This window comes from Symsagittifera roscoffensis, chromosome 3 (assembly GCF_963678635.1).
Source record: "Symsagittifera roscoffensis chromosome 3, txSymRosc1.1, whole genome shotgun sequence".
In the NCBI taxonomy this organism is placed as follows: Eukaryota; Metazoa; Xenacoelomorpha; order Acoela; family Convolutidae; genus Symsagittifera; species Symsagittifera roscoffensis.
Genome location: NC_087064.1, coordinates 77,473,617 through 77,545,138, shown reverse-complemented (window position 1 = coordinate 77,545,138; position 71,522 = coordinate 77,473,617). Strand labels below are relative to the sequence as shown.

The window sequence follows — 71,522 nt, the reverse complement described above, 5'->3', positions numbered from 1 at the left end:
TTTGGCTTCTTGAATGTTTTTCTTGATTTCCCATCTCTCCTATCGCTCGAGTTAGTGTTCCTCGTGGCGAAGTCCTCTAGAGTCCTGTTCATCATCTCCCAAGTGTTTGCCCATGTCATAGCATCCGGACCTGCGTTGCTGTTAGCTGTTGAGTCCCCCGGACCAGTCGTTGTACTTGACATTCCATTCTTCATGATTGTTTTAGCAGCTGTTGGTGCTATGCTCACCGTATCCCGGGTTAAGGGCAACGGTGTCGATTGCCGTTTGTTCCTTTGTGGTTCCACAAAGTCAACTCTGGTGCCTTGCGCGCGATCCGCTGCCGGTCTTTCTTGTGAGGTAGAATTACTCAAGATTGCATCCAATTTCGCCTGTATTGCACACGAACTCTCGGCCTGATTTTTGCTCATTGTGTCCATTCTCTTTTCCAGGCTACCTAATTGGCTGTTGACATCATCATATCGGTTTTTTGATTGTTGCAAATCTTTTTTGATGTTCTTATCTCGTTCTTCATTGGTGGTTTCTACATTATCTGACATTTCCTTGAGTCTCTCTTCTGTTGCCTTGGCCAGGTTAAAATAACTATCCAGATACTCGTTTTTGTTGTATCTTAACTCTTTTCTTATCACTTCTCTGTCCTCTTCGCTGTGCTTCAGCTTTTTGTCGATCTGATTCAGTTTCGCCATCAAGTCACCTAGCTCAAGAGTAGCCTCTTCATGGTCAGCCGTCGGTTTTTCTTCGGCCGTCGCTTCTGCTCTAGTTTGTCCCTCTCTCGGATTGGCTTCTGTCGTCTTCGTGCTCACTGTTCCAAATGTTCGTGCTCTTTCAGCTTTTGGTTCTTCAGTCACGTTCTCTTTCGTTTTTATTCCGACCATCATCGCCAACCTTTCTGTAAAAGATGTCTTTTTTACTTGAGAGTCTTCTTTCACCGTTTCTTCGGTGTTGCCTATTGCATCTTCCACGTTGTCTATTGGTGAGAATTCTATGGGTTTCGAGTTTGGTTCTTCTGCATTGGGCATTGGAGTTGACTCCGTCGCTATTTTCCTTGTTTCATCAACACTTTGATCAGGTGTCTCTAGATCAATCTCGATGGTGGGTTATACTCGTTCCCCTTCCATGCCCTCTCTTGCTCTGTTCTCCGCTGTACTCCTTGTGCTGACCATGTTAACTGAAAAGTTCTTCTTTGTTATCTTTGGGCCCATTGATGTTGTTTTGCGTAGCGACGAATTATACTTTGCTTCGGTAGGTCTTTTTTCAGCTACCGGTACCCTGCTCCGCCTCATTATTTCTATTTACAATTGCTCTTATTTACAATTTTACTATATACACAATCCTATTCTAAGAATAAAATCTTTCGAGAGGAAAAAAAATTTAAAAAAAAAAATATATATATACAACGTGGTGAAAACCTTGTTTCAGTTCTCTTTATTAACTTTTCGAGAAACTTTCCTTAATTGTGGTCTCAACCGTACCTGGTTCCAATTAGTCTTGTTCTACCTTAATTCTGTCTTAAAACACTTCTTGTAATTTTACTTCAATTTTTATACTGTCCCAAGACTTCCAATTGCCGTCCCTACTCTTCTTTGTACCGTCCCAGGCTTCTTTCTCCTGTCCCAAGACTGTTCGGTACCGTCCCAGTACTTTCCGGCCGTGTCCCAAGACTCTTGTCCAAGACTACTGTCCCAAGGCTAGTGTCCCAAGACTACTGTCCCAAGATTAGTGTCCCAAGACTAGTGTCCCAAGACTAGTGTCCCAAGACTACTGTCCCAAGACTACTGTCCCATGACTAGTGTCCCAAGACCCTTGTCCCAAGACCCTTGTCCCAAGACCCTGTCCCAAGACCCTGTCCCAAGACCCTGTCCCAAGACCCTGTCCCAAGACCCTGTCCCAAGACCCTTGTCCCAAGACCTTGTCCCAAGACCTTGTCCCAAGACCCTGTCCCAAGACCTTGTCCCAAGACCCTGTCCCAAGACCTTGTCCCAAGACCCTGTCCCAAGACCCTGTCCCAAGACCCTTGTCCCAAGACCCTGTCCCAAGACCTTGTCCCAAGACCCTGTCCCAAGACCTTGTCCCAAGACCCTGTCCCAAGACCCTTGTCCCAAGACCTTGTCCCAAGACCTTATCCCAAGACCCTGTCCCAAGACCCTTGTCCCAAGACCCTGTCCCAAGACCCTGTCCCAAGACCACTGTCCCAAGACTGTACTGTCCCAAGACTGTCCCCAGACTGCTCTGTCCTAAGACTTCTTCGGCACTGTCCCAAGACTGTTGACAAGTGTCTGGGTGGTGGGACTTCTTTCCTCTTCGTTATGGGGACTTCTTGATTCGCCGTACCTTGTACCACCACTCAAGCTCTAGTAAAATTTTCCCAAAATCCTCTCTTAAAAGCCAAATGCTGACCCCCCTTTTTCTTATTTCTCTTTTTGGCTACCTCTATTTTAATGTTCCAAGTAACTTGAGACCAAAACCTGTGCGCAGGTATCTTGTGATCACCTGTTCGTACAAAATTTTAACACAAATCCTCACCAAAATGCAACAAAAATCTAAGCAAGAAAAAGTAATAAAAACAGAAAGATGAGCCCACCTAAAATTCAAAGGTGACAAATGTCTACCTTCTATCGAAAAAAATGTCTTGTACCTAATTGCCACGCGTTTCCTTCCCCCCTGCTAGCGATCTTATGGGGTATCACAAAAACTGTCTATGTCCGTTCCCCCCTACCGATCCGACCAGGGTACCTACCTTAACCTAATTCCAATTTTGGATATCCGCTTCCTATGACCAACGCGTGTAAATGACTAATGTAACTAAATCAACGATGTCGACTAATTAGTTACTCTAATTTCCCCCTTTTTACAATTTACAACCGCCAACCTCTAACTTAACCAGCCCCCCTTCTAACCTCCCCCCTTTTTAGCCCCCCTTCTTAAGCCTAAAATTACCTTAAGCGCCGGGTGCTAAACCTCTCAAGAGAAAACCGTAGACCTGTCTCCAGGCCTGCTCAAGTAAAAACGTTCCTCAAAACCGGGGGATGTCGCTTATCCTATTTTACACTTATCTCCTATAATGTAATGTGGATTTTAACGATACCCGTTCTGCCCAACTTGAGAACTCGAGAATTGCCAAATCCTTCTTGGCTGCTTTCCCACTCGACTGGTCACCTGTTCCAGTCCAGTCTCCTATTGGTTCAGCTCAAGTGCTCCTGAACCACTTTCCCACTCGGCTGGTCACCTCTTCCAGTCAAGTCTCCTATTGGTTCAGCTCAAGTGCTCCTGAACCACTTTCCCACTCGGCTGGTCACCTCTTCCAGTCAAGTCTCCTTGTTGTCCAGCTAAGTTCCAAGCTATCTAAAAACCCTTGACAACGCCCCACACTCGGGCTCTTTATTGAGGTTACTGGGTTAAATTGCTAGGTTGATCGAAACGATCGAACTTGTAAAACAGTATGGGTATACTATTTAATTAATATAAAGGTTTGATCCAACTAATCTGGTGTCAAAGTCACTGACTTTTTTCGTTTTATGGTTTTTGTTTCGCTTTTTGTCTTTTTGCTCGTGTTTTTGTCCCCCTAGTTGCCCCCCTTTACTCGGTTAGCTAAGCCTCGTTCGGAGAGCGTACCAGGAAATTTTCTCGAGTTTTCTTAAAAAGCTATCACGGTACAACCGGAAGGTTTGCACGTTCCTGTCGAACCGTACCGCCGGTACTCTAGAATGGGCATTCAGCCCGAAGCTGTCTCAAGTGGGTTCGACTCCGTAGTCTTGATGTCGTAAACACCCAGGAGCGCCATACAAACACTATGTAACATTCGTCTACTGCAGTCACACATGAGGCTTAAGAAAAATAGGCCCTATAACCACTGGCTCAAGGGTCAGGGACACCATCTCTTGTGTTTTTCTACCTCAAGAACGGTCGGAGCGAGTTCGGTTCGTTTGTGACATGAGACTACGACCCGTTACAGCTTAAAGGCTACTACTAAAATATCCCCCCACTCTAGAATTAGAAACGTCCCCATACTTAGGTCTCTAGATACCCAAAATACATGAACGCCGTTAAAAACCGGGTTGGAACAATCCGTTAAGTTACTTTTTATTAGACAGTGGAACTTTGATCCATTTCAGATGGATCAACCTAAAACTCGCCTTACCTCAACATAACAATTATAAAACACACTCTAGAAATTTAAATTAGTACTCACATTGTAGCACGCTCAAGAACCAGGAAGTAAATAAGTCGGTAAGCAACTCAAGAATTAATAAAGTAACTAAAATGAGTTTAATGTTAGTCAGTTTTAATAACAAGAACAAGTTTTTACTCTAGACTGTAAGTTCTCGTGAACCATTGGGACACTCTAGCTGTTCACCTTTCCACCGAAGGTTCACTCTGGTCCAGTTAATAATAGTACTCCAGTCACAACAATCCAGTTCGTGGGAATGCGCTCGTCTCTGTTTCAGATGGGACAGCTCTACTCTCGATTATTATTGCTACTGAAATTGCGAATAGCAATTTCCCACTGATTTTTCTAGCAACTTTCCCGCGATTGTCACTCGATCGTTCTGACTTCTCTTTTCTGATTTTCAGTTATCGCAAGAAAATCGTGCATGACAGGTTCCATTCGAAATTTTTAAAAATTAAATTTCACTCCAAAATCAAGTGTTTTTTGCTTCTCTCAAGGTCAAACTTCCGAATATGACCGACTGGCACACATGACAGGCTCCATTCGAATTTTTGAAAAATTAAATTTCACTCCAAAATCAAGTGTTTTTTGCTTCTCTCAAGGTCAAACTTCCAAATATGACCGACTGGCACATTCATATACAAGGGGCATTAAGCTATGATCCTCAATAACCTCTAGGAACAGTTTTGAGTAAACACAGCCTCCATCAGAAGATGCCCAACAGATATCAGGCAGATTTAGGTCACCTAAGATTGTGTACGAACTAGAACCATTAATCAATTTGGAGTTAAAATAACGTATTGAATCAGTAAGAATTTTGGCAGGTATCCGAAACTGCGACGAAGCGGGGGGGTTGTAAATAAGGAGAAAAATGTGATTAACTGCACCCGAATATATTGAAAGTCCGATGCAGTAATCTGCATCGTATGACAATTGAATAATTTAAAGCAAAACTATTTTTTGTAGCAATAAGAACACCTCCGTGTTCTCCAGAAGTGCGGTCTTTTCGAGCAATAACCGAATAGGGAGAATTCATAGGAAAAATTTCGGGACCAGTAATTTCTGGTTTAAGCCATGTTTCAGTAATGAACACGATATCATGAGAATGTAAAGAAAAAAATTGATTAACTTCAGACGCTGATTTAGGCTCAAGAGACTTTGTGCGTTCATAAGGCATAATTTTGATTGTAGTCAGTCAAGATTGATCTTGATACCATTTCGTTCGAGGTTCAGACCACGAATTTTTAGCTCATCGCGTGGAACTTTTTCATTGTTAATCATGTCGTACCGTTTCTTGAAGTTTTTACGTTTCAGAATCTGTTCTTCTTGGTTTAGGGACTTCGATATGAAAATCTTTTCTTTGAAATTCTTCAGTTTGTAAGATTTTGCTAGGCATTTTCTAGCATTCCATTCGATGACAGACGAACAAGTAAAGGACGCGGTCTTCGTTGTTGGGAATTAGCTTTACCAAGTCTATACATTTGGCAGATACTGAGATTTTCTTCGCCTATATGATCAAAAATTTCGGCCACTTTGGCTTCTTCGGCCTCCATATTGGATGTAAACTGACCGTTGTCTTCGCAGACTCCGTCGATGATTATCTCGTTATCACATGTGTTGGCCCGGTGACTGTTATTAATACGACTATTAACCTGTACTTTCGATGATGTTGTCTTTGTTGGATCAACATTTTCAACAGTTTCTTTAATGTTTTTTGTAATTTCGATTAAGCTTTCTTGTCTTTGAATAATCAGTTCAAACTTAGCTTGGGATGTGAAGATGTCCCCTCAAGGCAGCCAGAGCACAGCCAGAAGCATCCTCGAATTTTGCCCATTGTAGCTACATCATCAGGAGACAATCCAACACATTGCCCGTGGAACCACGCGCTGCACTTTTCACATCCTATAGCAGTTGAGTCGTTGTCCTTCACTGGTTTGTTGCATGGTCCACATCTAGTAGCTTTTGCCCGGAGACATATCAAATCGGAAACAATATTTAATAAGTTTATCACAATTAGGCTAGCCTCCTTCACATCAATATATGACGACTAAGGCCTCTTATGTCGTTTTCGTGCTGCGACGGAAGGTTCCGCTGTGCCAATCAGTTTCTTAACGCTGATATGGCCCTATCCAGCTTGTGCACTTACCGTAACTAAACGGAAGGGCCCCTTTTGTAATTTAGTTGCAACACATATAGATCCAGTCAGAGGATATAAAGTAAAATATGGCTTTTCAACCTTCCAGCCATAAGTCAAAGAAGGTTATGTAGCAGCATGTATGCAACCGCGTATTCATACTCAGTAAGCAGGCAGATTTTATATTAACTCATCAGAATTGTGACAAGGAAGAAACTAATAAATAATAATAATTTCGGAATTCCGCTTTCTCATCCCGATTCTGATTGGTCGATATAGTATTTGTCTGCTCACTGACGAGTATGATGTGCCAGTCGGTCATGTCTGGGGGTTTGACCTTGAGAAATACGCAATTTTGGAGTGAAATTTTAATTTTGCAAAATTCGAATTGAGCATGTCATGCTCAATTTTCTCGAACCAACTGAAAATGAAAAAGTCAGAAATCAGAACACCCGAATTAACAATAGCGGGAAACTACTCAAGAAAAAGGCAGGAAATTGCTATTCGCAATTTCTCGATACGAAATATCAAGAGAGTAGAGCTGTCTTGTCCTGAAAACAGGAGAATCGAATACGGACTTGAGACAGAACAATTATTCGAATGGAAAGGAGTGGACTCTGAATGGAAGAGTGGACAACTCGAGTGTCCAAAGGGTTCATTCAGAGACTTTGATTCTAAAGACAAAACTTACTTCTGTTATTGAAACTAATTGGCCTTAAAACTTATTTAGTTATATTAGTTAATTCTCAAGCTGCTCATCTTTAACTTACTCCTCATACTCAAGTGCGTCGATATGTAAGTTCCAATTTAAATTTCTCGAGTGCATTTTATGATAATTATGTTGAGATAAGGCGAGTTTTAGGTTGATCCATCTGAAATGGATCAAAGTTCCACTGTCCAATAAAAAGTAACTAAGCGGATTGTTCCGACCCGGTTTTTAACGGCGTTCATGTATTTTGGGTATCCCGAGACCTAAGTATGGGGACGTTTTTATTTCTAGAGTGGGGGGGTATTTTGGTAGTGGCCTTTAAGCTGTAATGGGTTCCAGTCTCATGTCGCAAGCGAACCGAATTGGCTCCGACCGTTCTTGAGGCGGAAAAACACAAGAGATAGTGTCCCTGACTCTTGAGCCAATGGTTATAGGGCCTATTTTTCTTAAGCCTCATATGTGACTAAAGTAGGCGACTGTTACATAGTGTTTTTATGGCGCTCCTGGGTGTTTTTACGACATCATGACTACGGAGTCGAACCCACTTGACACAGCTCCGGGCTACATGCCCATTCTAGAGTACCGGTGGTACGGTTCAGCGGGAACGTGTAAACCTTCCGGTTGTACCGTGATAGCTTTTTAAGAAAACTCAAGAAAACTTCCTGGTACGCTCTCCGAACGAGGCTTAGCTAACCGAGTAAAGGGGGGCAACTAGGGGGACAAAAACACGAGCAAAAAAGGAAAACAAATAGGAACAAAAACCATAAAACGAAAAAAGACGGTGACTTTGATACCAAATTAGTTGGATCGAACCTTTGTATTAATTAAATAGTATACACATACTGTTTTACAAGACCGATCGTTTCAATCAATCTAGCAATTTTTCGATCAACTAGCAGTGACCTTGGTAGGGTGCCCGAGTGGGGGGCGTTGTTAAGGGTTTTTAGATAGATTGCGACCCAACCGGACCACTAGGAGACTTGACTGGAAAGGGTGACCAGTCGAGTGGGGAAGAGGTTCACAAGGATCGAAACGGACCACCAAGAGACTTGATTGGAAGAGGTGACCAGTCGAGTGGGAAAGTGGGTCTGCTGTCAAGGGCAGAACAGAGACAACCAGCACAGGGCCACTACAAGAGGACGCACAGGGGTGTTCTCAAGTCGGACAACGGGTATCGTTAGAATCCACATTACATTATAGGAAATAAGTGTAAAATTGGATAGGCGGAGTCCCATTGTTTTGAGGCAGTTTTTACTCAAGCAGACCTGGAAACAGGTCTACGGTTTTCTCAAGAGAGGTTTAGCACCCGGCGCTTAAGGGATTTTTCGGCTTAAGAGGGGGGCTAAACAGGGGGGAGGTTAGCAGGGGGACTGGTTAGGTTAGAGGTTGGCGGTTGTAAATTGTAAAAAGGGGGGAATTAGAGTAACTAGTTAATCGACATCGTTGATTTAGTTACATTAGCCATCAACACGCGTGGTAACAATAGGTGGACATCCAAAACTTATCTCGAGTTAAGATTGGTACGCTGGTTGGATCGGTAGGGGGGAACGGATATAGACAGTTTTCGTGACACCTCATAAGACAACTAGTGGGGGGAGGAAAACGCGTGGCAATTAGGTACCAGACATTTTTTTTGAAAGAAGGTTGACATTAGTCTCCTTTGAATTTTAGGTGGGTCGATTACTCTGTTTTGTTATTTTTTCGGTACAGAATTTTATTTTTTTCTATAGACATTGTTGCGTTTTGGGGAAGATTTGCGATTGGTTTTTAATACAAACAGGTGATCACAAGATACCTGCACACAAGTTGTGGCTCCCAATCGCTGGGAACATTCAAAAAGAGGTAACTAATAAAGGGGGGGCCAGATTTGGCAACCAAGAGAGGGTTTTTGGGAAAATTTTCACTAGAACTTGAGTGGTGGTACAAGGTACAGACAACCAAGGAGTCCCTACAACGAAGAAGAAAGAAATCCTATATCCAGACACTCAGTAACGAGTCTTGGGACAGTACCGAACTAGTCTAGGGACATTGCAGTCTGGGGACAGTCTTGGAGCAACACAGTCTTGGGACAGTGCAACTTTGGGGCAGTCTTGGACCAGAGCAGTCTTGGTACGAAGCGGTCTTGGGACATTGGTCTTGGGACGTTAGTCTTGGGACATTAGTCTTGGGCCATTGGTCTTGGGACGTTAGTCTTGGGACATTGGTCTTGGGCCATTGGTCTTGGGACGTTAGTCTTGGGACATTGGTCTTGGGACATTGGTCTTGGGACATTGGTCTTGGGACATTGGTCTTGGGACGTTAGTCTTGGGACATTAGTCTTGGGCCATTGGTCTTGGGACGTTAGTCTTGGGACATTGGTCTTGGGCCATTGGTCTTGGGACGTTAGTCTTGGGACGTTGGTCTTGGGCCATTAGTCTTGGGACGTTGGTCTTGGGCCATTGGTCTTGGGACATTAGTCTTGGGCCATTGGTCTTGGGACGTTAGTCTTGGGACATTGGTCTTGGGACGTTAGTCTTGGGACATTGGTCTTGGGACGTTAGTCTTGGGACGTTGGTCTTGGGACGTTAGCCTTGGGCCATTGGTCTTGGGACGCTGGTCTAAAGGTACCAACGAGAAGTACTGGGACAACGCTGAACGGTCTTGGGACGGTAAAGAGAAAGTCTTGGAACAGCAATAGGAAGAGGGTACTACAAAAGTAATAGGTTAGGTTGAAGCACCAAGTATAACAACACGTTCAACACGTTCCCTATCCTAACCTAACACGAAAGAACTTACAAGAGTTCAAGAAAAATTGTTTTTAGCGAATTATTAATTTCTTTTTCCTTGGAGTTTTTAAACCTTAGAATAGAATTTTTGTAGATAATAATATTGTAAATAATAACAATTGTAAATAATGAGGCGGAGCAGGGTACCGGTAGCTGAAAAAAGATCGACCGAAGCAAAGTATAATTCGTCGCTAAGCAAAGCAACACCAATGGGTCCGAAGATAACAAAGAAGAACTTTTCAGTTAACATGGTCAGCACAAGGAGTACAGCGGAGAACAGGGCGAAAGAGGGCACGGAAGGGGAGAGAGTAGAACCCACCATCGAGATTGATCTAGAGACACCCGATCAAAGTGTGGATGAAACAGGGAAGATGGCGACAGAGTCAACTCCAATGCCCAATACAGAGGAACCGAACCAGAAACCCATAGAGTTCTCACCGATAGATGACGCGGAAGATGCAATAGGCAACACCGAAGAAACGGTGAAAGAAGACTCTCAAGTAAAGAGGACATCTTTTACGGAAAAATTGGGAATAATGTTCGGAATAAAAACGAAAGAAAACGTGACTGAAGAGCCAAAAGCAGAAAGAGCACGAACATTTGGTACAGTGAGCACGAAAGCGACAGAAACCGGCCAGAATGAGGAACAAGCTAAAGCAGAGGCTATGGCCGAAGAGAAACCTATGGCCGAAGAGAAACCCACGGCTGACCATGAAGAGACTACCATTGAGCTGGGCGATTTGTTGGCGAAATTAAATCAGATCGACAAAAGACTTAAGAACAGTGAAGAAGACAGAGAGGTGATAAAAAAGGAGATAAGATACAACAAGCACGAGTATCTAGACAGTTATTTTAACCTAGCTAAGGCAACAGAGGAGAGACTCAAGGAAATGTCAGACAAGGTAGAGGCCACCAATGAAGAACGAGAAAAGAACATCAAAACAGACATGCAACAGTTGAAGAACCGATATGATGATGTTAACAGCCAATTAGGGAGCCTGGAAAGGAGAATGGACACAATGAGCAAGAGTCAAGCAGAGAGTTCGTGTGCAATACAGGCGAAGTTGGATGCAATCTTGAGAGGTTCTACACCACAAGAGAGACCGGCAGCGGATCGTACGCAAGGCACCAGAGTTGATTTTGTAGAACCACAAAGAAACAAACGGCAATCGACACCGTTGCCCATACCCAGGGATGCGATAAGCATAGCACCAACAGCTGCGAAAACAATAATGAAGAGTGGAACGTCGAACACGACGACTGGTCCGGGAGATTCAACAGCCAACAGCAACTCAGGACCGGATGCTATGACATGGGCCAGCACTTGGGAGATGATGAACAGGACTCTAGAGGCCTTCGCCACGAGGAACACTGACTCGAGCGACAGGAGAGAGGGAAAATCAAGAAAAACATTCAAGAAGCCAAAAGAATTCAAAGATGACTCCGATGGATGCATTGACACTTGGGTGGAAGTGATGAGATTACATCTAGAGCAAGATAACTTGCGTGACGAAAGACAAGCGTGCACAGCCATACTCAGCAATTTAGAAGGCACGGCATTAAAGTGTGTGGTTGCGAAGAAAGAAGAAGAACGCGACACCGCAGACAAAATCTTTGAAATACTGTTGAACAGATTCGGCTCAGGCATGAAGGGTCATCAAGCGATGATGCGATTTGAAAAAAGGAGACAGAGGGACGACGAGTCAATAGATCGGTTCCTAGATGACCTCGAGAGCTTGAGAAGGAGGAGTGACCCAGAGGAGTCGACAAACAGACGGAACTTTAGCATTGCCTCGAAGTTCATTGATGGGGTGAAAAGTGATGACTTAAGGACAATGTTAGCAACATACTACACGTTGTCGAAGGACAGCGCACCCACCCCAGAAGAAATGAGACAGAAATCAAGAGAATACATGCTGATGAAACCTAAGAAGTACTCATATTCTGAAAACAGGAACACGCAAGGGGGAAGCCAACCCCAGAGGTCATCATGGTACAAACCTAGAGATGATATGGATAAGCGCAGATCATGCGCGAACTGCGGGTCAGCGGATCATCATGTGGCTGACTGCACAACGTACAAACAAGGCATGAAGAGCCTAGGTTATGCACCGGATGAGGAGGACATGAGTCAGATGGAGGAACACGAGTACTATAATGGCTTAATCATCAAGATAGGCGCCAGATGTTTTTTCTGTAACCAGGAGGGGCACTTCAGAATGGATTGTCCCTTGTTCTGGGAAGCGGTCAAGGACCAGAATCACCCCAAACATAAGTTGGCATTAGCGGCGGTGCAGAATCAGCGGAACAGGCAAAACGAGTTCGAATCTAGGAACTTAGGGGCACCAAACACCGAATTGCCGACGAAGACAGTGAAAGCTGTAACACATGTTAGCGGTGCGTTAGAGTCCGCGGCCGGGAGCTCTCTAGAGATAAATTATGAGAGAGCGGCGACGGAAGCAATTGCCAAAGTGAAACAAGATCTGGCTGCGAAAGAAATAGAGCAACGACTAAAGTTGGAAATCGAGAGACAGAATTTTAACGAAGCATTAACCGGAACGAACGTAGTACCAGAGGCTAGAACGGGCTCAACAAAGAACGGGAATTGTAACACCGTGAAAATGGTGACAGGTAAACCCTTTGGAATATCGAAAATCGGAGCAAGAATAATGTCGATAATCACAGTGGGCGGCCACGAGGTGACTAGAAACTTGAGCGAGCCGAGCGACCAGACGTTAATGCACATTGACGTGTATGCAGACTACTTGAGTGGAATAAGTCCACAAACCACTTCTAGAGCGCTCAGGGCACTACTCATGAGAGGGGGCAGCAAGTCGGTACGTGTTGATAACAGATACACTGAAGCTTACGGTCCACACGAGGTTATGCTAAACATAGATGGAATCAACATCTATACCAAGACGATGATAACATGCGACGAAGACCTGATTGGACAAATCTATGTAGGGAAGGAGGAATTGAAAGTAAGATCGATTGGACACTGTGCTATGCTTGAAGAAGATGCAATGCACATCGGAACGGAAGCAGACGTGACAGGGCACGTGTTGGACATAAGTGGAAAGAAGACTCAGTTACGTGGGTTACTTGACACGGGAGCGGTCTTGAGTGTCATACCAATTGAGACTTGGGAGCGAATGGGCTTCAACAAAGATGATTTGATAGACTCGAGAATACGGCTGTCAGCTGCGAACAAAGGGGCCCTTCGGGTGCTAGGCAGGACGCCGATAATAGCCCTCAATTTGGGAGAACGTAACCTGTGGATGAGCTTCATCGTGGTAGAAAACCTGGATGAATCTGACCAATTCATTTTGGGCAGAGACTTCATCAGGAATTTCGACGTAACGATTGATCTAAATAATGCAATGTTCAGGATACGGAACCCGGATAGGAGGTACGCAATCAAACCGGTAAATTTAATAATGGCAAATGAAAACAAAGCACCGGTATTCTTGAGTAGGAGAGTGAGGCTAAAAGCTAATGAAGCAGCAATCGTGAGCTTGAGGATGAAAAACTACAATGAACTAAGTGACAATAAGCAAGTATGTATAGTTCCAAACCCTAATAGTCAAAGTGCTGCTGTTTTAGGAAGATCATTTTCGATAACGAAGAGTGGTCTCTGCGTCAGTGTCTTGTTGAATACCCTTGACATACCGATCACGATACAGAGAGGGAGGAAACTGGGATATGCTTTGCCGGTTAAAACTCGATATGAAACGATTGAGAACTTAAAACAAAATGAAGTTGTTGATTGTCCCAATCACAGGGATAAAATTTGTATCTTGAGACGATTGCAAAAAATTAAATATTCTTCAGGCCTAATTAAATCACTTAAGTCAGAAACGGACGATGGGCTGTCGAGCTGTTCAAACTTTCCAGAGCGACCCACACTAGATGAGATGCAGACAGATAAACCGGTTCTGCCGGAGATTGAACATTTGAGGGGCAAACTGAAAGATGAACAGCTCGAGGCCATCAAAGACGTACTAGAGCGGAACGAAGAAGTTTTCTCGAGGCATAAGGCGGATATCGGGTGTTGTAATTTTGTGGAGCATGAAATAGAACTTGAGGAAAACGCGGTACCGCACAGGGAGGGGGCGAGGCGTATGACCCCACACAAATCGGACGCGTGTAGAAAAGAAATCGAGACGTTACTAGAGTATGACATGATAGAACCATCCAAGTCACCGTGGGCGTGTGGAGTAGTGATGGCCAAAAAGAAAGGCGACCAGTTGAGGTTCTGTTGTGACTTTCGATACCTGAACTCCGTCACGGTGAAGGATGCCTATCCCATACCTAGAATTGATGAAAGCCTCTCGAAGTTAGGTGATGCAAAATTTTTTACGACTCTTGATTTAGGCTCGGCTTTTTGGCAGGTACCATTAAGGAAACAAGACAGGGACAAGACAGGGTTCGCCTGCGAGTTAGGTCTGTTTCAATGGAAACGGATGCCGTTTGGACTCTGCAATGCCACAGCCACGTTTCAACGGCTGATGGCACACGCGCTGATAGGCGTAACGAAGAAGTACGGCAACCTGGTAATGTGCTATGTGGACGACGTGGTAATAGCAACGCCAACACTAGAAGACCACATTGAGAGACTTGATGAGGTGTTCGCGTGCATGAAAAGATCGGGGCTGAAGTGCAAACCATCAAAGTGTGAAATACTCAAGGACTCAATAAAATATTTGGGCAGGATGGTAGACAAGCACGGCATCAGACCTGACCCAGACGCCGTGGAAGCAGTCCTAACCTGGAAATCACCGAAGACAGAGCACCAGTTGATGAGCTTCCTGGGCTTCGCTAACTATTACAGGGAGTTCATCAAAGGCTACGCGGACAAGGTATACCCGATGCAACAATTAATGAGACACAAGGGCAAGAAGTTCACGTGGAACAACGCAGCAGAAGAGTCATTCCAGAGAATAAAGAAAGAGCTATGTGAGGCACCAGTACTGGGTATGCCGACTGAGAAGGGGATGTACGTGCTGGACACAGATGCGTCGGTAGTCGCGATTTCTGGGGTTCTCCATCAAGAACAAGAATGGAATGGGAAGACAGTCTTGAGACCAATAGCATACGGGAGCAAAGTCCTAAGTGACACAGAAATGAAGTACGGAGCACCGAAAGCAGAGATGTTCGCAGTGGTCACCTTTGTCGAGAAATACAGAGCGTACCTAGGCAGTGAACCTTTCAAGCTGCGAGTAGATAACCGAGCATTAAGCTGGCTGAAAACGTACTCAATGGACCAGAGCTACATTGGGAGATGGATAGTTCGCTTGGACGGATACAACATGATAATTGAACATAGAACGCGAGACAAACATCAAAATGCCGACAGCTTGAGCAAGAAGACGGAGTTCTACGAGAGACAAGAACAAAGAGAGGCGGACAGACCTGAGATCAAAGATGGTTTCTCCTTTATGGACAAAGAAACATACGACAGTCTTCCACTCACGAGATGGCTGGACAAATCAGGTAAACCGATTGAAGATCATCCCGAATTGCCAAAAGAGTCTCTTGAAAAGACCATCTTGAAGAAAAGCAGAGGGATTCCGGTAGGAATAATGCTCAAGTCCAAAATCGTGAGGGAAACACTCAAGGCAAAAGGTCACGATCTCACCCAGGTAGAGGAGGGAACGGTCCAAATAGATGAAGACTTAATGAGGTTGCTTGAGAAACTATCGGATGACAAACCCGTGATCCAAGGGAAAAGTCAGGAGGCACCGGAACTAACCATACTTCGGAGAGAAAAAACAGTGAACAATACTGACGTCTCAAAAGGAATCACCACTGATAGCAAGGAAGTTGTGCGATCACTAGTTGAGAAAATCCCCGAAAAAATTCTGGAGCAAACAAAAGTCAGGGATAAGAAAGTGACATTCAGAGAAGAAATTGAACACCTGGGATTAGATCAAGAGTCCGGGGAGTGGTCCAGATTCATGGAAGAAGACGAAACCGGAGAAGGAAAATTGTCCGGGGAGCGTAAAGAATGGGATGAAGACTCGGACGAGAGCAGTGAGGATCAAGACAGTCTATGCATGATACTGGCGGAAGAGAAGATGAGACAGCACGACAGGGAATTACAGACAGATCCATCTTCAGGAACGTACAATCTGGAAATGCAAGAGGTACGAGGTGGAACGGAGCTCGAGAAAATAGCAGTTTCAAGAAAGCCTCTTAGGGAACTATCGTGCAACTCAAACGTCAGAACGAATCTGGTACCAGAGGACGACATGAAGATCATGAAAAGGATAATATGTGTGAAACTGAGCGATGACATCCACAATCCTGGTGAGATGAATGGACAGATCATGGCGTTAAAAGAGCACGTTAAGGCGAGATATAGACTGTCTGACCTAATAAGGGCCCAGAAGAATGACAAAATGACAAGTAACCTCTCCAAATGGATCCATTCTGGAGTCAAGGAGAAGGGGGAACTTGAGGAAGACAGCTACAAGATCTTGAGCCAGTTCTACAAAGAAAAGAGAGACTTACTTTACCACACAGCGGAAGGGGTGGTAGCGTGCAAGAGAAGAGATGAGGAAAAGATATTACACAAACACAACCTCATCATACTACCACAACTGTACCAAACGGAAGTGCTCTTCAGATCACACGACCAAATGGGCCATCAGGGGATAGATAAAGTACAACAAAGGATACTTCACAGGTTTGACTGGCCGGGAATGAGAAAAGCTTGCGAGAGATGGGTGAATGCCTGCCTAGCATGCCTTCAAGTAAAAGACCCAAGGAAGATGAAGTTTCCCCTCAAGTCTGTCGAGAGTTCGGAATTCAATGAAGTGGTGCAGATAGACCATCAGAAAATCTGCATGACGGAATCGGGTTATAACCAAATACTAGTTATAATAGATCACTTCACCAAGTTGGCGGAAGCAGTTCCGTGCCAGACAGCCTCAGCAGAGGAAACATGTGATCACCTGATAACGCATTGGATATCGCGGTATGGTTGCCCAATGACTTTCCAGTCAGACAACGGCAAGGCTTTTGTGGGGGACTTAACAAAAGAATTGATGAAGAGGTCACACATTGCTCAAGCACACTCGACGACCTATCATCCACAGACCAATGGGTTGGTAGAAAGACAGAACAGGACACTAGTCAACATGCTCAGGGTGTACTGCTCAAGGTACATGACGGACTGGGACAAATACCTGCCACAGGTAGTAGGAGCCTACAATAGTACCCAGCACTCTACAACGGGTATCAGCCCTTTCATGATGTTGACGGGCAGGGAAAGGGCAATGCCTCTGACATTCTTCTATCCGGAGTACGAGGGGAAGAGGACGTCGCCTCAAGCATACGTGAAGGAAGCGATCAAAAGACAACAAGAGCTGAACGAGCTATGTCGGAGAAACACGGCACAAGCGCAAACGAGGCAACGCAAGAAATATGACGAAAAGATACTGAGAGCAAAGCCATACGAAGTGGGCCAATACGTGTGGGTCTTTCAAAACGTCATACCGCCCAAGGGAACAAAGAAACTACTCAAGAAATGGAGAGGACCGTTCATGATTACGGAAGTACATCAACAAGGAAGGTTCTATCGCTTGAGTACAGGGCGAGCAGCACATTACGAAAATCTGAAACCTCACGTTCCGTCCCCGGAGGATTGGTGCCTGCCGAAAGACATGGAGGGTCTTGACTACCTGGTGGTGGAACCAGCGTGCGAAGTGAATGAGAAAGGCACCAGAGAGAAAAATGATGGTAATGAGAACTTGAGTTTGGACGACAACGAAAAGATAGAAGTGGAGTCGGATGCAGGTTCATTTGTAGAAGAAGACTGGAACGACCCAGAGCAAAACGAGGTACCGAAGTGGATGGAACCGGATCGACCAACACCACCGGAAACCAGGACGGGCAATCGTAAACGCACAGGCATGAGGTACAATAGGTACGGGGATGACTTCTTGATCGATAAGATACAGCCAGAAAAGTTAAGCGATGAACTACTAGGCGTAGGCGAACTGGAAGCTGGAGAGGAATGGCAGGTCATTGACGATGGTGGACATTATCCGCAGGATGATTACTCGACGCCAGAAGTGGAGACGGATCTCGAGCAGGGTGAAATAGAAAGGAGGGAGAATACGAACTTGAGGATTCTAGAGTGGATGCGTGATGTCAAAGACGAGGGTCACGAAGGACAAAGCATGCAGCAAGTCGATGTATCAGCAGCAAAGTACATGAAGACAGCGGAGCCTCTTTTCGGATGGACAGCAACAGACAGGCCACTGGACATCCCTAAAGACAATTCAGACCCGACTACATCGACGGGGACGTCGATAAATATTTTTGTCCGGGGAGTGGGGGTAGGACTTACCCACACCGAAAATTCGATGATAAAGAAGCTCAAGGAAGTGAGGGAAACAAGCGGATTGGAACTGGAGGAAGAAGAACCAGAGCCTACCATAGGAAGGAATTTCAAAACGAAATTCGAAATACCCAATGAATACTCAGAGAACATCATGATAACGGATAGCGACTTCATCCTGTCAAACAGGACCAGCGCGATCTGCATCACGGCGGACATGAGTTTCAAATCAAGATTGGAGGCTGACTTCAAAAGAGAATACCAGAACGTAGAGTTTCTGTTCAGACAGAGGCCAGGATTGGGAGGCATGGCGGCGCTTCCACCGTCAGTGGCACAAGTCCCGGGCAAATACCTCTGCTTCCTAGTAACGAGAGTCAACGACAGGAACACAATTGATCCCGAACACGTGATATTGGCTCTGACAAGACTACGCGACTTCATGATTGAAAGAGGAATATTGGAGGTCTCGGTGCCGGTGTACGACCCAAACAGGGGCAAACTGAGCTCGAGGGAATTGTACGCCATTCTTCATGTGGTCTTTGCAGAAACGGAGATAGTGGTGCATCTTCACAAGAAGTACTACTTGAGCATCGCCTGAGTCAGGTACACGGGAGCGTCGAGTCGGGTGTGAGGGAAGAATCTTGAGCTAGGTATTGGGGTACGAAACAGGTAAGGGATCTCATGGGTGATTGGCATGACAATTATCATTTTAAATGAATGATGGTGCTAAAACATAAAATGTGTCTGCATGTTTTTTAGAAAATTCAAATTGAATCATTTTAGTAGGGTGAAAAGGGGAGGGTTTTTAATCATAAAAGTAATGGGGCTTTCTGGTTAGGAACACAGCTTGTCGGTCTAAATATCGGGTGTTATTTTCAGATTGATTTGTTGATCTCAAATTGACTACTCATCTGTATTTAATCAAAAGAAGAGAACGACATCTCAAGAGAACTCAAGTTGCTCAGGTAAAACTCAAGTTGCTCAGGTAAAACTCAAGTTGCTCAGGTAAAACTCAAGTTGCTCAGGTAAAACTCAAGTACTAATACTCAAAGAGTCAATCGAAGTCACAGAAATGGCCGATCGATACTGGAAGTCCATGCCATCGGCTCTGAAAAAGCCCACACTTGACGAACTGTACAGACGGCTGAGAGATCTGGATTACACTCAAGTGAACGAGAGAATGGCAGTGATGCTGAACGCCATCCTACAATTGGAGGATGAGGGCGAGTGTCGAGAGTCTGCGACGGAGGCGGTCTTGATGGTAGGCTACACCACTGAAGGGGTGTCCGATCAAGCACAGACCAGATGGCTGTCCTGGAACGTGGATGGAGCGATAAGGGGGTTCGATTTGGCGAGGAACCCTGGTCTAAACAACAACACAGAGTATGGCGCGGGGGAATTCCCACTGCCGGCCAGACCATCAGTCAGGCCCGCGAGCCAGAGTACGAGTAAAGTACCGTCGATGTCACGGGCACAGCAGACGGGGGAGGCTTATCCGGACGTCAGTGCCATGAAAAAAGAACTCGAGAGAACCCAGCGGGAGAAGAATAAGGCTAACCTCGACCGGGATCAAGCGGTACTCGAGAGGGATCAAGCGCGGAGAGAATTGGACATAATGAAGGCGGAACGGCTGCAGGCAGAAAGGGTGCGGGAGAATGCCGCGAATTGTGAGCAGCTGAAGCAGGCTCTCGAGAGAGACCAAGCAAAACTTGAGAGGATCCAGCAACAACAGCGCGAGCTCGATATGCAAAAAGGGGCTAGGCCCAAAGAGCGGGTAGTGACTGTCTCAAGGCCAGAGTCACGCATGGAGGTGGACGAAGCTCCTAGGTCAAAGGGACGATTCAACCTCGATCGTGCGGCGCAAGAACATATGAATGAGGGGCTGGAGGTATGGATACCACCCGAATCAACGTCCTCCCTGCGTGGAATGGAGACTCAAGTAATACGACCATTGATGGACGTCGCGCTGCCCGGATACACACCGAGTTCGACCCCAGGTAGTAGTGGCGGCTCGTCACGGCTGAAAGAGTTGCAGGAGAGGTTACAGCTGAGGAATCGCGAGAGTCCGGTAAGAGTGGATTTACCCTCGACTTGGGGGGAACAGCCTGTCAGGAGTGTGATGATCTCGAGCTACAAGAAGAATACGGATGGGAGATATCGCAAGCACAATCGTATAGACTGGAATCCGGCGCAGAGAGAGAGAAGAGATTGCTTCCACGATGCGACTTGGGTGGAGTACTTCACGTATCCTCGAGTGCCTGAAGGCTCGGTTCACTTGATCATTGGAGACAGCTTGCTGCGGGTGCTGACCCGGATCCAATCCCATTGGCAAACGGGAATCTTGAGCTTCGCCGGAGCCGCAACGCCGCATATGTTAGCGACTCTTGAGATGCTAGGGATGGTGAGCGTGTACACAGTCACCCTGATGGTCGGGACGAATGATGTGTCAAGGGGGGAAGCGAGGAAGGTGACAAGGCTGCATGAAAAGATGAGCTGCATTCTCGAGGAGATACGGATCCAAATGGACCCGTCCATTCTCACGGTGTGTACTGTTCCCTACAACATGGGAGCGGATCAACATGCGGTAGAGATGAATACGAAAGTGCGCAGCCTGAACGAAACAATCAGGAAGATTCATCAGAGGAGTGTCCTTCCTCTTAGGCTACTGGACGTGGCTGAGCAAATGGAATTAACCTCTTTCCCTGACAATGCATCTGCGGATGGCATTCACTTTGACAGGCCCAGAGGGGTGGAATGGTTGAACGACGTCTTTCAAAAGCATATATGCGCGCTAGAGACGGATTTGCTGGAAACAGCACAGGTCACGTTCGGGCCACCCCCAAACCCACCCTTCTTCAACCCGAGATCTTTGTCGAGTCGCTTGGGCGAGAGGGCCGATTCTAGAGATAGTGAGAGGAATAGCCGGGCCAAGTTGCCGAGCACCACGCCCATGGAAGCTGATGAAGTGACATCAGCAACTCCCCAGGGGTCGGTAATGTCCTCAGTGGTGGTTGCGGAGAAAAAGAGGTCAGAGAAGCCACTGGAGACCAGCAGACAGAAGTATGAGGAGAAGGTCAAGGAACTGGATCTGGAAGACCTAGAGTGTAGACAGGAGCTAGCGAGGGCTTTGGGTCTTGAGCAGGTCTCACATGAAGACTTGGGGAGGCACAAGTGCGTGGACTGGTTGAAGGCTCATGAAACGCGTTTCTCGAGAGCGAAGTTGACAGAGACAGCAGACCTGAGTGGAATTCCCACTAGGTCGATGATGGGACCAATTAATTACAGACCTCTCAAGTCCTTGGGGAGCCCGGGACTGGTGGTGGAGCCTCCCAAGCACCGGACCAGCATTGCCAGAATTAGAGTGGCCACTCCAGCACAGTTGAGAGTGGTCGACAAACTGATGAACCCAAGAGAGATGGAGTTACCAGACGCCGAATATGAAGGCGCAAAATTGGCCAATGACCCCCGATATGGGAAACCCTGTGGGCAGGCGCAACTGGCCAAAACCTTAGCGGTCTACGACAGAGCAGACCCAGCTGCAGCAATGGTGGTGATCGTGGCAGGATCAGATTTCGAAGGTACGTCTCCCAAGTTGTTTTGGCCAGAAACCCTGATATACACCTTGCCGGGTGCGGAACTGAACCAGATGTTGACCCTGGTAGTGGCAATAAAGTCAGAAATGCCCTGCGAACCTGAGTTACTGCTGTTTGCGGGGATGAACGATCATCTGCACGCAACGGGATTTCTTGAGCAGCTCAAGGGTGGTGAACCTACGCCAAAGAGGATCTGGGAGGCCATCCAGACCTTATTCGCGGCGATTAATGAAGTACAGGAGAATGTTGCCTCAAGATTCGGCGCCAAGACAAGAGTGGCGTTCACAACATCCCCCGGGTACTCGAGCATGCCGCTGGCTCTGCAATTCGTGTACGCGATCTTGATCTTGATCGCAGAGGGGAATGGGTGGCGTGTCCTGATGGCAGCTCCCAACCGAGAATTGGAACCGACGAACTTGAGGCTGTGCAAGTCAGAACTCGCGGCAGCGTGGGCGGACGTCTCCCATGCATTGAGAGGCTTTCACGAGTTGGCTGATATCCTCATCGTATTGGACGAGGTCCTCCTACTGGAAATATCTAACTTTGCCAGGCAACTCAAGCTCAGCCCGATCCTTAGGGATGATCACCCAGTGATAATTCACCTGACGGCTAGTCTGTGGTTTCGGGACATGGAGTTGACCATTACGAGCTCGACCAGCAGATCTAGAGGGCCAAACAACGAAAGGCAGAACGTGGCCACATCGGAAAAACAACTGGAGTCGATGGGGAATCGGTTGGCGCAAGAGGGAGGCAGATGGCCCTTCTTAAGCCCAAGGTTGGAAAATGCCACGAGGAAACCAAGAGAGGATGCGCCGCCTCTGGTGAAGCAGATCTGGGAGTTTCTCGAGCAGCAACTGGGAAAAGCTGAGGAAAAGGGGATGACGGTTGGCAGGTTCGTCACGGCAGCCAATGAGGTCACGATTGGAGGATTTTGGAGAGAGCACGCGTGGGGTGAGCTGAAGACGAGGAGGGATCATGAGATTCTCGAGTTCTTGAGTCCTTGTTGGGGAAGAGAGTTCCTGACTGAGGTGTACAGTGCGAAGGAGACGATCTTTGATGCGTTTATACAGGAGATGTTGAATATGCCGATCAGCCTGTTGCTGGCGCTGTACCTGGTCTACCCAAGATACTTGTTTAAAATGGGCCCCGCATACATGTTCAGTCGTGGTGTGGACACCCTCAGAATAGATGGATACTTGACGTTAGTACTCCTGACCCACGGTGAACTGGCGTCATTTCACCGATTGATGAGGTATGGGGAGCCCCTGGCGATGGGAAGAACACACTCGAGTATTGAGACCTACTCGTACAAGTGTGCAGCCGGGCTAAGGACGCTGCTCGTGCAGTATCTACTGATGCAGAACAGGCACCTGACTGGCGAAGGAAAGAGCCCGAAGACCAGAGAGGAGTGGAGAAAAGTGAATGGAGGCATGCCCCTATTAACGGATCTATGCCTGGCCATGAGATCGGATCCCATGGGGATTATCCGGGGGCTGGGGGAGGTCGTGACTTGTATATATGGACCGGCTGTCACGTTCGCATTTCCAGATCCCTTGGTGACAGCTTATCGATACTCCGTGACCCACGTGAGCCTCATAAGCGTACTGGATGGAACGACACTGAACTGGTGCCAGCAAGAGGTGCTAAGGGCACAAATGAGCAACACGGTGCTCTTCGGAAAGGTGAAGGATCCAGAGTTGATCGTATACAGTTTCCGAGGACAAATGCAGTGCCGGATGGGAGGCAAGCGCGAGGGCCCCATCGAAACTTACCCCAAGTTTTGGAACTTGAATCCCTTGGCAGCCAATGGACAAGAAATCTTGAGAATCCCTGCATGGACAAAAAGTTTCGAGTTGGTGAAAAAGGAGCTGGAAGCGATATTGGAGAGAGAAGCCCTACCGACGAGCATTCCCGAGTTCCCCATAGTGAGGAGAATGACCCTAGGGATGAACAGTTCCCTGGTTGTCCCATCCTCCTACGCGAGAACCACGACTGAAGAACGGCAGAAGGAGTTTACTGACGGCTGGGATCCGCTCTTCATCGGCTATACTGCAGCAATTTATTTCCATACTAGCGATGTGAAGATAAACTCATGGACGACTCAAGCCAAGAAGATCAGAGGGTCGATGCCCCCTAAATTCGACGTGCAAGATACCTTGAGAGTACTTAAGCGGGCAGGCCTAGAGAACCAGCGGCCGGTATGGGACGACGGCAGGATGATAGTGGAAGAAGGGCATGTAGCACTGAAAGCAGACGCGATGCTATTTGCCACAAGGAAGTACCGGGCACCTTACGGACTTGAGCTGATGGAGCGTAATAGAGAAGGAAAGAAGTTAGATGCAGCAGGTCCATTGTACGTGGCACTGACAAAAGGTGAGGCGACGAGTTCAGCGACACCATCACCCCTTCCAGTAGACATCCCTGGGGATAAAAAGAGTGGCACCGTGGCAGATCGATTCAAGAGGATCTTTGAGAGAAGGGAAGCAGAGTCAGGAGACGAAAGCATGGATGAAACCCTCAGTGAGGCAGGAGAGGATATGGAAGTGGGAAACACACCGGAGCAAAAGCCAACGGAAGTGGAATTCACAGCGCAGGAATTGTTGAAAGACCTGAGTGAAGAAAACTGGGCAGATACTCCCACGCCACCTTTGACCTCGTCCCCTCGCAAGTACCCGGAAATGTCGTTGACAAGCGAGAATCCCAACATGGGAATGATCTTCTTGAGTACGGAGAGGAGGGAGAAGAATACCTTCGAGGGAAACAGAGACGCCTTCCTGGGCACTCTGGATGGAGATGCTTGGCAAAAGTTCTTGAGCGAATTCAGTCGAGAAGTGGATGAAGACACCACGTTGGATAATTTCAAAGAAGAACTGTGGGACACGGTGGTGAAGTTTGGTGAGCCTGTCCTGGTGGGGACGGGTTTAGAAGAGAAAGCTAGAGTGGAACTACTGAACAAAATGGTCGAGTTGAGGAAGTCAAGAAAGACCAGAGAAGACAAATGTAAAGACAGCTCTACTCCGAAACAGAAAACTGACAATAAAATAATTAAGTGTACAAGGGGGGATAAGGTAGGAACTAGTAATATGATTAAAAGTACTAATATCCTTAAGGCTCGAGCAGGGGGGAGGCAAGAGTTGGCTGGAGAAAAGGAAGTTGAATCAGTGATGATACCAATGACGCCCCCAAGCAAAGACGTGAGGTCTCGCAAGAGGAAGAGAGACGTGGAGGGAATGGGCAGTCCTTCAGCTGACGCGGTCTCGGAGAAAGACTTGAGAGAGACGGCTCCCATGGTTCTGGCGCGATGGAAAACGGCAGCCTACAAGAGTAGCTACGAACCGAGGAAACTGCTCGACATAGAAAAAGAAATGGAGAATCCCACTAGTTCCGTGACGGAGGAGGATTTCAAACCTCAAAGAATAAAAATGAAGCGAGGTTCGACGAGCGGGCAGACCTGGGAAGTAGATGTTGGCAAAGAGTGGGTCTCAAGTGAACATCAAGCTGTCGGGAAGCAAGTGACCAGTGATCCACTTGAGAAAAGTAAAACCAGAAACACCTCCCGACCATGGTGGATAGCTCTCGAGACATTGAAGGAGATGGAAGGCTGTTTGAAGAAGTTGAACAGTGGAGTGGCTCGCAAACGATACAGCTGGGCCATCCAGCAGAAGGCTGAGGTCAACAAGATAGAGTTGGCAAACCAGCTGAAGAGATCCTGGCAGAACTTATTGAAGGATCATTTTGAAGAGGCGATGAGGACATCCTCATCGGCACCACCACTGATGGCGAATCCCTTTATCAGGACTGCAGGACAACTGATGTTCGCGTGGAGCCTGTTGGGGATAGAGCTGGAAACGCTGACTTCATACGACAAGTTGAAGCTGGGAGGAAAAAATCTAGAGATATACCGAATGTTGATGCAGCACGTTGCCAAGGACAACTCAGGCTTGAGTCTGGCAAGGAGGAAGGATGCAACCTGTTTCTTGAGGTGGACGATGTCGATGATGACTGACAGTACCATCCTAGCATGTCATCAGAAAGCAGTCGCAAGCAAGACGTTGGAAAGGAGAGTCTCCACAGTCATCTTGAATGTGTATCAGAGCACTGGGATAGAGAGGGAGGATGGTTCTAGGCAATCTCTGGAGAACCATAGGAAGTTGGATGAGATACGGAGGTTCTACAACAAGAAGTTCGAAGAGGAGCACGACGTTCACCGCAACCTGGCTTCGTCAGGGGAGTACTTGAAACTCAACAGAAAGGGAGAGTACCAATATGTTTCTGGAGTGATGGGAATGGCGTACAACCCCTTCTTGGACCTGGAAGCTGGAGGAGCCAACAGAAATTATGAAGTGGCGGAGCTGTTGAAGTTCTGGACAGAGAAGATAGTGGAGATAGACGTTGTGGAGAGAGAGAGACCTAGCCTGGGTCTGGTTCTTGAGGGGATGCCGGGAGTGATAAGTGTGCCACGCTCAAGTAAAAGAGTGGAGCTAAGAATGGGTGATGGGAGTGGCACGTTGATCACGAACCTGGGAGTGGTATGGAAATTACTCAGACCTTCCTGGTGTCCACATCCCCATGCAAGTATGATTGAGGAGGTCACTGAGCGAGTGAGATTGGCACCGACAGAGGATGAGGACTTGGCGATCTTGAGCATAGTACACAAACTGATCTTGCCTCAGGTGAAAGAATCAAGTGAGGTGACAAGTGGAACAGAGCCGGTGAGGAGGATGGAGCCGGGCAGTTGTCTTGATTCGACATGCAGTAACGGCGAACATATTTGTGATGGACGATTATGCGTCAGGATACAATCTTTCCAGAAAGAGGACCTCACTACCTGGTTTGAAGATATCACTGAAAGGGAGAAGAGTGAGGTACAGATAGTGGCTGAATGTTACGCGAGGACCACCGTGAACCTAGCGACAGCCTTGGGATTCTTCTCAAGAATGTGCAGTCTCCAGTCACTGGAGAGGCTAGAGTCAGAACATCACCTGGTGACCGCGTTAAGCGTGGAATCATGGCCCGGAGTGCTACAAGTGAACCAGAAGCACATCAAGAGTTGGAAGATCGGACTCGAGGCAGAGATGGGATTTCCCATGAGCGAAGCCTATGGATTACCTCTAAATGCAAAATCCTTAGTGGGATCAGTGTTGGCTAACCTATGTGGGAGCCACTATCCACTACACATGGCGATGGTGGAGGTGTCCAGCCAGAGGGTGATGATAGACAAAGCCTTCTCAGTGCCCAAGTGCGTGAGACTGGCTCGGATGTCACACCACTCACACAAGCTATTGAGGAAGATCCGAGGAGCAGTACCAAAGGAGCAAAGAGATGACTTGAGTGAAATCTGGGGTGAAGAACTTCTAGGCTTGGAGAGCGAAAATGCAAGTGATCATGGGAAGCAGAACGTGGTGGGGAAACCCGCAGTAGGTGCTTCAAGCTCGGAAGAAGTCGACGTGGTGCATGAGAAAATGATGGAACTTGAGCCTCTCCTAGAAGCTTCGGGAGAACGCAACCTTAGAAGCATCGACCTCACGCATGGGGATTGTCCATGCCACTGTCTGGCGCAGACAGTGTGGTACCCGGACCGCGCCAATCTCTGTCTGATCTGGGACGTAGAAGAAATTAAGTCGCTAGGACTACCGGAGTATCGACAAAAGGTGACCATCTTAGTGGTAAGCACGATGCTGGCTCTGAGATGGATTGAGGAGAATATAGCGAAGTACAGAGAATCGAGAGCGCCAACAGCTGAATCGATTTATGCGATAGATTACAGCAGGAGACTGGAGTTGTTCGAGACTGCATGCAAGGTATTCGCCATACCAGTGCAAGTCAGACACATATGGAGCCGCCTGAGATTCTTTCCTTGGTTTCGTGCGACGTTAACATCCTGGTTGTATGCGGTGACGAAGGACCACATGAGGAAACATCAGAAGGAATATCGACAATTCCAAGCTGAAATAGGGCCAGATGCCTTTAAGAGACCTCTGCTAACCCATCGAAATGCAATCACGGCGGGGTGGAAAAGAGTAGGCAGAATATCCAGAGACAATTCTAGAGCGAGGGAAACGATACTGGAGGAGGACCTGGCGAGGAATGTGAGCTTGAGTCTTCATAACTCCTTCTGCTTGAACCGGGAGTCGAAGGTGAAAGGCCTACCAAGTCAATTGAAAAGGTTGCAAGAGCAGAGAGAGTGGATGCGAGCCTATGAACAGCTGAAGGCCTGGGAGGAAATTGTGATTAGCTCCGATGACGAAGAGGCACTATTGGAACAAATTACAGTGCCAAGAACACCGGTATCAGGTACCTCGAAGGCGAAGAACATGAGGTGAGCCAGTGGCTCGAAAGGAAATTCTAGAGTCTTGAGTCTTGAGAGGGAGGGGGCTTGAGCGTGAACTTGGATAAAATCTGGGTTCACGGAAAAGAAATTTTAGACGAATAAGATATTGTTATTAATATGATAGATCTAGTATATAAATCAAATTGATGCATGACAATTCTCTGACTGAAATAGGACAAAAGAAATTTTAAATTACTAGCTTAAAAAGCGAAAATTCACAGGTGCAGGTGTGTGCAGATTTTGGTTGCTGTTTAGCGATAGTGTGAAAATTTTACATGGTCGTGAATTTTGCAAGGTAGATAAGCTTAAGTTCGATGCAAACTTCTGTAAATGACCACTGGCACTGTATCTTGAGCAACACTCGGTTCTCTGGGACTTATTGGCAGATGACAACACACGATGAGGACATCGATCTCGAGTCCGGGGAGTATGTGCCAGTCGGTCATGTCTGGGGGTTTGACCTTGAGAAATACGCAATTTTGGAGTGAAATTTTAATTTTGCAAAATTCGAATTGAGCATGTCATGCTCAATTTTCTCGAACCAACTGAAAATGAAAAAGTCAGAAATCAGAACACCCGAATTAACAATAGCGGGAAACTACTCAAGAAAAAGGCAGGAAATTGCTATTCGCAATTTCTCGATACGAAATATCAAGAGAGTAGAGCTGTCTTGTCCTGAAAACAGGAGAATCGAATACGGACTTGAGACAGAACAATTATTCGAATGGAAAGGAGTGGACTCTGAATGGAAGAGTGGACAACTCGAGTGTCCAAAGGGTTCATTCAGAGACTTTGATTCTAAAGACAAAACTTACTTCTGTTATTGAAACTAATTGGCCTTAAAACTTATTTAGTTATATTAGTTAATTCTCAAGCTGCTCATCTTTAACTTACTCCTCATACTCAAGTGCGTCGATATGTAAGTTCCAATTTAAATTTCTCGAGTGCATTTTATGATAATTATGTTGAGATAAGGCGAGTTTTAGGTTGATCCATCTGAAATGGATCAAAGTTCCACTGTCCAATAAAAAGTAACTAAGCGGATTGTTCCGACCCGGTTTTTAACGGCGTTCATGTATTTTGGGTATCCCGAGACCTAAGTATGGGGACGTTTTTATTTCTAGAGTGGGGGGGTATTTTGGTAGTGGCCTTTAAGCTGTAATGGGTTCCAGTCTCATGTCGCAAGCGAACCGAATTGGCTCCGACCGTTCTTGAGGCGGAAAAACACAAGAGATAGTGTCCCTGACTCTTGAGCCAATGGTTATAGGGCCTATTTTTCTTAAGCCTCATATGTGACTAAAGTAGGCGACTGTTACATGAATACGCGGTTGTCTATATACAGACTGTTTTCCTGAAAGAATGGTAATAAATTTTTTTCAGAAAGATGGCCGTTTGTGTGGCTGTTTTGGCGAGGCAAAATTATCCTCTTTACATGCGAACAATTCCTAACGAAAACACTTTAAAATTCCATTTCATAGTTCACTCCTCTTTGGATGTCATTGAAGAGCGAATGGTAGCTGTCTCACGCAGTGCGACCGAAGCTTCCAATCGAGAAACATATCTGGGATATCTTCTGACGATTCAGGATTTCAACGTAAGTGATTCGCTCTTTCTAAAGTTAGTTTTGACATTTGGCCGATAGTTTTTTCAATGGCTGACGAGTAAAAAGTGATAGCCTTAATTTGATTTAACAACTATTTAAAGTGCGATTGAGAATTTTTTCTGTCAATGTTGAGGGAAGATAGATTTAAGACTAGTTTGATGACCGTACAAAAAGTCGGCGGTGTGTCTCGGTCATCAACAGAAGACATGCCATAATAATGATATCCGGTAGCTGCTTTCGAAAAAATTTTCGCTGAATTTTAAAGATATCACCTTAGAAGTTTTGATAGATTAACTTTTGTGCAACTGCTTTACCGAAAAAGTGAAAAGTTTCATTTCCGAGCGCTATAAACTACAATTCTCGTTAAGATTTTTCAACAGTGAACCTGAATAAACTAAGTAAAACTAATGAAAGTGCAGAATGATACTGCACTAAGTGGTATTGTGTATCGTAATCGAGGATTCTAAATCTCTTCGGAATTTTTCTTTTTTGTTAATGGAATTGCCAAATCGATCTTTATACTTGCGAAGCAAAGTGCATTAGTACGAGCTTTCTTTTTTTCCAACCTAAGTCGCAAATAAAAGTGCTGCTTTTGGTGGAACTTTAAAATCCTTAGGCTGCGGTAGCATTATAATATCATATGTACTTTGACATTTGATTAGTAAAAAGTTAAGAAAGTAGATGCATTTTTAATTCATCAAATGAACCGATAAAAGTTATTTGTTTCAAACAGCAGTACAATGATAAAAAGCTCGATTTCAGAAATTTTCCCACTTAATGTATCTCGTAAATTTTTCAACTGCATAATGTATACAGAATTTGGCTTCATGCTTTCCAATTTATTGCATGCAAATTTGTGTCTTTTTGTATTTGGTGCTACTTTGCTGCATTGAATTGGCAATTATTAGCATATGTAGCTGCGTTATTGGTGGCTACATTTTGGGGATTTCATGCATTCGTGGCTGAGTGTTCAGTGCGTGAGACTCAATTTTGCTAGGTCGCAGAATCGAGTCCGACACGAGCCGATTTTTTGCTAATTCGGGATTTATTTCTTCTTATTTCACATGATAGAGCTGCTTCTTGGTCGTGTTCTCGGTAGTGTTTGCGAAACTCAGCTAGCCTCTGTGTTAAATGAACACATTACTGATTGTGTCTCTACTTTACTGATTGTATTTCTACTTCTACCAATATTGTGGTCGTTTTGTTCTTGTAACTACTCTTTTTTCCACTCGGCCCTTCCCGTCCGGCCTCTAAAAAGATAAAAACAAGAGAACCAGGAGGGAGGGACCGTAAATGCGTGTAAGGGATAATAATAATAGCAAGTGAAACATAGCAATCGAGCTACTTGGCAGAGTTCCACCAATAATATCAGCTAATGAACACAAACTTGATCGGAAAACCAGATATGCGCCAGCACAACTCAGAGCGGGGTATTCAACCCACCTTAATAGTTACCCCCATAGATGGAATAACAATATACTTGACGTCTACCCAAGTTGTTAGACAGGACCACACACCTCTAATCTGTTTAATTGGCGGGTACACTCTACATCACTTACCATCGATAGCCTATGGCAGAATCCCGAAGAAGCTGCCAAAACTCTGCAGCTTATCACATAACGCTAAGCAACGGGAATTTTTCTCGGTTCTCCCTCTAAATAAAAACTGCCCGCTTGAACCGGGCATGGAGTTTCACTCGGTTCTACGCGCGCCGAAAATCTTTGCCCCAGAACGGGCATCATTAACGACAAACAAACCTCCCTCTTGAGTTTGCTATACAGAGAGGAGGCACCGACACCAGCACAGACGCTTTCACTGGAAAAGGTAGGTCCCCTTCTATGTCGGTTTTACCGCTAGAGACCCTGGGGAACTGCAGTGAAAGATTATAAAAGACGACGACCCACGAAAATTCCCTAACTCTCTCTCTCTCTCTATCTCTCAAACAGAATCGATCTCTCTAATTCAATCAGAAGTTCGGAACGGAAATCGGTGTAGTTACAACAACAATAATAGTGGTAGTAGTATAGGTTAATACGAGCTTGAGGGCAATGTCAAAGTTTTTTCATCCCTCAGTTTTCAAGTAGCATGAGTTTTTCAGTGGGTTGCAGTTTCTACATGTGTACAACACTTGCCACGAACAAGAGAGGTTTTATATAGGTCTGTGATTCTTCTTTTGCTGGCAAAAACATCTGTCTATTGGCGCCTTTGTACCATTTTCCTTAACTTTGGAGCTCGGGTCCAGAATAGTTCGGTGCATTTTTTTATACTCTGTTGAGGGACGTTGAACTCCATTTGTTGCCGTGTGATTCCTTCTATTTAAACCTTTCTACTATTGATTTTGCTTACCCTTGTGATAAGCAATGGTATTTTTTACAATTGGGCAATACTTTTTTCCGTGAACAACTTGGTTCGCAGGATGACCTAAATTGGGGTCATCTTCACTTAAATAGCCTTAATCTTTAACGTCTAAATAAGTGCAGTTCGAGAGCAGAAAACCTTTTTCAGAAGTAAATAAAGTCGCACCAAATTGTTGTCGGATAATTGTGTTATATCAATTAGCTATTCATTAAATTGCTGTACCTCATTTCAATTTAAGTATCAATAAAATTTCAAATCTCCACAAATTTTTCTGACAAAATTTTTTCGGGGAGGACCTTGGTCTAACAAAGTTTTCTCTGCTTAGTCACCACTTGATAAAGATGCCGAAGGCTAATATGTTTTTCGACAGTTTTTTTATTCTCGATGAACGTCTGAAATTATTGAATGATGCTTTCGGCACAAGCGAAAGCAGGTGTACCTGTGATCGGGAACGACTTTTTTTTCTCGTAAACAATTTTTCTTACAAATCTGTAAAAAATACGTGCAGTTATTTACCTGACTAGGAAGACAAGCTCAATTTCTTGAAAACTCAAATAAAGCTATCGACGTCATTTCAGCTCATTAAACTTGCGAGCGCAAAATACTTGTAATCGGTAACAAAACTTTTTCCCGTTAACAACTTTTCTTACAGGTTAGTCGGCAAGTAACACTGTAAGAAATTGCGAAGTTGCTTTATTACTTAATCCTAGCTTCTTGTTTAGCCTAAAGGGAAACGTGGTTGCCTTTTTACCCCGAGGTGTGGTATTCGAGTCCCGACTGGACTTTTCAGTATGTATGAAAATGAGCAAAAAAAACCGGAATTGTCGGATTTTTGTTTGTCTGCTTATCTTTTGTCGGCTTCGTAGCAAATTTAGGAAATTATCGTGTTCTGTCAGCAATTTCCATCTTAGATGCAAGTGTTTTTGATTTACTTAGATGCAAGTGTTTTTGATTTACTTATGTAATTTGTACAATTAAAAGCCCGGAATTTGTATATTTTTCTGTTTTTTTTTCTGCTTAATAGTTTTATTCGTCCTAAATTTTATTCGGTTAAGAAATCTCTTTTTGTGTTGCTTGGAGGTCAAAATTATTTCTCATGCTTATTTGCTGCCAGAGAGACAGGTGGTTGAAGCTTAATTTGAATTTCCACGAAATTTTGTTAATGATGGTTTAGGTTTATCGGAGATAATATAAACTTTTTTTCGATTTATCTGCCTCTCGGTAGAGTATCCCCAATGCTTTTTTTTACCATGTTTTGAAAATCATTGCAGATTAATGCTCAAATCTTTGCTGAGGTAATTTCAATGAAGTATTACTGATGCTTTTTACACAAGCAAAGCTTTTGTTATAGTATGAACTCTTTTTTTCCCAACCTAAGTCGCAAATATTGTTGCGACAAAATGTGTTCATTTTGATCAATAACCAGTTATTAAGTACAGCCAATGCTAAGGATACTAATACAGACTATTATATTACAAATAACACATTAGCTTCAAGGTGTCATGGATCTGTAGCGTAGAGGTATGGAAGGCGACCAGCAGCAAAATGAGAGGTTCGAACCGTGACAGGGTCGTATGTTTTAAATGAACTTTTTCTATACTAAATAAAATACGGTGTCCGCTCTATAAATTGAGGCATGTTAGTTGATAAATTTCTTTTTCCAAATTGACTGGTACTGCTAATGCGTCATAATTGGCTTGCATCACCTAGCAATTATGTACGCTTATAATTGGCGTGCATCACAAGAAGTTTTGTAGACTCAAAGTTTTACTCATTCAGTTTTTCCCAGTAGCGTTATTGGTCTTAATTTTGCGTGCATATGCGAAGTGCAACTTCGCCTCTGTGTTCAACTTTGTTTTACAATTTTACAATTTATTGTTTTTTGTTGAGATTTGATTTTCTTAAGTTGATTTACTTAGTTTCAGCTGTTGTTTATGATAGGATTCCAAAATTTTATCCATGAGCTTTTTCGAAATATCTTTTGATAATTTTTTCGTGGTCCGAAACATTCTGTGCTTTTCTTTTTTTTTGATGAGAAAACTTGAAAAAAAAAGAGTTTCTCTTACTTATGTTATGTTAATTATTTTTAACCCTTTGTGGAGTACTGCTGATTAAGTGCTAATTTATCATGGACTGGTAAAAGACCCAAGGATACATAGTTGTCGGCAATGAAAAATTTGTGTTTTTTTGGCTGCAATGGATCTCAGCGGGATTTCAGCATATTGTGTTTAGGTTTATGGTTATGTAACAAATTGTCAAGTGAAGTTTGTCATTCTCATGGATTCGTCAAATCTGTCTATCAAAGACCACGACATTCTTTCTATGTTCAAGGTATGATGTTTTGTGCGTTCTTGAGTAAAAGCGTACGACTTGAATTTTTACTTTTTTAGGTAGACTGTTTATCTAGTTTCCACAAAATTCTTATTTTGATTTTGTGAAAGTCTGAATTTGACTGAAGCTAACTCGGCCCATGTGCAATACATTCATTTTAAAAACAGTCCTAAAATCTTTATATACAGTCCAATATATGCGCTTCGAGTGCTATAGCGTGAACGAATCGTATAATGTTGATATCGGTCGATTTATCGGCTGCTTCTCAAGATCTCGATTTAACACTTGAGTTCGTCCAAATTGCTAGTGTGTTCAGCTATGCTGTTGTAAGCGCCAGAGGGCGGTATCCTCCATTCTACTTAGTAATTACATCTTGAGGGAGTTTGGCTGTGCCGCCTGAACAGTTGAATAACTGGGAGACCGTACTATTGGCATGTGTGCCTATTAACATGCCTAATTACTCTTGCGATTAGCAAGCGCTATCAAACCGGAATATACTTTTTTGGGTCGCTAACTAGTTTTACAGAATCACTTGAATCATTTAACCTTTGGCTTGTATGAAATCAAAAGTGAGACGTTCATTCGCGGTCTTTGTTTGTGTGCTTTTTTTGCCGGCTTCGTTGCCGCAGCACCAAATCTACCTAAAGTTTGGGCATTTTTACTCAAATAAAAAACATTCAGCGTATTCCGGTTTTGGGCAACTTAGTGATTTCCAAAAAGTTTTGCTTATATTTTTGATTTTTTTTATGCTGTTCATTAAAAATTTTTGAACAGGAGTATTCTGTGTATTTGGTGCAGTGCTCGAAATGACAAATCTCAGAATTTCGATTCCAGTCGGGACCTGTTTTTTTTGTGGGAACGGTGAAATTTTCTAATATTTTGAGCTTTGGTGTCTGCTAATTTTTGTCTGCTTATGTCCCGAAGAAAGATTTGTTTCTTTTTTAGCGTTTTGAAAGCTCTTTTTAAAGTTTCTAATGGTGCAAGTATTTTTCTTCCACTAATTTTTCCACTCCGTTTCGCCTCTGTGTTAAAATTGAACACTCGTGTCTCAAATCTATTATATATTTAAATGCGGGCTTCACTATCTCGCCATGTTTAAGCTTTTTCAACGTATTATTTTTGCATGTTTAAGCTATATCGTATATTGCAATGGTTAAGAATTTTTTTCGATTTTCCTATTTTATTTTAGTTGTTATTTTACCGAGCTTAAATTAAGCAGCCCAATATCGAAATAGGGTTTGCGAATTTGGCCTCCAGTTTTGAATAATCGAATCATTTTAGTTAAGGAGATAAGACGATTTTTGAGGTTTTTTTCAAAAATTTTCATCAATTTCAAATAACAAAGTTGTTTACAAAACTTAAATTTCCCAACCCTGTAGTGGGTGCTGTCAGAGTACTCTAAGGAGTTACAAATCTTGCCTCCAAATATGACTGTTCAAATCCTTGTAGTTTTCGAGATATGACGTTTTTTGTGATTTTTTCAAAAATTTTCAGAAAACTCATTTTAATTTTTTTTTTGCAAAATCTGAAATTCCCAACCCTGTAGTTGGGTCCTTTCTGAGTAATCTTAGAGATTGCGAATCTTGCCTCCAAATATGACTGCTCAATTCTTTGTACTTTTCGAGATATGACGGTTTTTGTGATTTTTTCAGAAAACTTAAATTTTTTTTAAGTTCTGAAATTCCCAGCCCTGTAGTTGGGTACTGTCAGAGTACTATCAAGGATCGCGAATCTTGCCTCCAAATATGACTGCTCAAATCCTTGTAGTTTTTGAGCTATTATGTTTTTTGTGATTTTTTAAAAATTTTCAGAAAATATTAAATAATTATTTCTCAAAATTTGAAATTCCCAACCTTGTAGTTGGGTGCTATCAGAGTACTCTAAGGAGTTACAAATTACAAATGTTGTCTCCAAATCTGACTGTTCAAATCCTTGTAGTTTTCGAGATATGACGTTTTTTGTGATTTTTTCAAAAAAATTTCAGAAACTTATATTAATTTTTTTTCTGAAAAATCTGAAATTTTCAACCCTGTAGATGGGTGCTGTCAGAGTAATCTCAAATATTGCGAACATTGCCTCCAAACATGACTTCTCATTCTTTGAAGTTTTCGAGATGTGACGCTTCTTGTGATTTTTTCAAAGTTTTCAGAAAACTTATATTAATTCTTTTTTCGCAATTTCTGAAATTCCCAACGCTATAGTTCGGTGTTGTCAGGGTACTGTAAAGAGTTGCAAATCTTGCCACATGCGACTGCTAAACGCGACTGCTCAAATGCTTTTAGTTTCCGAGATGTGACGTTTTTTGGTTTTTTTAAAATTTCTCAAAGAACTTATCTAAAAAGAAATTCAAAAAATGTGAAACTACTAACTTGATGAAGATACAATCTTATTCTCAGCGTACACCCAGGCGTCTCAAATCTTGCCTCTTAATATGAATGCTCAACTTCTTTTAGTTGCCGAGATAAGACGTTTTTTTTTTCTTTTTTTTCTGGAAACTTAGTTTTAAAAAAATTCACTAAGTTTTGGATTCCTAACCCTATAGTAGGGTGCTCTTAGGGACTCTCAGTGGTTGCAAATCTGGCCTCCAAATTTCCGCAGAGGCCCATTAACTTTTCGAAATGACGCTTTTAAAATGGGAATTTAAAAAAATTAAAAGTTCGAAATTACCAACCCTGTAATTGGGTGCAGTCAGAGTACACTAAAAGTTTGCAGATGTTGTTTCCAATATATGCGGTTTTTCATGAGTTGTCGAAAAATTTCGAAGCACCGAAGGTGCGTTAAACGCTAGTTATAATTATTTGCAGCTAATTACTTTTTCCGTGAATAACTTTGTTCACAGGATGACTGAAACTCGTGGGCTTCTCCAGATCTGTACTTAATCATTCAACGTGCATGTTTTGGCCTTTTCTGATTTCTGGATACCCGTTGTATTCGAAGTTTGTTTGGTACGCCGTTTTTAGTTTTAGCGAATCTGAATTCAGTTTGCTGTTTTTTAATTTCAATTTTTTTTTTTAGTTTTTTGACTTGAAAGGTTACGGTTTAGTGATTGTAGTTCGTCGCTGATAAGCAAACGATTAATTTTTTCATCTGTATGTTTCGAAAAAGGAGGTTTTCTAAGAAAGCACTTTTCCGGCTCAACGACAACTTCTAAAGAATTTTCGCCTTGTGACCGCTTCTTAAGTTTTACTAGATGCTGTTTTATCGTTCAATTGTCTTGCATGTTTTTCCTGAATTGATCTTTGATTAAAACATAACAAGACTGCTCGAATCAGGGCAAAGCCCTGAATGTTCCGACTGCCTTTTCAGGTTTATCGAGCAGCAGTTACATAAAAAAAACTAAATGAAATAAAAAAAAGAAATTTTTTTAAATGAAATCATCGCCCCAGACGCCATATAAAGTACAAAAGGATAGATTTCGCTTCTTGTTACAAATCAATTATGGCAAATAAGCTTCTTTTAACCAATTTGGAACAATTTCCGCTTACGCGTTAATAGCGCGAAATATATCGCGCGTTAATTGTCCCAAATTGGTCAAAATGGCAATCTTTAAACCCCCATAACTTTACGAAAAACGGTCACAGTTGAAATATCTTTTCAAATTTGAGCTCAGGACAACAATACCTTTAGAATAGTATTAAAAAATTCCGTCAAAAATGGCTAGTTAAAAAGTCGAAATTTGTCTGAAGAAAAAAAAACCCACCCCGAGCACAAATATTCCGTCACTTTCGTTTCGAAAGTCGGAACAACAAGACAAAGATATGAAAGCTTTGATCAATTTTTTCGAAAGGAAAACAAATCGGCTTTCGTCTCATATTCTGTCGGCTAGTTTGTCAGACTATGTTTGTGTTTATTGCAAGTGGTTCGAGGCTCTGCTTGACATCTGTGTTTCATTTTTTCCCGCTTTATTCAATTCAAAATGCTTCGTCTTATATTGTATCGAATGAGTCGTCTCTTATTGCATCATTTGACCACAAGCTGATGCATGGACGTGTAGTAGGCAGGGATGCGTAAAAATATATTGCGGTCACAATATATTGCAATATAATATATTACAATAATTGATTGTCAGCTTTCATACAATACAATAATTGATTGTCCTGTCAACAATATAGTGTAACAATATGATCAAAGCGTGCAAACACCGCAACTGCCAGTGATTGGCCGGAAGTGTTGCTGACGCAAATTGACTCATTTCAGCCATCACTTGGTTTCAGAACACAGCCATGCCTAAAGCCTTTGACTGCACTCCCCATACGAGCAAACAATTTTTTTCTCTATGCTAACAAGCGTTTTTGGGACATTTCTGTTGTAGATAAAATAATTACGCGTGGTTGATTTTTTTAATTCACAGTGTTACCCAAAAAATAAATTTTCTCAGAGGATCCGGCAATTAATTGCAATTATTGCAATAATTGATTGGCAGGGTAGAACCAATACAATATATTGGGTAACGGGTACACAATAGTATTGCAATATATTATTACGCATCCCTGGTAGTAGGACTTAAAAGCTTTCAAAAAATTCATTGTTCGAGCCAAGTATCATCGGCATAGTTGTTGTTGCGTACTTATGCGGCGTTCGTCTCATTTTCTGTCGGCTAGCTTGGCAAGATATGTTTTGTTGTATCTCATGTGGTCCGATTCTCCACTTTGCCTGTGTTTGGAAAAGCGTTTGTGACGAAAAGGTTTTGAGCTGCAAGAAAGTGATAGATTTTTCTTTGGAAGAAAAATGTTTAAGAATCAGTGATTGTTTTCTTTTATTCATTTGAGCTCGTCGTCATTTTTGAACTGTTGGTTGGCTTAATTAAATCCATGTTAAAACATCTAAGCCGTTGAAAAAAGATACGGTTTGAGAACTATTCTCTCTGTAAATGTCAGTGACACTAGTGCTCTGTATGGAGTCTGTGCAGCGAGTGTTCATACCAATCAAAGCGAAGTGATTGTTGTGTTAAAAGGGATTAGGAAGCGAATTAAGGAATACAAGAAGGCATATTCTCCTACCCTATTGTGTTGCTTCTGTCATTGTTGCTGTTGTTTTTTGTTAAATTTAGAAGCTACACAACGCATACGGCGAGGCAGTGTCAAATCCATTCTACAATAATGGGGAAACAATAAAGTCTGCAGCGTTTGAGAAAGTAGTCGGCAATTTTATGCTCTCTCATCACCATCAGTACGTTACAGCACCAAGTGACGTCAACAACCACCCAGCATACCCATCGCAAACAAACAACACAACAGCAGCAGCCCATTTGCATCAACAGAATCAAGTACCTAGCAGTTCTCCCGCCACCGTCATAGCTCAGCCTTAGACTTTTTCAAATTATTCCTCAGTTTTTATGAATTAAATTGCTGTTTTGAGCCATTGTACAAATTGAAAACGAAAATTGCATTGATTGTTATATGAATATATATGTTACTTAATATGGTTTAATGTGCATTTGGAATCAACCTATTTACATTTTTGCCATCATGTGCATTTTTCCAATTAAGAAATACTAATCATGTTTCACTAATCAATCAGCTTGTTTTTCAGAAACTAATGACTATTAACTGTAACCAATAAAACAAAATGCCAATGCAGACAGACACTAACCCAACACCTCACACTTACATCGGCCAATATTTATAAAATTTAAATTTATTCCGTGTGCTTCTTATTATTCCTACGATGGGACTATAAATTATCCAGTTCATGATCAATCCTGCTCCTAGAAATGCTAATTCACTTCAAAAACCAGAAACTCAGGACAAATTAGCTATACAAATCATTAATCAAAAACGGGGAAAATATTTGAAGAAAAGGGATCAAATTTATCTTCAAAAGCAAAAGTGAAAATCATTAAAGACGTATCTCTTTCCTTATTATGCGCGGCGCTTCTCACGTCAAAGAGGAAGCGCGCAAATTTGCTCGCCTGGCATTCCTGTTGACAAAAGCGAATTCATAGCTGCCGTTCAATCCGAAGCAGAAATAATGGCAAAAAACCACGATGGAAGTACCCAACAGCAAGACTCAGATCACTACGACGGATATGCGACTGAACTTCGAGACAACTTCGTGTTGTCGGAAAACTTGGGCCGAGGCTCATTTGGTCTGGTGAAATTGTGTATATCAAAAGACAACGAGAAAGAGTATGCCGTAAAAATTGTATCCAAGAGGGCTTTGCAGAAGAAGGCGGGATTCTCGCGGCGCTTTCCAAGAAATGCTGGGCCTGTAAGTCAGATTACTAAACCAACTTGGTTTGCTTAGTTTGTCGATCGCCGATATTTAGTTATTGACTGTTCTATCTTAGCAAGGATTGCTCACGCGAGGGATCAAATTGAATGTCTTGGAAGTTTTTTGAAATTGTTTTGACAATAAATTATGTAATTATGACGAAAACATTCATAAACATATTGTGGTTCAAAAGTTTTGAATTTTTGGAAAAATTTCTTAAAATAAGGATGTGATTTTTAAATTTAAGGTGCGAACTCCGTTGGATCAAGTATACGCTGAGATATCCATCTTGAAGAAGCTGGACCACCCACACATTGTGAAGTTGTTCGAAGTGTACGATGACGAGAACTCGGACGACCTCTGCATGGTATTCGAGTTCCTTCCCGGAGGCCCCATCGCACCCGAGTTCCCCACGGACGAAGTGCTGAGCGAAGAAAAGGCCAAAAAGTATTTTGTTCACACCTTCTTGGCCATGGAGTACCTGCACCACCAGAATATCATTCACAGAGACATCAAGGTATGTGTGTGCTTGATCGATGTGTACGCTGTTGTTGTTGTTGTTGCTCTCTTTTAGCCTCCGATTGAATTGGAGAGCTGATTATTTCGAAATGGAGGGATAATAGGGGGTCTGCAAGTACGTTTGGTCATTGTTGTGATGTCGCAATTAGAGTTTTGCGCAATTAGACTTTTTAAGCTCACTTTAAATTCATTTGCTAAAATGAAGGCCTCTCCAATAACAGAAGTACAAATGGCGTGTAAAAACGTGAGTGGTTTAAGTTAAATTTTCCGAATTCCCAGCGGAATAAAAAAATTAAATACCGACCCAGTTTTCTCTACTTGAGTTAGTTTTATTTTAAAAGTGTCAATCATAAAAGACCGATGTAGAAGGTGGACCAGTGACTATTACGCCATTATTGTCAGTTGTTTTAGAGCTAGATATATCTTTCCAAAGAGATGCTGCTGTGTGTTGTTGGCGTGTGAATTTTTGTTACCTTTGATGTATTACCAGCGATCTTGTATTAACCATTTTTCAGTGTTTTTGGTTCAAAAATCAAATGAACTAAAACTGAGTCTCATGTGATTAAGCATAATCCTGGAGTTAAATTGAAAGGTCAAGTTAATACAAGGGTAGATAGCGAGATCCGCTAATTTTGCCCTTGAAACTTCACCTACAATGGTTCTTTACATATTGATGTCCAATTTTAAGCTATGATCCCGATGGTGCCAAAATGTTACCTTTAAGCTTTTAACAATTTGAACTAAATGGAATCAATGATTTTTTAATAAACTAATTAGAACGTATAGTTTCCACGTATCTCTAAAGGATCACACAGTAGCAAACGTTTTACAATTATCTATCTGTACTATATTTAAATGCTAGTGACAGCTATCTCCCATGTTTAAGCTTAAAAATTTTGCATGTTTAACGAAAGAATTTTTTCATGTTTAAGCTATATCATATATTGCAATGCTTCAGATTTTTCATTTCGTTTTCCGCAAGGTCATTACTTTTTCAATGATTTTTTTTCGAGGCCTGTCTCAATACCTGCTTTTCAAATTAATTTGATTGTGTCTGTCTACCCGTCTTCTAATTTTAATTTGGTTTCGACGATTTAGTTCAAAATAGTACTACTGTGAAACGGTTGCCTCCAATCTCTCTGTATCTTTATCTGGATTTTCTATCTTTTTTTCTATCTTATTTTTTGCAATTTTTTCTATCTTTTTTTTTATCATTTTTTCTATATATTTTTTTATTTTTCCTTGCCCTGTAGTTGGGTGCTGTCAGGGTACTCTCAAGAGTTGCGAATCTCGCCTCCAAATATGACTGCTCATTTCCTTGTAGTTTTTGAGATATGACGTTTTTTGTTATTTTTCAAAAAGTTTTCAGAAAAGTTAACGAATTTTTTTCTTCATATCTTGAATTTCCCAACCCTGTAATTGGGTGCTGTCAGAGTACTCTCAGGATTTGCGAATCTTGCCTCCAAATATGACTGCTCATTTCCTTGTAGTTTTTGAGATATGACGTTTCTTGTGATTTTTCAAAAAGTTTTCAGAAAAGTTACGATTTTTTATTTTTTTCTTCAAATCTTGAATTTCCCAACCCTGTAGGTGGGGGCTATCAGATTACTCTCAGGTATTGCGAACCTCGCCTCCAATTTTAACTGCTCAAATCCTTATAGTTTTCGAGATATGATGATTTCTTTTCTATGAGTTTTCAATTAACTTAGGTTTCGAAAAATTCTCAAAATTTGAATACCCCAACCCTGTAATTGGCTTCTGACAGGGTAATTCCAGGAGTTGTACATCTTGCCTCCAAATATGACTACTCAAATATTTCTACTTTTCGAGACTTGATTTTTTCGAGATGAGGGAAAATAGGAATTTAAAAAAATCATAAATCATAAAATATCAAATTATCAGCCATGTAATTGGGTGCTGTCAGAGTACACTAAAAGCCTGCAGATGTGGTTTCCAATGTGTGCAGTTTTCATGAAATGTGAAAAATGCGAAGCACCCTTGGTGCGTTACACGATAGTTCTATTGAAAAGCATGGTAGCTCTACCGGAAGAATAATTTTCCACTATTCACTTTTCGACTTTGAATCCGAAATTATGTAATCCGAAACAATGTTCCGAGTAGTCTCGTTAAATGGAAAAAGAGCAAACTCAAAATTTGTTTGATTTAAGTGTAACTACATCAGCCGAAAATAAAGAAACCATACTGAGTGTTGTGTTTAACATTCAGTTAAAAATGGCTCGTCAAGTTACTTCACAATAACGAAGCTTAAAATTGAGACACCAATGAGGATTATTTATAGTAGAAATTGTTGAAATTTGAAATAGAAAAGATAATTTTACCCACATATAGCAGAAAATAATAAACTTGAGCTGACAGTTTCTACATCCAAATTAATTTAGAGCACTGGTCTCTGTCTCATTGTTATTTGGTAATTTTTGTTGCGATTTACAAGTACACATGCCCCTAACAGATAGTTGATTGTTGTGATTTTATTAAACCTGATAATTGAGCACAGAAGTATGTTTACAGCTTGCTGAATACGCAAAAATATTTAGACTAGTTTAATTGTTCATCAGGGAATCGAAAACGGCGGAAATTGCCAATCTATACTATATTTAAATGCGAGTGACAGCTATCTCCCATGCTTAAGCATAATAATTTTGCATGTTCAACGAATGAATTTTTTCATGTTTAAGCTATAGCATATATTGCAATGCTTAAGAAAATTTTTCATTTAGTTTTTCGCAAGGTCATTAATTTTTCAGTATTTTTTGCAAGGCCAAATTAAGTCTGTCTGTCTGTATACCTGCTTTTTAAATTAATTTGATTATGTCTGTCTACCCGTCGCCTAATTTTTTAACTTTCATCTATTATCTATCTATCTATTATATATTTAAATGCGGGCTTCACTATCTCGCCATGTTTAAGCTTTTTCAACGTATTATTTTTGCATGTGTTGCAACCCCCAGGGTACTCTGAGAGGGGTTGCGAATCTTGCCTCAACTTCTCACTTCTCAAATTCTTGTAGTTTTCGAGATATGCCGTTTTTTATGATTTTTTCAAAAACTTAGATTTTAAAAAAATCCAAAAAGTAGAAGATCTCAATCCTGTTGTTGGATATTGTAAAGGTACTCTCTGGGGTTGCGAATCTTGCCTTTGATTATGGCTGCTCAAATCGTTGTGGTTTTCCAGATATGACCTTTTTTGTGATTTTTTCAAAAAAATTTTCATGAAAATTAATTTAATTTTTTTTGAAAGTTCGAAATTCTTAACCTGTAGTTGGAGGGGGGGGGGGGGGCTGTCAGAGTAATCTCAGGGGTCGCAATATTGGCCTCCAATTAAGAATGCCCAAATCATTTTTGTATAAGAGATACGACGAATTTTGTGATTTTTTGAAATTTTCGGAAAACTTAAATTACAAAATAGTTTAAGTTTATTAAAGTGAAATTCCCAACCCTGTAGTTGTTTTTTCAATGATTGCGAATATTGCCATCAATGAATTTTATTTTCTCAACATTGTAGTTGGGTACTGTAAGAGTATTCTCAGAAGTAGCAAATCTTGCGTCCAAATGCGACTGCTCAATTGCTTTCAGTTTCCCAGATGTGACGTTTTTTAATACATTTTATACTTAGATATAAAAATGTCACAAATTTTTATGGTTTTTTCAAAGTTTGATTTAAGAAATCGAATGAAATTTTTTTTAAAATTTGAAGTTACTCTCAAGAGTTGCAAATCTTGCTTTCAAATGCGACTGCTCAATTGCTTTCAGTTTCCCAGATGTGACGTTTTTTAGTTCATTTTAAATTTTTCGAAGAACTTGCATAAAACTTACAAAATTTTATGGTTCTTCAAAATTTGTATAAAAAACTTGAATAAAAAACATTGCAAAATTTTTAATTACGAACCCTGTAATTGGGTGCTGTCAGAGTACACTCAAAGAAAAGTTTTTTTTTTGAGTTTTTGAAAATTCGAAGCACCGGAGGTGCGGTACACGCTAGTTTAAATTTAAAAAGGTAACATAACTCTCGTGAAAAACTGCAAATTGGTTTAAGGATTTTAGCAGACCGGTTTTTAGCGGACCGGTTTTTTTGCAGACTCAGAGCAATTATAAAGTGTGATAGCTAACTTCAAACGCGGCATTGGCTATTAGCGACCGCTTGCCTCGCTGCGCTTCAATTCAACACGAGTTTTATTGTGCGCGTAAATCTTTGTTTTGCCTCTAATTTAGATTGTTGCGTTTTTGAAGTTGATAGTTTTGCTGACAAATCGTGAGATAATTGACTTAGTTGGTGAAGCTTGGCTCCAGGCTGAGCGTCTTTTTGAGTCTGTCAATCAATCATCCATCACTTTATTACGACCAATCTTTTAGCATAAAAAGTGAAAAATGAGTCTTTTAGGAGCCCAACGTAATAAAGTGGTGGATGCTTGATTGACAGACCCAAAAAGACACTCAGTCTGGGGCCAAGCTTCCCCAGTCAAATCAATAATTTCACGATTTGTCAAAAAAACTTTCAACTTCAAAAACAACGGTCTAAATTAGCGGCAAAACTCGTGTTGAATTGAAGCGGAGCAAGCCGTCTCCAATGCGGCGGTTGAAGTTAGCTATTGCACTTTATAATTATTCTGAGTCTGCTAAAAAAAAACGGTCTGCTAAAATCCTTGGACCAATTCGCAGTATTTGACGAGAGTTATGTTGCCTTTTTAAATTTAAATTGACAATTTCCGACGTTTTCGATTCCCCAATGAACACAAACCAGTCTAATTATTTTTGCGTATTCAGCAAGCTTCTAGCCAACTAAGTAAGTTTTCTTGAGCTAACTGTATCAGGACATCCACTTTTTTTCTTCGAATTTCGAAAGAGATTTTTCCAAAAACAAGTTAGTACTTTTTGTGTTTACTTGCGTTCATTGACACTTTTCCAACTGTTTGTTGGATTTCTTGGTTTAAACTATTTACAAAAACCTAGCTTTTAAGAGTCGATGAACGCAGTAACATAGGTCGTGATGATTTTTTTAGACTTGAAAATTAAGCCTTGAATTTGTTCAGGCTCAAATATACTTATTCGCGGTTTGACTATTGGTTTCGTTTTAATTTCAGTTCATTTCCTTTGTTAAAATGAAGGCAAACTCCACCACCGAAAAGCAGAAATGTGAAGGTTTCGAATATTTGAAATTTGAATTACTTTACCAGCTACATATACAACGCCAAAAGCAATATATTATGCCTGGAGGGAGATCCTAAAGAGCAGTACTGCTCATCGAGTAGGATATCCTGGAGAGTAAAGAGAAGACAGCCAGCATCAACTCAACAAACAAAATAAATTAAGGGCTGAAATTAAAAAACAGTTTATAGAGGTCTTGATTGTCTTTTATGTAAATTTGAAAAAACTGTTTATGGAGTCTCAAACAACTAACTTCTGACATTTCATGTTTATTAACAGGTATCAAGTCATTTTGCTTTAAATAGTTAAACGCCTGCTTAATTCTAACTGTAAGCGATCTCTGTTTAGCGGTAGTAGAAAATTTTGGCACTTTAATTAAGCCTTTCGCTTTACTCTTGGTACATGGTCCACTTTTTTTGGAGTAAATTTGAGACAGAAAACCATTTTTTCTGTCCGATCGCAATTCCATAAACAAGTACTTAAACATCTCAAAAAAGTATAAATCAAAAACAGTAAGCAATTTGTTTTTGTCCATAATTTCTTTAATTGATTCATATCTACGTTTGAAAAAAATTGCTCTCAAGATTATTTTTTGTAGTTTCATTATCTCGGTAAGGTGAGATTGGGATGTATTGCCGTATATTAAAATTCCATAAGTGATTGTAGGATTTACATATGCTTTGTAGAAGCGAAGCATCTGCTGTTTGGAAAAAACATACCTAGCTTTCCAGACAATGCCACAAAATTTAGTTAACTTTTTGCACACATGTTCAATTTGAAAGTAAGTTTCTTATCAACAAAAATGCCTAAATATTTACGCACATTTGTAATTTAAACTGTAGTACCAAAAGCAAAGTAATCTTTTGAAAAGTTTTTACCAAATATCATTATTTGAGTTTTACCAGGATTGACACAAAGTCCATTCGTTTTGAACCATCTATCCACTTTATTTAACGAACTATCAAAGCTATCGCAACAATTTTTTTCTGCATTGCATATTGTAGTATCATCAGCAAATAGAACAACCTCAGATCCTTCAGCAATTTTCCGAAGATCATTAATATATATTAAAAACAAAAACGGACCTAAAACTGACCCTTGTGGTACTCCACATGACATAGAGCGACTAGAAGATATTTTATCATCAGTTTGAACAAATTGAAACCGGTTTGCAAAGTAATTTTTCAGAAGACAAAAAATCCGGCCTCTAAAGCCGTATTTTTCCAATTTTGCCACAAGAAGATCATGATTTATGGTAACAAATGCTTTTTTGAGATCAACAAGGCATGATTGACCAACCAATTTTTTGTCCCATCCCTCTCTAATAAGTTCGGTGAATTCGATTAATGCGTCCACGCATGACTTTTTCTTTTGAAATCCAAATTGTTTCTCATAAAGAATCTTCTGCTTGTTAGCAAAGTTATACAATCTATTGAATATTATCCTTTCGAAAATTTTGCTGAGTGAACTGAGTAAACTGATAGGCCTATAATTTTCCAAAGATTCTTTTAAACCTCCCTTGAAAAGGGGAATAACTTTTGCCACTTTTAAGCCTTGAGGAAAATAACCACTCTCAACACATTGGTTGAAAAGGCTGCAAATTCTTACAGAAATTACAGGGAGCGATACTCTTATAATTTTGTTATTTATGCCATCATGACCATTTGAACCTTCATTTTTCAACATATAAATGGCATTTTCAATTTCCTTGTGGGTAATTTCATAAAAAACCATTGATTTTTTGATGCGATCTACATAACCCAACGCTTGTTTGTAATCAAATTCAGGGTTTCTCAGTTTCTCGCCAATTGAGGCAAAAAATTCATTAAAAACATCAGCAGCAAAAAAACTCGTGTTTTTGGAGTTTCCTTTGCAAAATTCATCAAAGGCCTGGAACAGCGTTTTCGACTTTCTACCATTTCCAACTTTTTTGTCGTAATTAACTCTTTTTTCATTTCTTATTACCTTGGTTGCTAAATTTCTAGCTTGAGAATATTTCAGTTTATCCAATTCAGTAGGTTTTTGTACCCACTTACTGAAAAGCCGATCGCGGTTTTTGAGGATCTTTTTGGTTGAATCGGTAACCCATGACTGTTTTTGTGATTTCGTTTTTTCTAAGGGAGCAAAACGATCAACTGATGAAACTATGGATTCAACTAACAGACAAAATTTCTCATTGGGATCACTAAGCTTATAAAATTTTGACAATTTGTTTTCTAAGAGGAACAAATATTTATAAATATTATCGTCACGGTAAAGATTTTTAAGATTTCTATAGCAGTAATCTTGCTTTTCTTGCGGATCAACATTCACGTAACCTGATATAATTACGGGAAAATGATCAGAAATAGTTGAATCTAGTGTTTTTACGTTGGCGTCGAAATTAGCAATTAAATGATCAATACATTTACTCGATGTTGGAGTAATGCGAGTTGGATCTCTATTCAAAATATGAGCACCACAGCTTTTAATTAGATTAATATAAGATTTGGAAATTGGCTTGCAATCTAAAGTGTCGATATTAAAATCTCCACAAACAAGAAAATTAGTTTTCAAAGCATTTAAGTACAGAAGGTAATTCTCAAAGTGATCCAAAAAAAACCTCATTTTTGCTCTGTGGGGGTTTATAGACAACGGAAATATTAGTCTTGACTGATTTATACACGATAGATATGTTGATGCATTCGAAATTAACCTCTACACTGTTTAACTGAAAATTCACATCGTCGCGCACATAAAACGCACACCCCCCACCTCGTTGATATTTCCGGTGTTTAGAAATTAAGGGATGGTAGCCATCAAGATGATAGAGATTCAGATAATCGTTATCACACAGCCAGGTTTCGCATAGCGCAATAATCAAAGGTTTTTGTTCTAACTGATTAATATCTATAACGAGTTGGTCATGATGGCATCTGAGGGACCTTATATTTGAAAAATACAAAAAACTGTCTTAAGTCGCCCATATGACGTTCTTCTACATTTCTCTCCATTTCAAAAAAATAAGACTTTTGTCAAGTTGATTGAATTTATTTGTTAGCTTCTTCTGTTACTGTTTTTTCTATATTGAGCGCTTGATTCATTTTCAATATTTAATTTTTTCGAGGCCTGATTATCAAGATTCAATATTGCTGGCGATAAATTCCTCTCTGACCATCTCCTCGAAATACCAGGAGTTGAATTGGTATTTAGTTGAGCACCAGTATGGCGCCCAGTAATGAAGGTATTTTGAACTGCTTGAGGATAGTTGTGAGGTCTTGGCCGGTTTTGACTGATCTGTTTTTTGGCTGCAGTTTTAGCTAGTTGTTCCACGCCAGCACGACTATTTACACTTTGGGAATAAAATGAGCCATTTGGTCGTTGGCAAAAAACTTTCACTTGGCAGTTATGTGTCGTTGTAATAAGATTCATGTTATCGCATTTCCTTTTAATTTCCATATCTGATTTCGGCAACCGTTCATTTATGAATAAACTTTTTCCCAGAACGCCCTTCTGCCCAGATAACATACGCCTCCCTCCGAAAATCTCATCTTTGTCCGAAAAATAGACAAATTTCAAAATGATTGGAACATTCTTACCAGAATCCTTGCGCGTCGGAAGAAGATGACATGCCTTGATAGCTCCCGGTGATAATACATAGCCACCAAAGTAATGGTAAACTAGGTTGCACATGTCAGAAATCAGGTTGGGGGAGTATGGGTTGATATCAAAATTTGAAACAATTAAGCAATCTTTGCTCGAATATCTTTCCTGAAAATTTACTCGCTTTTCGAGATCAAAAACATTGTTTTTTAAGTCAATTATTTCCTGGGTTCTTTCATTTAATACATTTTCAAGAGAGTCAACTCTTGCCAAAAGGCTAGTGATAATAGGAATCATTAATTTAGGGTCAATAATGGAATCTGGGGGAAGATTTTTCAATAAATCAACGTAATTTTTTGGATTATTTTCGGCCATTTTGATGGTGAAGGTCAAATATTTCAAGCAATAAATCCGAATCAAAAAGCGCAACAATAAGAGCAACTAATCTCTAGCATTCATTTCTCTTTTCTGATATGGAATTTAATTTTCAGATTTTCCAGCGGAATATAAATTTTACCTAGTAATCCAATTTGCTCAATCATAAATTGTTCAGAAATTCAAAGTGCTTTAACGGCATCGATTTTTTTCAAAATTAAGTCAGTTTTTTCTGTTTACTTGCGTTCATTGACTCTTTTCCAACTGTCTATTGGCTTCGTTGGTTTGAACTTAAAAAGACCTAATTTTTCTAAATTAATTTGAGGCTAAGATTTACAAATTCTCTTCTCTGAGATTTCTGGGAAACGAATGTTTTTCAATATTTGATCGTATCAAATCTATTTCAGCCAGAAAACATCCTTGTTGATGCTGAAGACAATGCTAAACTAGCCGACCTCGGAGAGTCCATTGAACTACACGGAGACGACGATATAGTCAAGGGAACGAAAGGAACCCCTGGATTCCTAGCTCCAGAGCTGGTCGATCTGGACTCAACGGACGAAGCGAGAGGTATGCCAGTGGATATCTGGGCACTAGGCGTGACTTTGTATGGATGTGTATTTGGAGACATACCTTTCACAGGGGAAACGAGGATGGAATTGTATGAGAATATAGCGAAGCAGCCCTTGATCATTCCGAAACGACCTCCAGTTTCGGATGAATGCAGAGATATGATTGCACGCCTTCTAGAAAAAGACCCCAAATTAAGGTAACAGCTCATTAAAGCTTTAAGAGGGTGAGTAGAATTCATAAGGGGGCATATTTTAGTTTCCGACTACCTTGGTTACCAGCCATTTTTGGATGGCTGATAAATAATTTTGTCAACTGATAGTTCGAGATAACCTAACTGTTCATCTTGCTTCTGTAAAAAATCCGAGCATGACTTTCCATTTAACCGCAGTTTCTATTGGGGGGAAATGAGTTGAGTTGTTTAATGCCATGATTTACCCTTAGAGCTACCATTCCTACTAGTAAGCGCAATATTCCGTTCAAATTCATTTATAGAATCACGGGAAACCAAATTCGGGAACACCCCTGGCTGATGTCGTACGAGGGAACGATCCCAGCTCACAAGACCAATCGAGGAGCTGTGGTGAGTATCTCGTCGGCCGACATAGAGAACTCAGTCAGCAAAGTGAACACCGCGAACATCATCACCATTGCCAAAATCAAGTCGATGCTGATGAGAAAGAGGTCGAGTAGGTTCTCCAATCTGGTGCCCCCAGGGGGAAGTGGAACTGGGAGTCCATTGAGTCAAATGATGAGTTCGGTCAACTCGCAACAACTTACTGCAAGTACTGCCGACGCCGAATCCAATATTCAAACTAGCACTTCTATGTGACCCAAAATTGATTGATCAAAGTCGAGTTTGAGTTGCCGGGTTAAAATTGTTTGCGACTCGAAACAGTCTAATTCTGATTAGAAGTGTCGCAAACGTCTTACAAATTTCAAATGGCTTGAAACCGGTAACTTGTCATTCTGGGATCCCTTCGGTTGTGTGTAACATACTCTGCGAGAAGATGAGGATAAACTGTAGTTTTCATTGTTGTGCCTATGCTTTGTAAATACGATATTCGTTTGCGCTGGCTTTTTCGTTTTTTTACTAAAGATCCTTACTAGCTAGTCAAGTCTTACTTACTAGTTACTTAACTGCAAAAATCTAAGCTCAGTAGTATTTAAATGCTCAACAATGGTGCAATAATTCATTCAAAAGAGCTCCAAACAACAAGAGTCCTTTTTTTACTCAAAATAACTTGATATCAGAAATGTGCATTCTTTGAATATTTCGGCAATTTTAAAAGAACCATATAGTTTTAGTTTAGTCTCTTCACTATTTGTACATTTTGATACTTTGGAAGTATTGTGACATGGAAAAATCCATATACAAATTGTTTATTAATTTTTAAGTAATAAAAATGTTAAAATCTTGTTTTATCCGACCAATCAATTGCGTTTTTCCAATCAGCTAACAAGGTAGAGATTGATAGAAAGAGTTGTTTCTAGGTTGGTTAGTTTTCAGAAAGAACCATGTCGAATGCGAACAGATCGATTCAAAATCAGAAATCAGCGCGAACAAAATGGCTCATGCACGACTTCAGCTGCTCGGCTCGCAATAACAAAGTGGCCACCTCGGGTCCGCACGACCTGCTAACTAAAGTGGGCTACAGCGACAAGGCGTTGCCGTACGACGTCGTGGCAGCTCCTAGAGATGCGAGTTTGGTGACTAAGAGGTCCTGGGATATTGCACTGAGTCCTCTGAAGCAGGTGCCTCAGAATCTGTTCCTCATGTGGATGAGTGGAAACACTATCTCAATTTTCCCCATCATGATGGTCGGCATGCTTTGTATGCGACCGGTACAGGCACTCTTCAGGTCAGCAAAGTGATCTCTTATGGATTTTTATTTAAGAGAATGGTGGGCGCATGTCAAATAGCCGTGTCTCATCTGTCATTTCGGCCACACCCCCTGCAGATGTTTTTTCCAACGCATTTTGATTTCCACTGAAAGCTCAAAAACGGCTATGATTGAGATTTTTTTTAAAATCAACAAAGGCTGATGGTCGAGAAAAACTTGTATCCAATATTTTTGGTTTTCAGACCAAAATTGATGAAGGCTAACTTAACTCCCCACTTGCTTCTGCTACAATTTTAAGTCATATTTACACCGAAGACTTTAGTCAAGGTGTTATGGTATCGTGTAACGGGGTTTTTTTTTTTTTAATGTTGTCTGTTGTCAAGTGTCGACAAATAACGTCCACAGTTATCAATTATCATGTGGGCTGGACTATATCGCGCTATGTCACGTGATTGCGTATGTTTGTTTCTTTATTTGTTCATCTATATTTATTTAATTATCTGTTCTTCTATTTATTTAATTATGTTTAGTTTGCTTATATTTATTTATAATTGATGTATGTATAATTTTAGCTCACGAACTGTTATTTCAGGCTCTTTGTCAATATAGTAAAATTTTGGTGTATACATGTGTTAGTACGATTTTTAGTTCTAGAAGTGTTATTTTATGATCATCGTTGATATATCAAAAATTTAACCTATACATGTGTTAGTACGATTTTTAGTTCTAGAACTGTTATTTCAGGCTCTTTCTCGATATAGCAAAATTTTGGTGTATACATGTATTAGTACGATTTTTTGTTCTAGAACTGTTATTCTTCAATTATTAGTTGTTCAAGTTGTTTGGTTTTTGCTTCAGTTTCTATGCCTTCGGTGTATTGCGCGTAGCGCCTATGTTCATTCTTGTCTTGATGTTTTTCACCTTACTCAAGTCCCCATTAATTTAAAAAAATTAACACTAAAAATCAAGGAAAGTTTTGTTTGAATTTTCAATAATTTCTCCACGTTGAGTTACTTTTCACATGCACGAGCAAGTCACTTTTAATCGGGTACTAGTCTTTTACCTTGATCAGTTTTTGCAAATCCGTTAGAAATTAAATTTGCTTTTTTGTTCACCTTAACAACTTCCAGGATCCTTTTCACTTGATCTGGAGGTAAGTAATGCGGCGCCTTGGCTCCTTAATGTAAGGCGTGGATTCCTGCCGGTACGTGATTTTTTTCATTGTGTATGAAATCGAATTTTTTTCCAGGAAAAAATAAAATGTCGGGATTTGGCTTAAAGCCTTTTTTTCGGGATTAATATCTAATAATTGAAAATGTCTTCCAATTTAAACAATTTTTATTATAATTGACAAATGTAAACTAAGAAGCGTGGTACGATGGGTTTTCTAGAATTGTATTTCATTTTCAAGCTTTTTTCTACAGGTAATTTTGCCTTTTTTCTGATTTCAGTTGTCTTCAAATTGTTGTGTTCATGCAATGGGCATAGTCATTGCATGACGGGCATTGAAAGTCGCGTTAAACTAGTCGATTTGTAGCACTGTTCGAATCGGGCTCACAGCTGGCCTCATTTTGCAATCGCAAAATTAATTGCAAAAAATTGGCGTAGCGTTGGATGGTGTTTCCTAAACATAGTTTTAAAATCCTAGTAGAGCTGTTGGGAAAAAATGATTTCTGCGTTTTTTCTACGCAAAATTAAAAACACTAACCCTACATGGTCGTCAGTTGAGGTCAACTGATATTTCATTGCGACGTCTCTCCAGTCGGGAATCGAGCTGCAATGCCAAGGTTTCAAATAAAATGTTGTTTACACTTGCGCACTGAAGCGATGTAGTGTTATAGCACGACGTGTTTCTTTGCGAAGTTTTTTTTCTGAGCCATTTAATTAGTATGCGTTATATGCATTTTGATGAGGCGCATTCAGTGCGGTCTAATTAAATAACATGAGTATGTGTGTAATCTACACTACTTAATTGTCGCTCCTCGTCCCCACTTCCGAACTTTGGGGGTGTCTAAAAAAAGATTTAAAACTGTCGCTTAAAAATTCGGTTGAAAAACTGTCGCAGCAAGTATTAGTCTCATTTTTGGAATGTCGTTGAACATACTTCATAGTCCTATTTAGGTCACGGTGATTTTTTTCAGGAAAAGTGTAATAATTTGATCAGGCTCAATTTTTTTCGGGGTTTGACTTCTGATTGTTATTAAGATAAGTTCGTTTCTTTTTTACACAAGCAAAGCTTGTGTGATAGTATGAACTCTCGTTGTTTTTTTCCAAGTGTTCATTTATTGCAGGATACAAGTGTTTTTGATTTACTTATGTAATTTGTAAAATGAAAATCCCCGAATTTGTATTTTTTTCTGCTTGCAAATTTTATTCGGTTAAGTAATCTCTTTTTGTGTTGCTTGGAGGTCAAAATTATTTGCCATGCTTATTTGCTTCTAGATAGACAGGTGGTTGAAGCTTACTTTGAATTTCCACGAAATTTTGTTGACGCCGGTTTAGGTTTATCGGAGATAATCTTAACTTTTTTTTCGCCTTATCTGACTCTCGGTAAAGTATCCCCTACCATGTTTTGAAAATCATTGCAGATAAATGCTCAAATCTTTGCTGAGGTAATTTCAATAAAGTTTTACTGATGCTTTTTACACAAGCAAAGCTTGTGTTATAGTATGAATTCTTTTTTTCCAACCTACATCGCAAATTTTGTTGCGACAAAATGTGTTCGTTTTGATCAATAACCAGCTATTAAGTACAGCCAATGCTAAGGATACTAACACAGACTATTATATTACAAATAACACTAGCTTCAAGGAATCATAGATCTGTAGCGTAGAGGTATGGAAGGCGACCAGCATTAAAATGAGAGGGCTCGAACCGTGGCAGGGTCGGATGTTTTTTTGACTTTATCTAAACTAGTTAAAATACGTCCGCTCTATAAATTGAGGCATGTTAGTTAGTAAATTTCTTTTTTTAAATTGACTGGTACTGCTAATGCGTCATAGTTGGTTTTAGTCATTTAGCAATTAGGTAGACTCATAATTGGCGTGTGTCACTTGAGAAATTATATAGACTCAAAGTTTTACTCGTTCAGTTTTTCCCAGTAGCATTATCGGTCATGAAGGCAAGGAAACAGAAAAAAGTAATTACCTTCAGAATCAACCTTCAGAATCATATTTTTGCTTTTGTGTGGGAAGTGCAGCTTCGCATCTGTGTTAATATCAGTTTAAAAGATAGGCTAACTCATTTATCGAACATCAAAAATTTTTAAGTTCAAGAAAAACGTGATCGACTTCTGGTTTCGATTTTAATTTTCAGATTTTGGAATAAAATGTTTACCTATTGTTTCAGTTTTCTCAATGGGGTCCAGAAAGGGGTCATTGTTATAATAAAAGTGCCGGTCATAATTTTTTCATGAAATTCAAAGATTCTGAAGGTAATTACTTTTTTCTGTTTCCTTGCCTTCATTGTCTCTTTTCCAACGGTCTGTTGGCTCTGTTTAATTATTCAGCTTGTTTTATTTTTTTTTCTGGGAAACGAGCCTATTTTGTTTGAACTGTTTGGGCTAAATTGTTTCTGCGTTATTTAAACTGCATAAGCTATATCTGCTTTGGTAAAGTTGTCGAACATCAAAAATTGTCGAAAAGTTGTCGAACATCGCAATTAATGTTATTTCTATTGCTGGTCATAACAAGCCTCGATGGGGCGGTATTCGGTTTTCGTTTCGAATACAGTTTGAATCTTGGTAACTTAGTTCCGACGCGAGTCAGTCTTAACGTTTTCTTAACTCAGGGACATCCGACGCTAGTTTATACGACTTGTCTTTTGCCTCGCTTTTAATTACCCCGAGGCAATATTTAACGGTTTGGATTCGTCGTTCCCCTGTCTCAATTGCTCCGTTGTGGTCTACTGGTGCGAATGATAACTTAATAAAATTGTTTTTAGAGTGTAGTTACAACTTTTTCCTCTAAAAGTTGTAACTACACTCTAAAAGTTGTAACTACACTCTAACTACACTCTAAAGTGTAGTTACAACTTTTTCCTCTATTTAGATCTCTGTCTGTCCTACACCGAATAATGTTGATAGGATAAGATTAACGCACTCTTAGTTCACGATACAACATACCATTTAGTAAAATGTAGTTTTACGAGAATGCCACTGTGCTACAGAATCTATACGATTCCGAATTTTGACCACAAGGTCAATTAACGATTAATAATCAGGGCTAAACCTCAACTGAAGTTTAAGTAAATAACTTATAATGCATGTCTATTATGAATTTATAAAGGGGTTTCATAATAGGGGATAACGTTTTCTGACTGGCGTCTTTCTGCATTTTTCTCTTTGGACTCACTCCTTGGATCAAATCGATCATTTGGTGCTGCTTTCCTCGCTGTTTCGGTTTGGTTGATCTCGGGAAGTTTTGGAATGCTTGACTTACCAGTTCTGTACCAGTTTTGAAGGTTCGCTGACTCATGTTTGTTGTAGAGAAGGCTGTCGCGATAGGTATTGGGTTACCCAGTGAGTTTGACACAGTGCTGATTCATGTTATGGCTGTTGATTTTCCGGTGTCAATGTCACTCATGTGGTTTGTTTCCTTCCTATTGAAAGCGTCTCTATTTGAAGCGCTCTCAGTGTCCGGGTTTGATGATACATTCGAATATGTGGCTGTTAGCTGCTTGTCTTCGTCCAAGTTCTTTTTCTTCTGATTGGACGTGGTTTGATTGGTTTTCTCGGTACTGGTATCAGCTGGACTCCTACCGTTCGCTTTCCATGTTGCAGAGGTCTCGGTTTTCGCATCGTTTTTTCTCGGGCATTCTTTTTTCGGGCTTTCCTTTCCTGAAGATCCCATGGTTGAAGCGCTACTAGGCCCTGCTAGCGATGCTGTATTTGCGACCTGTGGATCTTCTGAGTCGCCTGGCTCAGTAGTAGACTTGTGGTTCTTTGTTTCTCCTCTCGGGCTATTTTCCTTCCAGCTGCTGTGACTTAATTTACGAATAGGCCTTCTGATTCCTCGGCAAACATAGAGACAGAAAAGGGTAACTTTCGTTGTGGTGCTCAGATTTATGCTCCACGAAGACGCTGAGTCATGTTGGCCTACATCTTCCAGATCCGGGAAGAAGACTAAACCATTTTCTGGTTGTACCAACGCTGAATATGGTGTGTATGTTAATATATTTCTATCTTGTGCTTTTTTTTCTGCAAAGTTACTCTTAGTCTTCTAACTAACTGTTGTTTTACTTCGTACTTGAACTTGTTTAGTTCGGAATTGCTTACTTGTGTATTCGAACCTTGTAGTTAGGTCTCGCTCTGCTCTAGTTTCTTTTTTTGATTTCGGGAAATTGTTATCTTGCATTTGTTTTTGTATGACCATCTAGTCCTCAGATCAACATTTTTGGTGGTGAATGACCTCTGGAGTCAGTGGTGATATCAGTCAGTTTTTTGGTTTCAACTAGATTATTTCACTTTATCGCAATTAATGTTATTTCTATTGCTGGTCATAACAAGCCTCGATGGGGCGGTATTCGGTTTTCGTTTCGAATACAGTTTGAATCTTGGTAACTTAGTTCCGACGCGAGTCAGTCTTAACGTTTTCTTAACTCAGGGACATCCGACGCTAGTTTATACGACTTGTCTTTTGCCTCGCTTTTAATTACCCCGAGGCAATATTTAACGGTTTGGATTCGTCGTTCCCCTGTCTCAATTGCTCCGTTGTGGTCTACCGGTGCGAATGATAACTTAATAAAATTGTTTTTAGAGTGTAGTTACAACTTTTTCCTCTAAAGATTTTTGCTCGGGGGCATTAAATTTTTCTGGCATCCAATATTTGAAATGTATTTTTTCACAAATTATGCGTCTGTGTCTATTAAAAAAACCTTGTCTGTGTTGAATTTTTAAAACTTTTTACCATCGGAGTTTTTTAATTTCTACGATCGGTGTTTTTGATTTTTTTTTCTACCCTACCTGTTTTGTCTTCGTGTTCTGAAGGGAATATAAGCTCAATAGGTATTATAACGCACTCTAATGTCAAGATAATGTCAAGATATTATACTCAGGGTCATGCCTCGATAAGCTGCATAGCTTTTTGCATGATCCTTGGTGGGTTTGATTTGTACATGTGGTTTATTGTTTACCTGTCTGTATAATATTACTCTCCTAAATAAACTATTCAAGATAAAACAAACTGTTTTTTGAAGTTTAGTTTTCGACAATGCAATCTCTGTATTATAGAGTCGTTATGATGGCTGGTGACCACAAGTTCAACTAACAATAGGAATCCTTCAAGGCTAAACATAAACTGACATTTACATAAAATATTAGTATATGTATATCTCTAAAAATCTTTTCCATTCGCAGGAATACCATGCAACCAGCTGGATAACAAGTGAAGCGCATTCATTATCACCTAGTTAAGAGTAATGAACGTAATGAAGACTCTTATATAGGTCTTGGTGATTTCTTTGTTTTTTTTTTTAATAGTCAGTTATTTGGACAGAACTGTTTTGTGGCTTCAGTGTGCAGGCCATGTTCTCTCAGTTCGACTTCCCTCTCGGGCCAGGAGGTGTGCCTGCTGTGATGCAGAAGTGTGTCTACTTGCTGGGACTCCTGTTCAACATACTGTTGGCCATGTACAAGTGCAGTTCCATGGGGCTTCTGCCCCTCAACCAATCAGACTGGATCGGATTCCTCACTCTGCAGACCCCGGTAGAGTTCACACCTGGACGCTACTCATTTTTCACCACCACTACTACATGATGTGCACTTATGAAGTCGTGACATGAAGTAGATTCATTTGTAACATTTGGAAAAAGAATTTTCATGTTTGTTGCAATTAACATTATTTTGTGCTTAAATGCGAGCGTTTCAGGTTCCAAATGTTTCAAATAGATCACTCCGCTATTTAATCAGATAAATAAATTGCAATTGCAATACGTGTTGCTTTGAAAAGTAGTAATGTTACTCATTGTTTAATTTTCCCTAGCGTTTGTATGTTTTTCCTTTAAACTCGATATTCTGAAACGTGGTCTTTGAATCTGGTAAGATATTAAACGCCATCAGCCTTGAACATTTCTGTTGTAAGTACCAATTATAAGCTCAAAAGGAATCCTTGATGCATTTAATGTGATCGAACAAATGACAATGAGAATATGACATAGAAGAAAAACGAAGTACGTGATGAGATGGACGCGATTGGCTCACTGTATTCATTTTTTTGCGATTTTAATAATATAATTTTATGACAAAAACTGTTTTTTGCAGTTTTTGTAATTTTTGGTTTTTCTTTTCATTTGATTTTAATCGCAGTCATTCATTATTGTTCCGACTATTTGAAAAATGGGGAGAAACTTCATATTCGGGTGTTTTAGTTTTTTTGTTTTCCACGCAAAATCATCTACCACAAATAATCATTATCGGAGAGAGTTGAGTGATATATCAAAGTATAGCTCTTTCAGGCGTGATTCGAACAATTTTTCAAAAGTTTCCCAGGTTCGAGAAAAATGGTTTGAAATTTTTGACTTGAGTAAAATAAGTTTTTGGAGGTTTTTAATGCCATTTTGAGAATAAAAATTCAGAAAATTTCTGCAAAACGTCAGATCCTTTTATCACACCACACAAAAAAGACAAATTTGAAAAAAAAATCGTAGATTTTTAAAGACTTTTGGAACACTGTGCTACTTGCACAGTAACCGGCTATCCTTGTTCATTTTTGTATCGCAAGTGATCGGGTTCACCCTTTTGACAAATTGGAAAATGTTTCAAAGCTTCAGTAACTTGATTTAAAAGTCCTATTTTGCGTGCAAAAGTCAAGTTATCAAACCAAAGTGACATGTTTCAAAGTTTCGTCATTTGAACAGCTTGCTTGAAAAATAAATAAATGTTTTATTTGAGTTGCCTGTTGATGCTTGCGATTAGCAAGCGTTATCAAACCGGGATAAAAACTTTCTTTTTCGGTTTACAAATGATTTAAGTGACTCTGTTAAACAAGTTGTTAACCCGAAAAAAAAGTTTTTATTCCGGTTTGATAACGCTTGCTAATAAATCAAGATACAAATGATTTAAGTGACTCTGTTAAACAAGTTGTTATCTTGGTTCATAATAAATTCAAACTTCTATGCGTTACTGGTCAACTTCGCCTTGAGGTACTGAATTTGCCTGAGACGGCGAAGGTCCTGGGTTTGAATTTGACCAGGACCTGTTTTTTTTTCAAACGAAATATAATGTTTCAATGTAAATCGGCAAATTATTTGTCTGCTTATCTCTTGCGGCTAGAAAACTTCAATTGAAAGAACCGGTTGCGATAAGTGTTCCTGCAGAAGCGCTGATTCTTTTTTTGTAAGAGAAATGTTATCTTCTGAAGAAAATTAGTTAAATTTTTTACTCTTCTCACTTATTTTAATTGAGAAAAAACTAAGGTTTTGGGCAAAGTTCAATTTTTGTAATCACAATTTTATTGCCACATCAATATAGCAATTTCATTCAATATCAAACAAGTAGTTCACCTAGTTTTTTCAAAATTTAAATAGTTTTCTACTTGTTTTTATGTTTGTGCTGTATCTCCAGTAGTGCGAAGCTCCGCTTGGCCTCTGTGTTGAAAAATACTTTTGTGCGAACCAATTTGAAGTAACCAAGTCAATAGTTTGTATCCTTTCATTATTTAGTGGCTTTGATTAGTTGCTTGAAAAACTACGTTTTCCTACGCCCCGATTTAATACGCTATTTTAAGAAATCAAGATTTCAAATTTTCCTTGTTGCCTCGTGTGCAAGTGGAGGGGTCACAAAAACGGTGCAAATTTTTACAGAACAGTTTCATTCCTCTGTATCGTAACACTTCGAGCTTGCGAGCGTTAGATTGTTAGTACGAACCTTCTTTTTTTTCTAACCCAACTCGCAAATAAAAGTGATCATTAAAATCGTTCACTTATTTGACGGCACTTTTGCTACAATCACGATCTGTAGGATTGGAAATTTCATAGCATTTGTTCTCTGCTTTATTTGTGGCTAGTGGTTGCAGATTCTCTGGGTCGCAGATCGAAACCGAGATGTAGCCGATTTTTTTTACATATTCGTGGCTCATTTATACTTTTTCTTACTGCTCTTTATAGAGCTGCTTTTTGTCGTGTTTTCGCGAGTGTTTTCTAAGCTCAGCTTTGCTTCTGTGTAATGTGTCGTCTTCTACATATTTTGTCAGTTCTACTTCTAAATCAATTATCCAATTTAAGGCTTCGATAAGTAACATGCTTGTATTGCTCACTAAGATTGGGATGATCTATTTATTGAAGTCAAACTTATTAAGAGTAATGAACGTAGTGAGGACTCTTATAAAGGTCTAAAGTTTTTTTATTTTTTTTTTCTGGAAAAAGTCTCTAAAATTTAATCACGCTCAATTTTGAATTTCGCGGTTTTTTGTGCTTTCTTTGTTCAGTGCATTTTCTTTGTTGTTTAAAGGAAGGCAAAATCAACTATCGAAAAGCAAAAGTGTAAAGACTACGAAAAACGTGATCGACTTCTAATTTTGAAAATGGAAAGTAATTATCAGATTTCTCAGCGAAATATTTTTTTTCTCCTTCTGGTCCAGTTTTCTCAAATTGGGTATATTTTAACAAATTTTAAAGTGTCCATCCTTAATTGTTCTTCAAATTCCAAGAACAATAAGGCCATCTATTTTTTTCATTGAAGTTCAAAAGTTGAGAATTAAAAAAAAAACAATTCAGTTTTTGTTTCAGTTTCATTGCGTTCATTAGTTGGCTATGTTCAAGTTATTATCGGTTAAATAGTACGCTAACATCAATTTGTGCCTCCATAAGGGTCGGTTAAGTCAATGCTTATAAGTCCCTGATAAACATTTTATTTCAGTTGGTGTGTTACTTCAGGGTGTAATTGAAAGCTAAAGGTTATGGTTTATTTATTTTTAAACCAATTTTAAAAGACAACCATACCTCCCTTGTAACCAAGTTCCTAGCCGAAACCCCTCCGTCTAAAGTTATTTGTATCCCTCCCCCAAAGATTGACCCCTCTGAAAAATCTCTCCCACGTTTCACGCGCTGTAAGCTCTCCCAACTCCGGTCTGGCTACAGCCGGCTCCTTAACACTTACCTATCCCGCCTCGACAGCTCCATCTCCCACCTTTGCCCAACCTGTTCCCTTGCCCCCCACACAACATGTCACCTTTTCAACTGCTCCCAAAACCCCTCCCCACTCACCCCAGCAGACCTGTGGCTTCGGCCGGTAGAGGTTGCTAAGTTCCTTGACCTGGAGACAGAAGAGCCCAACCCGACCCGCGTGGGCTAACAACAACAACATGGTTTATTTAAAAAAAAAAAGATTCGTGATCATATCGCTGATAATTCGCGTCGATGATATGTGAGAATAGTGCCTTCTTTATGAAATTTTGGCCATTAATGTTCATAATTTTAGGGTAGTTAGGGGCTTTTGAAAGTTGGTTGTTGCTTACATTTGGTTCTGTTTCTCGTTGTTGTGCTTTATATCTGGCTTCCGTGATCCATTTAATAGCATACAGCTTATCAGCATTTGAATGTACATCTTTTATATATTTAAATGCTATCTTCGCTATATCGCCAAGTTTAAGCATTTTCAACGTAATGTTTCCACATGTTTAAAGAAATTTTTGACGTTTGACGTTTAAGCTATATCATATATTGCACGTTTTTTTTTGACGTTTAAGCTATATCATATATTGCAATGGTCAAAGAATTTTTTCGGTTTTACAATTTGTATTCAGCGTTTATTTCACCGAGTCTGAAATTGGCAGCCCAATAACGGGATGATGTCATGGTTGCCGAATGGGTTGCGAGTTTGGCCTCCAATTATGATTATGAATGCTCAAATTCTTTTTGTATACGAGATACGACGGTTTTTGTGAATTTTTTCAAAAATTTTCCGAAAACTTCAATTACAAAATAATTCACAAAATTTGAAGTTCTCAGCCCTGTAGTTGGGTTCTGTTCAAGTTCTTGTAGTTTTCGAGGTATGACGTGTTTTATAATTTATTTTTAGTTTTTCAGAGAACTTAGATTTTAAAAAATTCGAAAGAATTTAACTTCCCAACCTTGTAGTTGGGTACTGTAAAGGTACTCTCATGAGCTGCAAACTGCAAATCTTGCGTCTTATTATGGCCGCTCAAATGCTCTTAGTTTCCGAGATGTGATGTTTGTTATGTATTTTTTTCAAATTGTTCAATGAACTTAAGATATGAAAATTTTGAAGTTCCCATCTCTATACTGAGGCTTTGTCAGAGTACTACCACGATTTGCGAAGTGTACCTCCAAATGTGATTGCTCAAAATCTTGTAGTTATCGAGATAACGTTTTTTATGATTTTTCAAAAAAAATTTCAGAAAATTTAAAATATTTTTTTTCTTCAAAATTTGAAATTCCCAACCCTGTAGTTGGGGTTGTCAGAGTACTCTCAGGAGCGAATCTTGCCTCTATATATGACTGCTAGAGTCTTGGAAGATTTCGAGATTTGACGTCTTGTATGGTTTTTCAAAAAAAAATTTAAGAAAACTTGTTTGAAATTCCCAGCGGTGTAGTGGGGTACTGTAAGAGTACTCTCAGCAGTTGCAAATATTGCGTCAAAATGCGACTGCTCACTTGCTTTTAGTTTCCGAGATGTGACGTTTCCTAGTTTATTTTGAAACTTTTGAAAGAACTTAAATATAAAAAACTTAAATGATTTTTCAAAATTTGGAAAAAAAAACTTGAATAAAAAGCTTTTTAATTTTTTTTTACTAACCCTGTAATTGAGCGCTGTCAGAGTATACTCAAAGGATACAGATTTTATTTCCGTCAATTGCGGTTTTTTATGAGTTGTTGAAAATTCGAAGCACCGGAGATGCGTTAAACGCTAATATATTTATTAAAATCGGAATATTTTTCGAAGTGGATGTGGCTCAGGTGTATTGTGAAAAAACGAATATTAGAGTATGCATGCATATGATAGTGTTGACAAGATATGATAGGGGTAAAAATTGTCACCATTTTAAGTCGGAGAGTTTGATATGTTGACTTTGAAAAACTTAGTTGAATTTTGATTGCATTTTGTTTGTTTTCCAACTCGAATTTCATACGGATTGGTGCGTTTAAAGATTTTTTTATTGGTCAGTTGAAAGTGGATGTCATAAAAACTACCAAATGTACAAAAAATTCTCCCCAAAGATCTTTTTTGATCTGATGGATTTGGCAAGTTTCAGTTATTATGGTTCGAGTTAGGAAGCGGTATGCCATATGCGAAGTGACATACAATGTGGGCATGCAGTTTAGATATGGGATCACGAAGATTCTCATGTCCAATGTCCTTCTGAACGAGATCAAAGAGGAACACGGGGAGGTGGGCTACGCGAGACTGAAGCCGAATCTCAGCTGTGTTTACTGCAATCAGGCTTGTCATATAAAAGCAAGATAGCCGGTTACTGTGCAAGTAGCGTAGAATGTTCCGTCCACACTCTTTAAAAAAATACAAAAATGTTTTCTCAAGTCGGTGCCGTTTTTTTTCTGCATGTTGTGATTACACTTGCGAAGCAAAGTGTTAGAGTACGAACTTTCTTTTTTTCCAACCTAAGCAAATATTGTTGTGACTAAGTCGCAAATTTTGTCTTGCAAATATTGACTTCAAGCAACAATATTTGCTGCATCGAATTGGCTATACAAAATGTTTGGCAATTTGTTGCAACCTTACAGATTATTGATAACAAGTGCTTTGACATTCGAATAGTTATAAGTTTACAAAGTTGGTTCATTTTTAATTCATCAATTGAACCGATGAAAGCTATTTATTTCAAACAACATAACAATAATAAAATCTGGATTTCAGAAGTTTTCTAACTCAATATATCTCGCAATTTTTTGAAATGCATAATTTATACATAATGTGGCTTTTTGATTTGCGATTTATTACATGCAAAATTGTATTTTTTTGTATTTGGTGCTACTTTTGCTGCATCGAATTGGCATTTTATTAGCATATGTAGCTGTGTTTTTGGTGGCTAGTTTTTGGGGATTTTAAGCATCCGTGGCTGAATGGTTAGTGCGTAAGACTCAAATTTGCTAGATCGCAAATTTTTGCTTATTGGAGTTTTTGCTAAGCCTCGAAATTCGAGGCTTATTTCTACTTTTTTCATGTCACTTGCTAGAGCTGCTTTTTGGACGTGTTTTCGAAAGTGTTTGTGAAGCACAGCTCCGCCTCTGTGTAAAAAAATTTGAACGAAAAAATAGAACTTAGGCATATTTGAGAGTCATAGTAAAATAGGTCAATTGGAAAAGTTTTTCAATATTTTTTTGCGGAAATTTATTAATTTATTAAGTTTTTGATTCCCAAAACTGCGCTAAAAAACTCTAAAAACTACCTTTTCTTCAGTTAAACTAAGTTTTCAACGCTTAAATTAAGCCTAAATAAGCTATTGCAATTACTAACTACCTTACTAATGAGCTCGAAATTAGACCAAAAATTTCAAACCGATTTTCTCGACATTATGAAATTTTTGTTGAATTTTTAAATGTCGTTTGAATCACGACACTGAAAGGGCTTTAATATGTTATATCCCTCAACCCTGTACGATGATTATTTGGGGTAGCTGATTTTGCCTGAAAAACAAAAAGAAAAAAGCTATAACACTCGAACCAAAGTTCCTTCCCATTTTCAATGGTCGGAACAATAAGTGCAAAAGATTCGGACTGACACAATTATTGCAACCGGGTACTGGAATTTCTCAGTTGAGAACTATATACAAAGGATGACTTTATTTGGTGGTCAACTCCAAGTTTAGTGATAGCATTGTTTGAATCCCTATTTTTTGTTCTTAGTATATCGCGTCTGTATCCAGGGCTAAGTGGCTAAAAACCTAATTTATTTTTATTATTTTTCCCCGTTTCATCGATTTTGGTCAGCTTACTTTTAAACACTAGCCAGCTCGCGAACGTAGTGTATTTGTACGAACGTTCTTTTTTCCAACCTAACTCGCCAATAAAAGTTCATTACAATCTTTGCTATAATTGCGACTAGTGTTTGCGATTTATTTAGCGTCCGTGGCTGAGTGGTTAAAGCGTGAGACTCATCATCTCAAAGTCGCAGATCGAAACCGAAACGTAGCAGAATTATTAAATCGAAGCTTATTTCTACTTTTTCGAATTGCTTTTTATAGAGATGCTTTTTGTCGTGTTCTGGCTCGTGTTAGCGAAGAGCAGCTTCAACCCTACATCATGAGAACTGCCCATGAGTTTTTGCATGCAAACATTTTCAGAAACAGCTAATTAGCTTTTTCAATTAATGCCGTTTGCCCCAATTATGCAACTCTCTCAAGCAATGAGCAAATTTTTAGCAATATTAATGAACTTAGACGCCCTAGCCAGCCCGAAAATAGCTTTTTATAAGCCAATATTGTTTTGCTGTTTAATTATTTGAAATTTGTAAAAACAATTTTTTTCTGCCGTCAAACAGCAATTTTAGTTGAAATAACTCAGTTTCTGATTTATTAAGTGTTGATGAATGAAGTAACAATGATGAAAAGGTTTATCGATCTCCCAGCGGAATAGAGTTTTCTTATTGAACCGACCCAGTCTTCTCTTATTGAATTAATTTCAGGAAAAAAAGTGTCAATCGAGTGTCAAAGAGCTTTAAGGCCGGAAGTTTTTTCTTTGCAAAGGCTTCAAATACTTAAAATTTCACCGACATTTTTCCTTGTCTGTTTGCTATGTTATCTACATGCAGTTGTTCTCTGACGTCTAATTTAGCTTTCTTTTTTACACAAGCAATGCTTATGTTATAGTATGAACTATCTTTTTTTTCCAACCTAAGACGCAAATATTGATGCAATAAATTGTGTTTATTTTGAAAGTGTTCATTTTGATCAATAACCAGCTATTAGGTGTAGTCAATGCTAAGGATTTGAACACCGACTGTTATTGATCCGACTTTCGTAACGGAATATTTGTGCTCGGGTGGTTTTTTTTCTTCAGAAAAAATTCGACTTTTTAATTACCCAATTTTGACGGAATCTTTAAAAATATTTCAAAAAGTATTGTTGTCCTGAGCTTAAATTTGGAAAGATATTTCACCTGTGATCATTTTTCGTAAAGTTATGTGGGTTTTAAAATTGGGTTTTAATTTGGGACAATTAACGCGCGATATCTTTCGCGCTATTAACGCGTAAGCGGAGATTTAATCCGTCATACAAATCGTTCCAATTTGGTTGAAGGAAGCCTACTTGCCATAATTGATTTGTTACTAGGAGCGAAATTTATCACTTTGTACTTAATATGGCTTGTGGGGGGATGGTTTTCACAAAAAGTTAAAAATTGAAAAAAAAATTCATTTTATTTTGGTTACATTTAATTTTGTTACATCATGTTATTACTGTTATATAGAGTGCTCTATAAATTGAGGCATGTTAGTTGGTAATTTTTTTTTTCAAATTGACTAGTTATGCTAATGCGTCATAATTGGCGTGCATCACTAAAGAAATTTTGTAGACTCAAAGTTTTACTCATTCAGTTTTTCACAGTAGCATTATCGGTCATAATTTTGCTGGTGTATGCGAAGTGCAACTTCGCCTCTGTGTAGATTTATATTTTTTGGAAGATGAAATTGAATTGGTTACTAGATAGCTGAAATGAGAAAACATTCTGAAAGCTGCAATTTGAGTAGGCAAAAAGCAATGAAAAAAGGAAAAAATTAGAATTTTGAAAATCTTGCTCAAAAGTCTGTAAAATAAAGTCTGCAGAAATGCTCAGATGGCCATTTGTTCTAATATGTTTTAATGACAAGTTTGACTCTAAATAGGCAACTAAAGTGTTCATCATGTTCTACGACCGAGAACACGCCAATATTGTGGAGACGTCAATCGCAAACGTGAAGCAACTAGGCAAGGACTGTCAAGTCAAGTGTAAATTACTCCACTGCTCTCACACTGCGAAACAGGCCCACAAGTTTATCGCCAAATATCAGAGGGACAATTTATTGAAAGAGAGGAAAAATTCGAGGAATATCGAAGAGAGGAAACTGATCATGCAGAAAGTGAGGGAGATGAATGCCACATTGATGACCATTGCTCAACGTGGTTTTGATTTTGACTGAATTTGATTTTTAGTTTGTGTCTCGGTTAGTCTTTTTTCTTTTTCGAACGTTTTAGCCAGAAGAAACAATAGAATCAGCAGTGCAAGCCTCCTTCGAATGTGATCTAAAACTTGCTAAGAACAAGTCTTTCTCACTCGGTGACTTTTCCCCATCAACAACCGCGTGTCTCAGTTATGCACAGCTCTCATCTCATTTGCCTTTTCGCACCTTGTAATCTGCTTGCTACTCTGTAACAGTATTTTTAGTAATCTGCTAATCTGGAACAAAACTTTAGCCCTCATAGTTATTTTTCAGGCAACTTGTTTCTTTTGTTGATTATTTAACTGTGATATTAGCCGATTTTTTTCAATTTTTCTCTGAGGGTTTCAGATTTTATGTTGCTGCTAAATTTCAATAAGATTTTGTTCCGACCACCCTCGTCAAAAAGCCAAAAAAACTTTTGTACTTTTTAAGAAAACCATTTTTGGCTGATAACCTTAAAGTTTTAATAAAGGCGCCTTCTGCAATATATGCTAGTTTTGAGGTCCAAACGCACTTTTTTGGTCAAAATTTTTCAAAAAAATTCCCATAAACTGCTTTTTTAACTTTTTTTAAATATTTGCTTGAGGCGCGAAAATTTAATTCATAATACGTATTGCTTGTGTTCTGAGAGCGCGCGCTCGGGGACTCAATTTAGTCGACCTAAAAAAAGGTCGACAAAATTTTTGCCCCCCCCCCCCTCGAGAAAATCCTAGATCCGCCCCTGAACCACACAATTTGAAACATCAATTTTTGAAAATTATTTTGGTAGGAATTTTCTGTGCTTCTTGTTTCAAAAGAGAATTTTTATTTTTACTGACCCTAAATTCTCAGAAGTTAAAATGTTTTTTTTATTGCATTGATTCATAGGAAATTTTGTAAACTAAATGTTTTCCGTTTTTTGATGATTTCTAATGTCAGTTCAAACTGTGCACAGCAGATAATTTTAGAGAAGCATGGAAAACATAGCTTTATTAGAGCGCCTGGTTTTTACTATTTGAAAACTCAGTGGGCAATTCTAACAGTTAGCGGAATCAGGAAGACGTACAAACCCGTACTTCATAACCTGCTCAGCCAGGGCGACGTCAGTGTAGCAACGGTATCATTGCGGTCATTACCAAATCGTGCGAAACTTTATTTTTTTAAAATTGTGCTGTAAGTTGGGTCAAAACGCCAAAAAAGGCCTGTTTTTCGAAAAATATCAGTGCCTGGCATTTATTTTTATCAGTGCGAGTATCAGTGCCTACGATTTTTCAGACACTGTGGCCACCCTGGAAGTGCGTAATAATCTGAAGACCGGCGATCCCAATCCAGCTGCCGGTTCATTCTTTAATTTTTTGGTCAGACCACTACTTTCAACCAAAGTAGCTTGTTCTAGTGCAAATCATGAGCTTCTGGTTAGAGCTAATAAGACCGTTGAATTTGGGTATATTTCAAACTTTTGTGTCAAACTAGCTTACATTTGTAGTTATCTGCTAATCTGGAACAAAACTTTAGCCCTCATAGTTATTTTTCAGGCAACTTGTTTCTTTTGTTGATTATTTAACTGTGATATTAGCCGATTTTTTTTCAATTTTTCTCTGAGGGTTTCAGATTTTATGTTGCTGCTAAATTTCAATAAGATTTTGTTCCGACCACCCTCGTCAAAAAGCCAAAAAACTTTTGTACTTTTTAAGAAAACCATTTTTGGCTGATAACCCTAAAGTTTTAATAAAGGCGACTTTTGCAATATATGCTAGTTTTGAGGTCCAAACGCACTTTTTTGGTCAAAATTTTTCAAAAAATTCCCATAAACTGCTTTTTTAACTTTTTTAAAATATTTGCTTGAGGCGCGAAAATTTAATTCATAATTTGAAGGAATTTTCTGTGCTTCTTGTTTCAAAAGAGAATTTTTATTTTTACTGACCCCAAATTCTCAGAAGTTAAAATGTTTTTTATTGCATTGATTCATAGGATATTTGTAAACTAAATGTTTGCCGTTTTTTGATGATTTCTAATGTCAGTTCAAACTGTGCACAGCAGATAATTTTAGAGAAGCATGGAAAACATAGCTTTATTAGAGCGCCTGGTTTTTACTATTTGAAAACTCAGTGGGCAATTCTAACAGTTAGCGCAATCAGGAAGACGTACAAACCCGTACTTCATAACCTGCTCAGCCAGGGCGACGTCAGTGTAGCGACGGTATCAGTGCGGTCATTACCAAATCGTGCGAAACTTTATTTTTAAAAATTGTGCTGTAAGTTGGGTCAAAAGGCCAAAAAAGTGCGTTCATACATTTTAATGCATTTATGAATGCACTAGGGTATATATGCACTTTTTGAGTTCAGTTGAAATTAATCTGCTGACAGTGACGTAAATAGCACTCTCCAAATAAATACAAACGTGGAAATGGCGCAAAAAAAAATGTGATTGAATTCTAGTTTGGAAAGTGGAATTTAATTTTAAGATTTCCAGCGAAATAAAAACTTTACCTATTGATCTAGTTTAAGTTGTTAATGTTTTCGAAAAAGCGCCAATCATAAATTGTTCTAAAATTCAAAGAACTTAAAGGGCATCTATTTTTTTTTTGAAATTCAATAAGATTTTTCAACAAAGTCCGCGTTTTTTTCCGGTTTACTTGCGTTCATTACTCTTTTCCAACTGTCATTTGGCTGTGTTATTTTGACTTTTGCTTAATCATTTTTTTTAGACTTACTTGAAATAAGTGATGTAAACGGAATTATCTTCGATGTCGCTGAAAACTGAATGTGGCTCTTTTCCAGTCCCCCCTTTGATTTTTTTGGAATCTTGATATATGAAAACTTATTTAAAAT

The 71,522-nt window shown here is 40.1% G+C and overlaps 4 protein-coding genes across 4 annotated transcripts; all 4 read left to right on the top strand.

Moving 5' to 3' along the window:
- Positions 1-29,400: 29,400 nt before the first annotated feature.
- LOC134841102 (trafficking protein particle complex subunit 2-like protein) lies at positions 29,401-39,659 on the top strand. Its single transcript, XM_063856882.1, has 3 exons — positions 29,401-29,641; positions 34,241-34,339; positions 39,390-39,659. Exons 1-3 carry the CDS (start codon positions 29,432-29,434, stop codon positions 39,645-39,647), a joined length of 567 nt encoding a protein of 188 aa, XP_063712952.1. The 5' UTR covers positions 29,401-29,431; the 3' UTR covers positions 39,648-39,659.
- Positions 39,660-40,301: 642 nt separating this feature from the next.
- LOC134841101 (calcium/calmodulin-dependent protein kinase kinase 2-like) lies at positions 40,302-52,125 on the top strand. The gene is made up of 4 exons (XM_063856881.1): positions 40,302-40,549; positions 40,800-41,069; positions 50,598-50,959; positions 51,256-52,125. The coding sequence occupies exons 1-4, from the start codon at positions 40,310-40,312 to the stop codon at positions 51,590-51,592; spliced, it is 1,209 nt and encodes a 402-aa protein (XP_063712951.1). The 5' UTR covers positions 40,302-40,309; the 3' UTR covers positions 51,593-52,125.
- A 132-nt stretch (positions 52,126-52,257) lies between these two features.
- Positions 52,258-59,626, top strand: LOC134842141 (ER membrane protein complex subunit 4-like). The gene is made up of 2 exons (XM_063858345.1): positions 52,258-52,622; positions 59,118-59,626. The coding sequence occupies exons 1-2, from the start codon at positions 52,279-52,281 to the stop codon at positions 59,356-59,358; spliced, it is 585 nt and encodes a 194-aa protein (XP_063714415.1). The 5' UTR covers positions 52,258-52,278; the 3' UTR covers positions 59,359-59,626.
- A 5,160-nt stretch (positions 59,627-64,786) lies between these two features.
- Positions 64,787-68,719, top strand: LOC134842690 (uncharacterized). The gene is made up of 2 exons (XM_063859141.1): positions 64,787-65,001; positions 68,398-68,719. Exons 1-2 carry the CDS (start codon positions 64,819-64,821, stop codon positions 68,689-68,691), a joined length of 477 nt encoding a protein of 158 aa, XP_063715211.1. The 5' UTR covers positions 64,787-64,818; the 3' UTR covers positions 68,692-68,719.
- Positions 68,720-71,522: the final 2,803 nt, after the last annotated feature.

Coding starts and splice junctions, on each gene's coding strand:
- LOC134841102 (XM_063856882.1), top strand. CDS start 29,432: ATGGCCGTTTGTGTGGCTGTTTTGGCGAGGCAAAATTATCCTCTTTAC. Junction 29,642..34,240: donor TGACGATTCAGGATTTCAAC/GTAAGTGATTCG, acceptor TATTGTGTTTAG/GTTTATGGTTATGTAACAAA. Junction 34,340..39,389: donor ACATTCTTTCTATGTTCAAG/GTATGATGTTTT, acceptor TGTTAAATTTAG/AAGCTACACAACGCATACGG.
- LOC134841101 (XM_063856881.1), top strand. CDS start 40,310: ATGGCAAAAAACCACGATGGAAGTACCCAACAGCAAGACTCAGATCAC. Junction 40,550..40,799: donor TTCCAAGAAATGCTGGGCCT/GTAAGTCAGATT, acceptor TTTAAATTTAAG/GTGCGAACTCCGTTGGATCA. Junction 50,960..51,255: donor GAAAAAGACCCCAAATTAAG/GTAACAGCTCAT, acceptor ATTCATTTATAG/AATCACGGGAAACCAAATTC.
- LOC134842141 (XM_063858345.1), top strand. CDS start 52,279: ATGTCGAATGCGAACAGATCGATTCAAAATCAGAAATCAGCGCGAACA. Junction 52,623..59,117: donor CCGGTACAGGCACTCTTCAG/GTCAGCAAAGTG, acceptor TTGTGGCTTCAG/TGTGCAGGCCATGTTCTCTC.
- LOC134842690 (XM_063859141.1), top strand. CDS start 64,819: ATGGTTCGAGTTAGGAAGCGGTATGCCATATGCGAAGTGACATACAAT. Junction 65,002..68,397: donor GCTGTGTTTACTGCAATCAG/GCTTGTCATATA, acceptor GACTCTAAATAG/GCAACTAAAGTGTTCATCAT.